Source organism: Leptopilina heterotoma, unplaced genomic scaffold, assembly GCF_015476425.1.
Source record: "Leptopilina heterotoma isolate Lh14 unplaced genomic scaffold, ASM1547642v1 Lhet_51, whole genome shotgun sequence".
Taxonomy (NCBI): Eukaryota; Metazoa; Arthropoda; class Insecta; order Hymenoptera; family Figitidae; genus Leptopilina; species Leptopilina heterotoma.
This window is the reverse complement of record NW_025111110.1, coordinates 83,123-155,211: the sequence shown is the minus strand read 5'-3', so window position 1 is coordinate 155,211 and position 72,089 is coordinate 83,123. Positions and strand designations below refer to the sequence as shown.

Below are 72,089 nucleotides of genomic sequence, written 5' to 3'. Positions count from 1 at the left end.
TTTTGAAAAAGTTTATTTGAATTTTAAGTGAAAATAATTTTTTTGATGTATTTATTTTCTAATACTTAATTTATGAATATCCGAACAATTGAAATTATTTTGTTAAATCGAATATTTAAATCGAATTTCTCGAAAAATGTATGTAATTTTTCTTAAAAAGTTTATTAAAATTCGTCAAAAGAATTTAATTATTTAAAAATTTGTTCATAAAATACTCTAGGAGAATTGAATTTTAAGAAACATTCAATTATTCAATAAATTATTTATTTTTGTATTTGAATAATTGAATTCTAGTAGAATTTTGTAATAAAAATTGATTTAAAAATGAATTTCAGTTAAAATTTTAGATAATAATTGAATATTAAAAGCAATATAGCGTAAATTTTTAGAAATTATTGAATTTTGAAAATAATTTTTTTGAAAAAGTTTAATTCAATTTTTTTTCTAGTATAATTTATATGTTTATCTTCTAATATATATATTTAATTAGAGAATTTACGAATAATTAAAATTTCGTAAATTTAAATATTGTAAAGAAATGGATTTGAAAATTGTCAAAGAACTTTTTCGAAAATTATTAAAAATAATGGATTTAAAGAAGAATTTTATTTAGAAATCCTTGAAAATAATAATTGAATTGATAATGATGAAAATAATTTTGAAGAAGTACAATATTCTTATAATATGAAATAATGATTTTATCACAAAATTTAATTTATAGTTTTTAGTAAAATGTTTTCTTATTTTACTCTGACTGGTTATATTTTTGTATGTAATAGTTGGTCCGTAATTTTTTTTTAAATAATTATTCCTAAATTTCCCTAAAATTTTGAACGTTTACTTAGTGCAAAATTAATGATAATAAATATTGTCTGATTTTTTTCGTTCTGAAGAACTTGAGCGGACTTGAGCCTCATGAATAAATTAGAATCGTGATAGAAAAGGAAAAATTGTGTAGAAATCAGAAGAAGTGATTTCAAGTTCATTGTTTATTTGTTTAGGAAGTATAAATAAATGAAAAGAAAATAGAGAATAGAATCGAATGGAAAAGTGTGTTAGTGTTATTTTCATTCATATGCAGTGAAATTATATTATTCCCGAGATCAGAAGATAATTGACATAAGTGTTTAATTACGTTTCTCGCACGCAATCCTTCGCATGAAGTTAAAATGAAAATACAATAGGATCAACTGACAGTAGCTGCGCGCTGCTTTCATTTTCTAAATGTCGATCTTGATCGCGCGTTCACTTAGCTTTAGCTCCAGTGACTCGTCTTGTCAGGAGTATAATGGAGCAACATCCATTTTTCGTAGTTAACTTTTGATGCAACATCATAAATAAGCGACAGGCTATCTCAGAATACATAGTGTTATACTAGTATAAGTAGACACTTGAAACATGCAATTCACAATGTTACATTGTCATTTTTCTCTCTACCTTGTTTCCTCACCTTATATCCAGTAGCACTAAAATGTTACGAAAATTGGCTTCTCATTTCTTTTGCAAAAGTGACAGATTTATTGAAAACAAACTCAATTCAATGGTTCCCAAGTCTTTATTTTTTATTGAAAAGAGAGGAAAAAGGAATTTTAAACAATAATAACAAGAATTATATTCAATTTTTATATGGTTTCTTGAATAGCATTTTTCGCATGTTCTAAATTTTATAGTGCGCTTGAAATATTTACTTATTCTTTGGGATTTTTATTTTATTTTCAATTCTCAGCGGGTTTGATACTTTAAAGAAAATTTTATTGAATTTTATTAAATTAGAAATTTACTAAATTTTACTATGAACTTTAAATATTTGATTAGTTTTTAGGATTTTTGTTCTCTTTTCAGTTCTCAGCTAGATTGATATTTTTTAAAAAATATCGCAAGGAAATTTTCGTTTATGCTTATTCCTTTTGTTTGGCATTTATTTTCTGATGAAAAATTTTTTTTCAAGAAATAAATTAAAGAGTAAAATGAATTGCTTGAAAGATTTGATAATTCATGCTTATTATCGACGACTAGTGAATGTGATAAAGCTTTCAATAGATTAATTGATGCCTGCTTAGAGATTTATTAATTATTCATAAATTTTCATTACTATAATGCAACATTTGAAGAATGGTTAGGGATTAATTAAAGATAAAAATCTTAATCGTTTCTTTAATAGATTTCAATTTACTCTAAATACATGGGGGATTTGAAAATATAGTGAATGAAATTTTAAAAAGCGATAATTAGCTATTACGCATCAATTTATTATTTTTCAATTTACGACTATAAATATTATGCAATATTGGAATGAAGCTTATGATTAAAGTGCAGAATATATATTGAAATAAAAAAATATATGTGTGTATGTGTTTTAGGATCAGTCTGCACATGATTAGATATATTAAAATCACTTTTCCAATCTTTGATGAATGAACACTCGATGAATGAATTTATACACTTATGAAACTCTTAGGTAACCTAAATTTTTTAACAAAGTTTTTCAAGCTCTGATAAATTGCTTTGAAGAGTGTTAATTAATTAGAAAGTGGGAACGTTAAGAAAAAAAGTTCAAATATGCATTTGATGGATGGGAATGTATTATTACAAAGGTCGGACATTTGAATATCCCAATTTTAGATATTCCACTGGAAAATGTTAAGGGAATATTCTATGACTTGCAGGGTTGTCACAAAAATTTAATTTTGTTTTTCCCTGACTTTTCCCTGATTTACACAACAAATTTTGACTTTTTCACTGATCCTGAAGATTATTCTGATTTACTCCAAAAATTATTAGATTTTAAAAAAAAATGTTGTATTACATTCATTTACCAATTTCTTTAATTGAAAAATTATTCAAAAATATCAATAATTTCTTTTTTTAAATAAATATTTTATCATTACCTATTATTTTTCTATATGAATTAAGATTTTCAAATTCAAACCTTCTGAAATTCAATAACTTTTGAGAATAATATTAAAAAACCTGAAGAAATCGATCACTCCTAGTCTTCGACTCGGAGTGATCTATTCCTTCATGTTTTATAACAAATTTAAGATGACAGCATGATAAAATCATTATTTTATATCATCAGAATATTTTAACTATAAATTCAAATTTTCAAAAATTTTAATTTCAACTCTTTTCAAAATTCAATTATTTCTAAAAATTCACTCTATAATACTTTTAATATTCATTTATAATTTAAAATTTTAAGTGAAATTCATTTTTTAATCACTTTTTAATAGAAAATTTTTCAAAAATTCAATTATTTAAATACAAAAATAAATAATTTATTAAATAATTGAATGTTTGTCGAAATTGAATTCTAATAAAGATTGCAATTTTTTATCATTTTATTTAAAATTTTACAAAAAATAATTGAAATTCTGCGAATTTTATTGCAATTTTATTAATTAAATCTTTGTAAAAAATTATTTTGTCAAAATTTTTTTAATATTATAATCTTTAAAAGAAGTTTATTTAAATTTTTCGAAATAATTGAATTTTTCAGAACTATTTTTTTCAATTTTCTGAATATATTTGAAATCCTTTGAGAAATTTCATTAAAAAATTAAAAATAATTGAATTGCGAAAAAATTTATAAAAAATTGATAAGTAATTGAATTCTTGTGAAATATTTATTAATATTTTGTTTAAATAATTGAATTATTTTGGAAATATTTATTAAAATATAGGAGATATTATAAATAATTGAAATGAGGAAAATTTTTGAAAATAATTAAAATTTTGCCAAAAATTATATTAAATTTTTTGAAAATAATTGAATTTCTAAGAACTATTTTTTTTTTAATTTTCTGAATATTTTTGAAATCTTTCGAGAAATTTCATTAAAAAATTAAAAATAATTGAATTGGTGCGAAGAAATTTATAAACAATTGATAAGTAATTGAATTCCTGTGACATTTTTATTAATATTTTCTTAAAATAATTGAATTTTTTGAAAAATTTTATTAAAATAGTAGATATTATAAATAATTGAAATGAGGAAAATTTTTAAAAATAATTGAAATTTTGCCAAGAATTATATTAAATTTTTTGAAAATAATTGAATTTTGGAAAAGAATGTAATTATTTATAAAGATAATTGAAATTTTAATGAGAATCCTTTTAAATTTTTGAACTCAATTGAATTTATGCGAAGAAGTTTATTACTTTTGAAAATAATTGCATTTCTGTAATCAGTTGTTCTTAAAATTTCTATTTAAATTCATTAAAAATTGATATTTTCTAAAATTTCAAATTGAAACCTTTGGAGTTCATCTATTTATGAAGATTGTAAAAACAACTCTTTTGAAAATCAATTAATTTTGAAATTTTGAAGTAAAATTATTCATTAAATAATTTATAAGTAATAATGTTATGATAGTTGTTCAAGAATTAAGTTATTTAAAAGGAAATTATTGTCAGAATTATAGAAAAAATTGAAGGGTTTGTGTTTGAATTCTTTGCAATATTTCATAGTTTATGAGTCAAACAAAAAATACCTACACTAAAATTTAGAATTTTCTTATAAATTCAAAAACTTTAATTTTTTCCAGTACTTATAATTAAAATCCCTGACTTTTCCCTAATTTCCCTGACTTTTCCCTGAATTACTTGACTTCCCTGACTATAAAAATACTATTATACTATTATACTTTTATAAAAATCAAACAAATAATTTTTGATTATTTGATTAAAATATAATTTTTCGTTGGGTGGAGTCTCGATAAAAGTTAGAAAAAAACCTCTCGGTAAAGTTCATAAATATTGTACTTGAGCATTCTCTGAAATCTCATCTTTCGCTTTTGTTTAGTGCGGTATTTTATCATTTACAACTTTTGTGCGGTTCAAATTACGTCTAATAAATTACTCACAAGGGAGAGCACGTCTGATGATCAGCTTTAAATATCATTTCGCTTTCTGACGAGATATACCACACAATATACCATTTGAAAACGAAAGATACACTCGTGAATATATAATTAGGGGTATTTTTTCCTTTTAAAAAAACTTTTAATGCCATTGGTGGCTTTGATGGAGTCTGTAATTGAGGAGCAATTTAGAAGAGAATCTTTCTCTCTCTCTCTCACTCAGTCAGTGAGTGTGCACTTTCATTTTCTGGCATTGCCTTTGAATAGAGAGATACATCTGGCAGAAGAGACTACATATAAACGAAGAAGAAGAAAGAGTGATGGCCAGGAGCATCAAGATTTTGCCGATGATTTCTCCAACCACACGCCATCGGATTGACCCCGGGAAAAAGAAAAAAGAAAGTTGGTACCGCAGCGGTTGAGATGTTGCCGCACCTGCGCACATTCCAATCTACGTTGACCCTAAAACTTTAATGTTCACTGAAGTAGGGGGAGGGGAGCGTTCACCTTGACCGTGGATATCGCGTCTCCTGGCGCGACTCGAAGCGCGACGTGGCCTTTTACATGGATCGGTAGCACGTTCTGAACTTCACAGGTGAAAATCATCATCTTGTCCAATCAGCGGAGACAGTGGTTTCATTGTCAATTATTATTATGGATCTAATTTCTTCTTGTTGCGTTCTTTTGCCCACCTCAAACTTTCATATTTAATTCTCTCTCAAAGCTTATAATAACAATAATAAAGATTTCAACAATGAAATGATTTCTTATTTCCACGTGATTCTCAATTTGTTCCTACTCATTATCATATATTGCTTTTTTTGTGAAATCCTTTTCTTTGTCGTAATTTTTCATTTCTGATGTGTATTGTTTATTTATTTCACTTGGGAAATTGAAAAATCATCGATTATAAGGATAGTGAGGGGAAATAATGGGATAATTTTTTTGTTTTTGTTTCTGTGTAATGATGTCTGAAGCTGAGTCGGTTAAAATTTTGATTTGTTTGAATAAGTGACTAAACTTTTGCTTTCAAATCGATTAAAATTTACTGATTTATCAATAGAATAATTTTTTTACTGACTTTTTGCTTTCCAATCAGTTAAAATTCAATAAAATAGTTTTTACTGACTTTTGCATTGAAATCAGTTAGGTAATTCAAATTAAAAATAAATTTTTACTGACATTTTGCAATCAAATCATTTAAAATTTACTAAAATAGTTTTCACTGACTTTTGCTTTGAAATCAAATTGAAATTACTTCAAATTTTGAAATTATTATCAAATACTCTAAATAAATTTGATGGCATTTAATAATTCATTTAATCTCCTTAATTCCCCCTTTTTCCCCTCTTCTTTTTTGCGAAATAAAATTTTAAGAAAATAATACAATTTTTTTACTAATATTTTGTTTTTAAATCAGTTAAAATTTACTGAAAAAATTTTTTTACTATATTTTGCAATAAAATCAGTTAATATTTACTGATTTATATATAAGTAAAAAAATTGTTACCGATTTTTTGCTTTCAAATCAGTTAAAATGTACTAAACAAGTTTTGTTACTAATATTTTGCTTTCAAATCAGTTAAAATTTATTAAAAAAATTTTTTTACTGATATTTTGCAATCAAATCAGTTAAAATTTACTAAAATAGTTTTTTCTGACTTTTGCTTTGAAATCAATTTCAAATTACTTTACATTTTGATAGAGATGTGCAAAAAGCTCGAAAAGTCGAGCCGAAATTTTTTCGGGCCGAGCCGAGCCGAGCCCGAGCCGGCTCGATGTATCGAGTACTCGAAATTTTCGAGTACTCGAGTGACTTCGAGTACTCGAAAAATTCGAGTACTCGGGTAAATTCGAGTACTCGATTAAATTCGAGCACTCGAGTGAATTCGAGTACTCGAATTTTTCGAGTACTCGAATGGATTCGAGCTTTTGACTTACTAAAAAAACTATTAATAAGTAAAAAATTTCGAATTTTTTTGAATTACTGAATCAATATTTCTATTTGCTAAATATAATAAATGCGAAAATTCTATGAATTTTCTCTAGAACTCGAATTTACTCAGAGCTCGAAAAAATTCGAGTACTCGAATTCCCTCGAGTGCTCGAAAAATTCGAGTACTCGAATTAACTCGAGTACTCGAAACTATTCGAGCTTTTTACACAGCTCGGCTCGGCTCGAACTCGGCTCGAGCTCGAACTGATTAGGCTCGGCTCGGCTCGGCCCGAAAAATGAAAAGCTCGAAAAAGCTCGCTCGAGCCTCGAGCTTTTTGCACAACTCTACATTTTGATATTATTATCAAATACTCTAAATAAATTTGATATTATTTACCTAATAATTCATTTAATCTCTTTAATTCTCCCTTTTTCCCCTTTTCTTTTTTGCAAAATAAAATTTTAAGAAAATATTACAATAATTTTTTTACTAATATTTTGCTTTTAAATCAGTTAAAATTTAATGATTTATAAGTAAAAAAAATTTGTTACTGATTTTTTGCTTTCAATTCAGTTCAAACGTACTAAACAATTTTTGTTACTAAGATTTTGCTTTCAAATCAGTTAAAATTTACTAATAAAAATTTTTTACAGATATTTTGCTTTCATATCAGTTAAAATTTACTGATTCATTAGTAAAAAGAAATTTTACCAATAAATCAGTAAATTATATGTGACTGGAAAGCAAAAGTCAGTAAAAAAAATTTTTTAGCCATTTTTAAGTGATTTGAAAGCGAAAAATATTACAATAATTTAAAAAAAGTTGTAGAAAAAATATAAAACTTTTTTCGACTGACAAATTAGTAAATTTCATCCGATTTAAAAGCAAAAAGTCAAAAACAAATTTTTGACTGATAAATCAGTAAATAGTAACTGATTTGAAAGAAAAATATCATTAAAAATTTTTTTTAGTAAATTTTAACTAATTTGAAAGCAAAAAGTTAGTAAAAAAAATTGTTGTACTGATAAATCAGTAAATTACAATTGATTTTAATGATCGACAAGTAGTTGTTTATTTGAATAAAACACATTTTTTTAATGCAGGAAAAAAGTTATATAATTCTACCTGGAAAATAGGGAAAAGATAGAAAAAAAATATTTTTGCAACCCTGAGCAAAGTATTTTTTTATTGTGCTAAAGTTTTAGAGAAATGAAAGTAAAATGTATTTTCAACGGAAGAATTTTTTCTGATCATTTTTAATCCAATTTTCAAGTTTTGTTAGAAACTAGCACTATCCGAAACTAAAAAGTGGTTTCAGAAATTTAGAAAAAAAAAACATTTTTTTCGTATAAAAAATTAATAGAAGAAAATGTTCCATTTTCGAATTGAGATCATCAAAACTGAAATGTCGAGACTGTTTTTTTTTGCACTGCAGGTAATTATTTTTGTAGCGGAAATAAGATAAAGTTTATATCTCTCGTTTTTTCAGTGTGCGTTAATAACTCTTTTTTTAATGACAATTCGCACAGTCGTTGAACTAGGGTCATTAAAATTTTGGAGAAAGTATAGTCCGTCTTGATGACCAACATATTAACTTTTCAGCAAAATCAGATAAGAATTAACATGTTTTTATTATTAATTTCTATAAATTTCTTTTTAATATCAATGCTCCACTGTTTTGACCGAGGTTTTGACTTTCTATATTTTTGTCTTCTCATTAAGTCTTCGATTTTTTTTCACATCAAATGCAATTCTTCAAATTTTAAAAATTTTACTCTCCCGTACATAAAATATTCACATTTTGCCCTTTAGAAAATTATTCATTTACTATTTTTTTCGGTTAGAAAACTGAAAACGATTTTTTTTTTTGCTTTTTCTGCAAAATTTCCATATTGCGGCTATGTAGTTAAAAAAGGAGTAGAAAAAATCTTTGGAAGATGTTTGAAAGAATTATTTGTCACGTTCAAGATGTTTGGAAGCACTTGAACATTAGAATATCGTGAGAATCGCCTTAGGATGACTTATCCGCCTGCGAATATTTTAATTTGAAAGTAAAATTTATTAAAATAAACAGACCTGAATTTTTGCGGATATAAATAAAGAGAAGAAGAAAAAGAAGAAGAATAAAAAATCGCATTGTGCTCCTTTCTGATCCATTCTAATGAGCGGGTCAGTAAGTTGGCATCATTAACTCCCTGTCAGTATAATATGCGCTTAAAAATTTCAAATAGTCATTTAGGTGAAATTTACTATAAAGGATGAGATGTTTAAATACTTGTATACACACCAGACTCGTTTTGTACTGGAATGCAATGTAAATTTCAAGAATGAAATAATTGGACATCGAGAAATTTATATTTAATTTTTCAATGATCATGCATTAGAAATTATTACAACACTTTATATTCATCTCAATCTTGATTAGAGAGAAAGAAAAATGTAGTTCCTCAAATTCTTCGTGTGCAGTCGCACCAAACTTTTTAAAAAGTATACTGAATTAAATAATTCACTTTCACGTGTTGAGATTCCAGTCGTAGAAAGATGAAGTATTCATTCATGGATTCGAAACGAATTCTTCTTCTTAAGCTTCTTTTTTTTCTCTTCTTGAAGAGGAAACTGATTTAAGCGAGGAATTTTTGGGTTATTTATTACAAGTGCGTCTTATTAACATAATTGTTATATCGTTAAAAGTATATACTTTTTTTTTCTTCTCGATGAATATTTTGTGACTTAAACTTTCTGTAATTATTAAAAAATAAAGGAAAAAAAAACTTGACCTACATGACTGGTGTTATGGAAAGTTTATATATAAGTTTCGCCACTATAAAGGAATTCGAATTTCTCATACGGAAACAATACGGGATTTGAATATTCCTTGAACATTCCATCGGTGTGCATTGGAAGTTCCTGCCTCGACTACTTACTGCCTTCTTAAGAGCACTGCATCTCAATATTGTTCCTCAAAGTGCCGAAAAATAGACGATTTCTATGCAATTTGATACTCGTGATTTATTTTTCGACTGTTTTTTGAATTTTCATTTCGAGATTCTTTCGATATTAAAATTGTAATTTAAATTGGCGTGAGCTTTTTTTTAGATTTTTTTGTACACTATAAGAGAAAAAAGTTACTGTTTTAAATACAAATTTTTATGATATAATTACTTAGAAAAACATTTATTTTTAAAAAAACAGATTTTTGTTCAATTAACCAAATAAATTTTTTCTACAAATGCAAAATTTATCAAATAAATGTTTTTTTTTATAGAATAAATACTCATTTAGATTAAACGGCAATTACTTGCAAGACCCATCAATTAAAACTGTCATTATTAATGTGATTACTTCTTCTATTTAATCAATTTTAATTATTTAATCATTACTATCAGTTAGCAGGGTTGACACATTTTTTATAATATTAATAAAGGGTATTTTTTGTAAACCCGTTTATACTGAATAAATAAATAAATAAATTTTCAAAAGTAATAAAATTCTTCCCAGAAATTCAATTATGTTCAAAAATTTAGAAAAATTCTCGTCAAAATTTCAATTATCTTTACGAATATTAAAATTCTTCTCCGAAATTTAATTATTTTCAAAAATTTTAATAAAATTTTCCAAAAGAATTCAATTATTAAAAAAAAATTTGTTAAAATTCTATGTAGAGACTAAAAAATTTGTTGAGAAAATTCTTTATGAGAATTCAATAAATTATTTATTTTTGTATTTAAATAATTGAATTCTAGTAGAATTTTCTAATAAAAATTGATTTCAAAATTAATTTCAGTTAAAATTTTAGATAATAATTGAATATTAAAAGCAATATAGGTTATGTTTTAAGAAATAATTAAATTTTGAAATAAATTTTTTTTTAAAAAAGTTTAATTGCGGATTTTTTTATAATTAATAAAATTCTTCTCCAAAATTCAATTATCTTCAAAAATTTTAATAAAATTCTTGGCATAATTTCAATTATTTTCAAAAATTTTCCTTAATTCAATGATTTTCATTATCTATTATTTTAATACAATTTTTCAAAAGAATTCAATTATTTTTAAAAAAATATTCATAAAACTCTGAGCGAACATTAAATTATTTTCATAAATAATAAAAATTTTACAGAAATTCAATTAATTACAAATTTTATATAAATTTCTTTGCAATAATTCAATTATTTTCAAAAATAGTAAATTTTCTACAGAGACTTAATTATTTTCATGAATAATAAAACTCATCAAAGAATTTCAATTATTTTTAATACAATTTTAATCTAATTGCTCGAAAAATATAATTATTCTTGAAAATATTATTAAAATTCGTCGAAAAATTGAGTTATTTAAAAATTTGTTGATAAAATTCGTTATGAGAATTTAATTTCAAGAAACATTCATTTATTCAATAAATTGTTTATTTTGATTTGTTTAATTATTAATTCATAATTGATATTTTATTTATTTAAATAACTAAATTATCGTAGAATTTTTTTAATACAAATTATTAAAAATAATTGATAATTGAATTCTTTTGAAGAATTTGAATAAAATTTTTTTAAAAAATTACATTTTTCGAAGAATTTACTTAAAATTGAAATTAAAAATAATTAAAATCCTCTGAAGAATTCTATTATTCAGGAGAATAATTGAATTCTTGCAATGGATTTTTATTACATTATTATTATTATTTATTATTTATTTTTTTTTAAATCATTGAAATCCTGAGAAGAATTTTATTATTACCAGTAAAAATAATTGAATTTTTCCAACGAATTTTATTATTACTAGTAAAAATAAATGAATTCTTCCAACGAATTTCATTAAATTTTGTTTAAATAATTGAAATTCTGTAAAGAATATTATTATTTATGAAAATAATTGAATTCCTGCAACAAATTTTATTACATTTTTTAAAAATAGAATTGAATTCTTTTAAGAAATTTTATTCAAATAGTAGATTTTGAAAATATTTAAATTTTTTGAGTAATTTATTTAAAACATTGAATTAAAAATAATTGGAATCTTGTGAAAAGTTTTATTATTTATTAAAATAATTGAAATCTTGCAACGAATTTTTATTACATTTTTTTTAAATAATTGAATTCTTTTGAGAAATCTTATTAAAATAGTAGATTTTGAAAATATTTGAATTTAATCGAAAAATTTCATTATTTGTGATATGCAATTGAATTCTTGCAATAATTTTTTGAAAATAATTACATTTTTCGAGGAATTTATTTAAAATTGTATTAAGGGCATTTGAAACATTATGACGTCGCAGTTTGTTCAAGGAAATTGTTTTAAAACTGTGACGTCATAATTGTTTCAAATTCCCTTAAAAATAATTGAAATCCTATGAAAAATTTTATTATTTCTGAAAATAATTGAATTCTGACAACGAACTTTATTAAATTTTATTAAATAATTGAATTTTTGTGAATTATTATTATAAAACAGGAAGATATTCTTATAAGTTGTTGAATTTCATAAAGGTTTGAATTTGAAATTTTTTTAAAAATCTTAATTCCTGTGGAATAATACTAATAATTAAATATTTATTTAAAAAAGAATTTATTGATGTTTTCGAATAATTTTACAATTAAAACAATACAACATTTTTTTGAGTATTTCATCATTTTTAGAATAAATTAGAATATTCTTTAGGGTCTACTCTATTTTTATAGAATTCGGTTTTTGAATATTTTTTTACTAAAATAACAAAATGAATAATGATTAAATAATTAAAATTAATTAAATAAAAAAATTAAACACATTAATAATGACAGTTTTAATTAATGAGTCTTGCAAGTAATGGTCCAGTGCAGAATGAAAAAAAAAAGAATTATTCTAAAAGAAAAGTTGGTGCTGAGAATTTTTTGCTCTTTGAGAAAAACACGTCTGAAGTGAAATAATAGAAGTAAAAAAGAAGAGAGTCTTTTTTTCTAAAAACCTTTTTGTATAAATAACACACTGAGAGCTTTAAAGTATCCTTAAAGGATATTTGCCAGACGTTGCTCATTTCCACATTTGTCGTGGACCTATGTGTGAGCCACTGTCCGTGACGGTTTCAGTTTTAGTTGGTGGCAGTCACCGCAAACGTTTGAATTAACGAGTGTCGCGCAAAGGGAGTTGTTTCATTCAGAATGACGTGTCCTAGTGGATATGCCAGCCTAACTATCACAGGACAGAATTAATCGTCTTTCCGTCAAGTCGACAGTCCTGCCAACCGTGAAAATAACTAATTGGCCATTGTGCAATTTAGTCTTCACCTCTCTACAATTCGAGATTTATTATTTTCCAAGACGATTGCAAATCTTGTTTTGCTGAAAACAAAAAAAATCCTCTTTTTTTCTTTTTTTCTTTTTTTTTTGCTTTTTATTTGTTGAACAAAAAAAATCCATGATCGTCTTGCAAAAAACAATATTCTGAAATACAAATATAAAAATATTATTTACGAGTTACGAGCGATTTTAATGACGATCCGTATAGTTTATGTGGCATCTTTTATATTCCCGTGTAAATAAATCATGTGAAGAATTTTCCGAATTAAGAGCAGAATATTGCAGTTGAAATATATTTTTCAATTATAAATGAAAACTGTTTTCACTTCAATTATTCGGAATTCTTTATTATAGGAATCTTTGAACTGATTTATTTTATGCATTCATTTTTTATTATTTTATGCATTGGAGAAAAATTAATTTTATAGAAAAATATATGAATAAAGATAAGATGGAAATAAAATACAAATACAGATAATATACAAATACAAATAAAGTTAAAATAAAGTTAAATTACAAATAAAGTAAAAATAAAAATAAAATACAAATAAAGATAAAATACAAAATAGATTTGAATTGAAATATAAAGATTTGTTTCAAATGATGATGAATTCAGATTTTAGAAATCTTAATTAAATTCATGAATCTACAGACTTGGAAAAATGGGATTCTTTGGATATTTCAACAACTGAGATTCAAAAAAAAAGAAGAAAACTTTCACATAGGTTAAAATAAATACATAAATAATATTTTATAGATCATAAAATTTTATTTTGCTTGTTCACGTAAAGTGTGTGGTCATAAAATACATATACACACACGTAATTTATGATTTAGAGAATAATCGGCACCTTTGACAGTGTATTTAATCTTGTTTTCTTTGGAATTAAGTTTTCTATTACGGATGATAATGCACATACGATAAGTATCAATTTTCAGAGATTAATGCAGAAAATATATACGATATATATATATATGTATGTATATAGATTCTGTATGTTGCCGACAAGTTCCAGATTCCAATCACTTAAGAGTATGTGGAAGGCACCGATTATGTTAGAGCTTCTCCATTTAGGCGAAAACCACACGTTATATCATGCGGCGTTTATCGTTTAAGTAAAGAGGATGAATTATTCGATTTAATCTAACAGGTCATGTTTCTAAGAATAGTAGGATATACCTACATGGGGGATATGAATTACGTTCACTGTTTCATATTGATAAAATAAATTATATTCTCGCCCTTGAAGTGTATTCCAGTAAAAAATGTATATTGAATATATCAGATTATATTCCATTAGAAGTAAAATTTTGCTAATAAATCTTGATCAATCTTTGTGGAAATTGATTTAGTCGATTTTTCAGTATGATTTCTTTGGTGATTTAGAATTGTTAGTTATGATTTTTTTTCTGTGAGATATTTTTTGTTATGGTTGACTTGATAAATGTTATAATTTTCTATTTTTAGTGCTGATGTTAAAATTACTTTTAGTCCTGTCTGACTAAAAGTTACCTTTACTACTGATAGAATAATTACAAATGCAGAAGAAAATAAGACCTTCTGTTCGACTTACATTATTTTTACCCCTCTTGGAAAATTTACATTTAAAAATAATCCGTTTTGCCGGACTGAAATTTATTTATACTACAAGTTGAAAAATTAGATGTGAAACTATAAAGTTCGGCCTGAATAAAATTTGTTTTTACTAATAGTTCGGAAAATTAATTACGAAACTAAAACGTTATGCCTGAAGGAAAAATATTTTTACTACTAATAGAAAAATTAGATACTAAACTACAATGTTCTGCCTGACTAAAAATTGTTTTTACTACTGACAAAAAAAATATAAAGAAAAAAAAGATGCTCTACTTAACTATACTTAAGTTATTTTTACTACTGAAAAAAAATAAAACGTTCTGTTTGACTGAAAATTATTTTTGCTACGAATAGAAAAATTACAAATAAAAATAAGACTTTCTGCCTATCGAAAAAATTTTTTAACTACTGATAGAAAAATGACATAAAAAATAAGACGTTCTGCCTAACTGGAAAAGTATTTTTACTTCTGATAGAAAATTTAGATATAAAAATAAGTACTTTAGTCTGACTAATAGTGGGGGTTACTAGTAATAAAATAACATAAATAAGAAAATAAGACGTTCTGTCTGACTGGAAGTTACTTTAACTACTGCAAAAAATTACAAAGGAAAATATGATTTTTTAGTCTGACTAAAAATGATTTTTACTACTGATAGAAAAATTAGATACAAAAATAAAACCTTTAGTCTGACTAAAAATTAGTAGAAACTCTTACTTTTATGAATTAGTGGCTCAATTTTGACTAATTTGAATATAGAGAGAAATTTTACTAATTTTTAGCAAAATATTGTTATTTTTTTAATAATTCCAATTTCTTTCACTATTTTTTTTTTTTTTTTGAAATTTCTGTTACTAAACTTTCAGTCAAAGATGCCTAAAAATAAATAAAAATTATTACAATTTTGACTTAGTCGCTCAATTTTTACTAATTAAAATGTAGACTTTTGAAAATTTGGAAAACATTTAATTCTTTTTGAATGTTTTTGTTCATCTACAAAACTTTAAAATTATTATCATTTTTAAAATAAAACCTTAAATTTTTTTGTTATTTATGACAAAAATAATTGAACTTCAGAGAAAATGCATTTGAATTTATTTTGTTTAATGTTTAAATAATTACAAATTCTCAAAAGTCTTTTTAAAAATTTGTTATTAATTTAATGAATATAATTTTATAGCAGAATTTTAAAAATAGTTAAGTTTTACAAGAGTTGCAGTACCTAATAATTTTTAAAAACAATAATTGAATTTTGGAAGTTCTTAAATTGAAAGTTTTTGAAATTGAATTTCCCGTTGAGAAATGGTACTAATCAAATATTTATTTTTAAATATTCGAAGAGTTGACTTAATAAAATTAATAAATAAAGACAAAATAAATAAATTTAATTGCATCTTCTGTGATGTTCAGAAGTTATTTTTGTAATTTTTTTATATAAATAATTGAATGTCAGAAGCTTTTAAATAAAAATTTTTAAAAAATTGATTTCTTGTGGAAAAATAATAATTATGAATATTTTTTTCTGAAATTTTGAAATAATTGATTTAAATTGATTTTTTTTATTTTCTTGGAAAAATAATAATAATTATTAAATATTTACTCTTTTAATTTTGTAAAGAGTTGATTAAATAAAATAAATAAATAAAAAAAATTAATTAAATTAAATTTTTTTAAATTCGCACAATTTTTTCTAAGGATACGAAATTGAGACAATAAAAAACGTATCAAAATTGTTGCGATGCAACAATGTTTTTTGTCTCAGTTTATTGTTATTCTTAAAAAACTGAATTAAAGATATTCACAAATAAATATATTATAATAAGCATTTTCTTGAGTATCTAAACATTTTTTAGGGTGAATCAGAATGTTTTTTAGTTTTAGGCGGTTTCAGGAAAGAAATAAAAATTTCTTTTATAATTAGAAATCAACGAAAAAATCAGAAAAAGCAAAATGAATTTTTTGTTGGCAAACCTGTAATAGAACGTTAAATATAGTTACATGAATAAAATAAAATTAATCGAATCTAAACAGAAGTGAGAATTAATTAAAGTTGTTTAAAAGAATAAAAGTGAGAACTAATGGTGAAATTATACAATCTAAATATTCCTATACTCTTATCTTCTCTAAATTATCACCGATAAAATAATGATTCTCAAGTGAAATTTCCTAATTTTAGGTTTCTTTACTTAAATATGAATTATATGAATTATTAATTAGTATTTACATTTTCATCATAATGATTTGTTTTGGAAGATTGCTGATGAAAGGATTTTAATGACTTTTCGATTGATCTTCAAGTTAAAAAGTATAAACCTCTAGTTTAAAATTCTATCCTTATTATTATTCTATATATTCTTATCTAAACAGTCTTTCGTTATTTCCACATTTAATGCTGTATTTGAAATTTATTTGTAAACTGGACAAGATAATTGATGTCAGTGATAAGGTTTCTCAAGGAATAATTCAGTTGCTCTCTTCTTCGCTATATGAAAAACGATGACCAACTTTTTATATTACAGTGAATGTAATCGAGTGACATTGGAATTGAAAAGAAAAGATTAAACGATAGACGTGTAAGTCGACGATGTATATAGGGAATGTTGTTTCAAAAGAAGTAATGAGTTCTAGAGAGTTTTGCTCTGATAGATTCTCCTCCGGAGATGCTGTGCTGGACCAATCCAATGTATAAGTATCGATCGCAATCGATTCATTATACGCAGCCTCTGTCTGATATCGTTCCGAGTAGGTCATGTTCTGCCTCATTGCTTTCGCACTTTACTGTGAACACATTTCGACTCTCTCAATGTGTATGATTTACTTCGTCTGCTGATGTAACCATCATGTAATGATGGTTGAAAAAAATACATTTTTTATCAATGATGCTTGTAATTTATAACGCATTATTTTTCTCTCTTTATTATTTCCTAAAGAAGTTATAATATTCTTTCTTTGAACTGTCATCATTTGCAGGGAATAAAATTTACAATCTTTCTTCAAACTGTCATCTTTGGCAAAAAAATTAAAATTTACATTTTTTTATTCTGAAAGAATCGAAAAAGCATGATGTTTTTATGGAGTAAGAAAAGAATTTACAACTTAGGATTTTTTTTATTATTATACACTTGAAAGCAATTTAAATTCGACTCAGGTTTTTTTTTTAATTTTTAAATCTAAAAAAAAATTCTTGAGTGAAAGTTATGGTTTCGTGTGTAACATAAGTGATCGAGTGGATGAAAATTGAAAAAATAAGTTTAAAATGTAAAATAGGATGGAATTTATTTTAAAAACATTTCTCTTTTAACTGCATAATGCAAAGCGTGACTAATATTTGTAGAGTAATTTTCTACTTTAAGTGGATTTATTGGAGTATGTTACAAAATTATATGTAATAAGAATAACGTGAAACAGTAATTTTTCTTTTTCTTTTTACTTTATCGTCTATCTTTGGGTGGTATTTTATAACTTATTACTAAATCCAAGTGTCTTCACTTTCTCTGATTTCCTTCGCGTAATTTATTAGATTTTTGCTGCTATATATAGAAACGCTCTTCATCGAGTTAATTCTCACAATTTCTTTCACTCTAATTGCAAAGTCTCTTTATTGTGAGAATTTATTTCTCATAATTTGATTTGATTATGTGAATTTATTGAGGATTGTATTTTTAAAGTGTTTTCAAATTAATTAATTAGATGAGTAATTCGTAATTAATTTTTTATTCCTTTGATAATCCACGTCGAAAACTTCCATGGAAATTCTGCAAGTTTTTTTATTTTTAAAATATTTTAACATTTCTAGGGTTGCCACAGGTCAGGGAAATCAGGAAATTCAGGAAAAGTAGAATCGGTCAGGGAAAAGTCAGGAATTTTTATTAAAGTACTATAAAAAATTAAATTTAGAAGAAGTTACAAATGATTGCAGAAATTAAATTATTTTCAAATGTAATAAAATTCTTCGCAAAAATTTCAATTATATTCAAAAATTGTCCTTAATTCAATCATTTTCAATATCTACTATTTTAATAAAATTTTTCAAAAAATTTCAATTATTTAAAAAAAGTGTTGATAAAGTTCTAAGTAAACTTTAAATTATTTTCATAAATAATAAAAATTTCACAGTAATTCAATTTTTTAAAACATAATTTTTATAAAATTCTTCTCAAGAATTCAATTATCTATAAAAAAAATTAAATAAAGTTCTTCGTAGAAATTCAATTATTTTTATAAATAATTTAATTCCTCTCAGTGATTCAATTATTTTTGTAAATTATAAAATTCTTTTTAGGAATGCAATTATTTTTATAATAATAAAACTCATCGCAAAATTTTCATTATTTTCATAAATAATAAAATTCTTTTTATGAAGTCAATTATTTTCAAATGTAATAAAACTCTTCGCAGAAATTCAATTATTATGTTCAAAAATTTTTAAAAATGCCACGTCAAAATTTCAATTATCTTTAAAAATAATAAAATTCTTCTCCAAAATTTAATTATTTTCAAAAATTTTGATAACATTCTTTGCAGAATTTCAATTACTTATTTAAAAATTTTCCTCAATTCGATGATTTTCAATATCTACTATTTTAATAAAATTTTTCAAAAGATTTCAATTATTTAGAAAAAGTGTTGATAAAATTCTAAGCAAACATTAAATTTTTTTCAAAAAATATTAAAAATTTTACAGGAATTTCATTATTTACAAATTTTATTATGAATTTCTTCGCATTCATCGAAAAATGTAATTGAAAATTTTATTAAAATTGGTCGAAAAAATTCAATTATTGAAAAATTTGTTGATAAAATTCTTCATGAAGATTCAATTTTGATAACTATTTATTTATTCAATAAATTATTATATTTTTTAAAAATAATTGAATTCATTTAAGAAATTTAATTAAAATAGTAGATTTTGAAAATATTTGAATTTCAGCGAAGAATTTCATTATTTGTGAAATGTAATTGAATTTTTTAAGAAATATTTGAAAATAATTACATTTTTCGAGGAATTTATTTAAAATTGTATTAAAAATAATTAAAATCCTATTAGAAATTTTATTATTTATGAAAATAATTGAATTCTTACAACGAATTTTATTACATTTTTTAAATAATTGAATTTTTGCGAAGGATTTTGTTAAAATTTTTGTAAATTATTTAATTTTTTTTTGGAAATTTTATGGAAATTTAATTATTATAAAACAGGAAGATATCAATCATTCCAAGTCGAAGACTCGGAGTGATCGATATCTTCATGTTTTGTAATATAATAATAATATTCTTATAAGTTGTTGAATTTCATAAAGATTTGAATTTGAAATTTTTTGATAATCTTAATTTCTATGGAATAATAATAATGATTAAATATTTATTTAAAAATGAATTTATTTATGTTTTTGAATAATTTTCCAATTAAAAAAATTCGTAATATGTAAAAAAGTATTCCTTATATTCTTCACCCAGAGAAAAATTTTATTTAAACCAAATTTTTAAATAAAATTGTTCTCTGTGTGTGATTTGTTAAATTTTCTACAACAATTTCACGATTTAAATGTCGATATAATTTATTAAGTGAATAGCTTATGAATTTTAATACTGAACAACAAAATGGTAAAATAATGTAGCACAATTTTGTTAAACTTTAATAGTCAAATTAAATGTAAACTTAAATTATTTTGCATTATGTTTCCATAAATATCAAAAACTGTTTATTTTTCAATTTCATAAATATTAAATATACTTAAATTAGTAGGTATGATTTATTAGCAGGTAGATGGACAGTTTAAACAAATTCTAAAGTAAATGGCGATTAACGATTTCACTTTCTTGGGTAAAAGTATAATTTTATTTATTTTTAGCTATTGAATGAAAAAATTTAGTTTTCTCATTTCGTTTTATATTTGTTCAATGAAGTGCAGGTGATGTAATAAGTAGAATTTCGGTTGTTGGAGTAAGAGTTGAATAAGTACATTTTGTGCACCCAGAGAAACTTTTTTTTAACCCCTTGGCTGTCAACGAGATTTCCACTGTTTGGGCCAAAAGTGTGTTGAAAAAAATTTTAATGGATTTTTATGAAACTTGGTACCCTGAGGTTTCTGGGGTCGCTGATTACGAATCTGTCATCAGTTTTTAGAAATTCAAAATGGCGGATCCAAGATGGCGGAAATTTTTTCAAAATTCGTTTGCTTGAAACTTGTTACTCGGAGGTTTCAAGGGTCGCTGATTACGAATCTAACATTAGTTTTCTAAAATTCAAAATGGCGGATCCAATATGGTGGACGACAAAATAAAAAATTATTTATAATGACTTGAAACTGAATACTCGGGGGTTTTTAGGGTCGCTGATTACGAATCTGAAATCAGTTTTTCAAAATTCAAAATATCTGGTTCAATATGGCGGAAAATTTTTTAACATTTATTGAATTTGTTTGAAACTGGTTAATATGACATCAGTATGATAATTTTTGGTGAAATCGAATTTCGATAAATACCCTAGAAAAATAATGACAGATTCGTAATCAGCGAACCTAATAACCCCCGAGTATTCAGTTTCAAGCCAATCTGATCAATTTTTTATTTCGTTGTCCGCCATATTGGATCCGCTATTTTGAATTTTGGAAAACTAATGTTAGATTCGTAATCAGCGACCCTCAAAACCCCCGAGTAACAAGTTTCAAGCAAATTCGACGAATTTTGGAAAAATTCCGCCATCTTGGATCCGCCATTTTGAATTTCGAAAAACTGATGTCAGATTCGTAATCAGCGACCCCTAAAACCCCCGAGTAACAAGTTTCAAGTCAATCTGGTCAATTTTTTATTTTGTTGTCCGCCATATTGGATCCGCCATTTTGAATTTTGGAAAACGAATGTCATATTCGTAATCAGCGACCTCGAAAACCCCCGAGTAACCGGTTTCAGGAACATTTAAGAAGTTTTTAATCACTTTTTTTAAGTTGCGCATATATGCGTCATGAAACACTTTTGGCCAGTTTAGTTTTGCGCATGTATATGCGTCAGCGACAGTCAACGGGTTAAGTGAATATAATTTATTTAAGTTAAATAAAAGTATATTTGTCACACAGTCAACTAGATTATTTATTTGTTTTAGTTAAAAATTTTATTTAGCACAAATACTCAAAAAAATATTTGGATTAATTGAAACATTTATTTATGCCGAGTAGAATTTTTATTTAAAACAAATAAATAATTTGTAAATTTAGTATTAAATATTAACAAGCATACGTTTACTTGACTCAAAAAAATTATTATATTTGGTTTAAAAAAATATAACTTTTCTCTGAGAGCATTCTGGGTGAATCTTTAGACATGTGTTGTGTAAACATTGACTGTGAAACTATTGTAATGTGTGACAAAGTTTGGTACATACACATTTTCTATAGAGTTATCTCTTATTTTCTTTTTGACATTTTCATCAATCTGCATGCGCTTGATACTTGAGTGAACGTGTTCATGTCAACCCATACTAAAATCCATTGTATATAAGCAACATTCTAGAAATTCATGTCATGAAGAGGTGCTGTTAACATTTTATGGTTTACAACTCCATAAGAATATTTAGCACCCAGCAGCTTGCAAGACGTTAAACCCAACATGGCTTCTGAATAAAATATCAAACCTTAAGCTCTTATTTATATAAACACACAAGGCTGTTAATTTTAGGAGAGGATTTCGAATTTTTTCCGTCTTTAGTTTCGACAGGAATTACATTGTTACAAGATTTATGAGTATTATTTCAAAATATCGATATTATGGTAACAAGTAAAAAATTTTTGGAATTTGGAGTTTTTTGACTGACTGCAATGTATAGTTTCACTACTGATTTTAAAAATCGAAGTATTTCAAGTATTGTGTCGAAGTACAACGCTCTGTCTGACTGAAAATTGCTTTTACTACTGTTTGAAAGATTTGACATCGAAATAAGACGTTTTGTCTGACTTAAAACGGTTTTTACTACTAGTTGAAAAATTAGATACGAAACTGAAACGTTCTGTTTGACTAAAAATTGTTTCTACTACTGATTGAAAACTAGATACGAAACTGAAACGTTATGTCTGACTGAAAATTGTTTTTGCTACTGATAACAACATTTCATAAAAAATAAAACTTCCTGACTGACTGGAAATTACTTTCCCCACTGATAGAAAAATGACAAAGGAAAATAAGAATTTTTGTCTGACTAAAAGTTATTTTTACTATTGATAGAAACTTTACAAAGAAAAATAACACCTATAGTCCGACAGAAAGTTAATTTTACTACTTAAAACAAATTACCTACAGAAATAAGGCGTTTTCTCTAACTGAAAGTTATTTTTACTACTGATAGAAAAATTAGTGTAAACAATATTTGATTTTAAAATTGGATACAAAAATGAGACCTTTATAGTCTGACTGAAAATTATTTTTACAACTTAAAAAAAAAATTACGTATGAAAATAAGACGTTATGTCTGACTGTGAATTTTTTTTACTACTAATAGAGAAAAAAATTTAGATACAAAGATATGACCTTTAGTCTGACTAAAAATGGCTTTTACTACTGATAAAACGTAAATAAAACAAATAAGTGCGTCTGACTGAAAGTTACTCTTACTACGTACAGGAAAAAGTACAAACGAAAGAAAATTCTGCCTGACTGAAAATTGTTTTTATTACTGATAGAAAAATTAAAAAGGAAAATAAGGAATTCTGTCTGACTAAAAAGTATTTCATAATTTTATTATTTAAAATTACCTACTTGTCTGACTAAAACTTTCATTTATCACTGATTTCAGAAGTTGCGCAACTTCCAAAAGTTATTTTAAATAACCAAATCTTTAATTATTTTTAAATAGTTTTAATTTGATCGAAATCCTGGACTAAAAATGGCTTTTACTACTGATAAAACGTAAATAAAACAAATAAGTGCGTCTGACTGAAAGTTACTCTTACTACGTACAGGAAAAAGTACAAACGAAAGAAAATTCTGCCTGACTGAAAATTGTTTTTATTACTGATAGAAAAATTAAAAAGGAAAATAAGGAATTCTGTCTGACTAAAAAGTATTTCATAATTTTATTATTTAAAATTACCTACTTGTCTGACTAAAACTTTCATTTATCACTGATTTCAGAAGTTGCGCAACTTCCAAAAGTTATTTTAAATAACCAAATCTTTAATTATTTTTAAATAGTTTTAATTTGATCGAAATCCTGGAAAATTGTTGTTTTCTAAAGTTATTTTGTTTATTCTTGAAATCTAATTTTACTTAAATATTTCAAAATTAATTCAATTTTAAAAGAATTGCATGCGTACAATTCTCATATGTAGATGAACTTCAAAAGATTTTGATTTAAAATTTGGTAAAATTTCAATTTTAAATAAATTTAATTACACAGAAAAAAGATAGTATAAATTTTGTTGCGGGGAATTTTAACCAATGCTAATTCACATAAAAAGTGGCGCCCTCACTTAGGTGAAAATTTGTTGCAGCGAATATTTATCCCAATATCAGGTTAAAATTTAAACTTTGTTTTTCTAGTGTAGAAATATAAAAAATCTTAGATTTAAAAAAATTTTTTAAACTAAAATTCTTCTGAAATTAGTTAAATTTTTTAATATTTATATTTAATTGATAATTAAACATAATGGATTTATAGAAGAACTTTAGTTAAAAATACTAAAAAAATTGAATTTTGAAGCAATTAAAAATGATTGCAGAAATGCAATTATTTTCAAAAGTAGTGAAATTCTTCTGAGAAATTCAATTATTTTCAAAAATTTTAATAAAATTCTTGGCAAAATTTTAATTATTTTCAAAAATTTTTCCTCTATTTAATGATTTTTAATATCTATGACTTTAATAAAAATTCCTAAATGAATTCAATTAGTTAAAAAAAAATGTTAATCAAAATTCTACGCAAACATTTCATTATTTTCATAAATAATTAAAATTTCACAGAAATTCAATTTTTTTTTTTTTATAAATTTCTATGCAATCATTCAATTATTTTCATAAATAATAACATTTTTTTATAGGGATTCAATTATTTTCGTAAATAATATAACCATTTTTGGAAATTTTTAATTTCTAGAATTAGAATTAGAATTAGAATTTCTTTATTTGTTCAAGGAAACCATGAGAACAATTTTTACAGAGCAGCATTCAACAATCATAATAAAAAAAAAAGAAAGATAGATAATACAATAATAAATAGAATAATCTTGTGCATACAAATACTGAATAAAGCAAAATTTATACAGCAGAAATTATAAATTACCAAATGACTAAGCGGTCAATGATCACATATATAATATAATAAGAAATTCAATTAAAAATTCATACTGTCACACTGTACCACCTACAACTACATATTATGTCAGAATAATCGAAATTTCGTAAAATTAAATTGCAAACAAAAGAATTTGAAAATTCACAAAGAACTTTTTCAAAAATTATTTTAAAAAAATTGACTTAAGGAACAATTTTAGTTTTAAAATTCTAGAAATAAATAATCGTAATGATAAAAATAATTTTTGACGAAGTTACAGTAACAAAGTGACAAGTTTTAATTATTATATATGTTATTGAATTTCAAATTTTTGAATATCTTAATTTCTATCAAGAAAACAATGATTTTGTTTTATTTTATTTTTGTTATTCATGTTTTCGAATAATTTTCGTTTTAAAAACCTGGAAAAGTCAGGGAATTTGAAAAGAGCAAAAGCGTGGCAACCCTGTAGATTTATCAATAGATAATTATCGATATTAATAATATTGTTAAATATATTTATTTGAAAAAAATTCATTCCTCGACACAAAAAAAAGTAAAATATTAACATCAGGTATAAAATTGACGATAAAATAGAAATTCGTTTCTTTTTTTCCTTCATTATCTCTCAACCTAAATGGGATGTGTGCTTTTAAAATAAAAATAATACAAGCGGAAAAAACTTGAAGATGAAAACATGTCTCTTTTTCATTGCAACATCAAACTCTGAGGTCTTCTCGACGGGCATCAATAACTCGTGTTAATCCACGATTACGTTTTAGGATTGGGGAATTAGTGGCGGATTATTCGCGGATTAGCTGACGAACGCGAACGTGATTCAAGACCAGGGGAGGATTTTCAAAGGTTCGTTGCGGGCTTTGTTATATGGTGAATTCATGCAAATATATATAACCATAGGGTGAAGATTATGTAGTGTATAGGAGAAAAAAATTTACCTACACCCAGAGAAAAAAGTTATTTATTTTAACTAAAAGTGTATATTTAAGAAAAATTTATTTGTTGCAAATAAATATTTTATTTAAAATAAATAAACTAATATTTATTTCAAATAAATGCACTAATTAATCTAAAATAAAGAAATATATTTGCAATTTATGAAATAGTATATTTGTAGCAAATAAAAAATATATTTGATTCAAATAAATGTTTGTTTGACTTATAAGTAGACGCCTGCGCATATTGCATTGCTATAGTAAAACAATAAGATGTTTTGCTTTTAACAGTTTAACGCGTACAATTATAAGAGGTTTATTCATCATGAATAGTTAACAAATTTAATTGATTTAAGTACAGAATTTTTCTTTTTAAGTGAAAATTTTAATTAGTACAAAGTAACAGATTTGTATGTGATTTCATTTACATTTTAGTGTCTTATTTGAGATTTTGTGAGAAAAATGTGACAGTGGACTTTTACATATGAAGTGAAAAAGTAAAGTAAAATGACTAACAATAAAAAAACCTGACTTTATTTAACAAATATTCTTATAAAAATAAACATTTATTTTAATGAATATTAAAAGTTCCATTAGTGATTGTGATTGTTAAATTTATTTGAAGGTTATAAGTGAATTTTAATATTTTAGAATGCTTACAGGATTTATTAAAATGAAAAGTGTTTTTTATTTGTTCTAAATATAAAATATATTTAAAGAAAATATAAAATTTTTTTCATTTAAATAAAAATGGATATTTAAACGAAATATATTAATTCAAATAAAAAATATTATTTGAGCTAAATAAAAGTTTAGTTGGTTCTGTGACAAATATCCTTTTTTATTTGTTTGAAATAAATTTTATTTAATTCAAATAAATCATTTCTCTAGGTGTACTTCATAACTAAAATAAATACCAGATTATGAACGCATTTCCTATCTCGTCCAGAAATCCCGTGGAGAATTTTATTATTTATTAATTAAGAGATTGTGTCTTCGTCGGTCGAGAAAAATGTGAATTTTTATTAAAAAGTGGATTTATCGAACGGACTCTTTTTAGTTTAAGTTTATTTTTTGTTTTTTCCTGTGAAAAAAAGTTTATTTGATTCAAATAACCCATTACGTCAATTATTTATAAGATATTTTTATTTTATTAAAATAAATCAAATAAATACTTTTCTTGTAAATACATCCAGAAAAAAGATGTATATAATTCAGAGCCAACTAGACTTTTTATTTAATTCAAGTAAATTTTAAATTTCATCAACGAATAATAATGAGTAAAGTAATTATAAAAAAATAAAATTAAAATAAATGAAAAGTAAAATTATACAAAATGAAAATAATAATTAGTTCCTAAAATCTAATAGTATATTAAATAAGTAAAGTGGGTTAAATGTAGTTTCTGGTAAATTTAGTTTCAGCGAATTTTAGGAATTTTTTGTTTGTTTAAGTTTTAGTTTTAAAGCAGCGTTATAAGGTTTTCTTTTTTATTGTCGTTTTGCGAAAAAAAAATGTTCAGGTCAAAACTGAGTTGAGTGTGTGCACAGAATAAACATTCAAAGCGCTTTAAGTATTCCGAAACAGTACTTAGGATTTTTGAAAAACTGGAAAATTCTCCGTTATTTTTAACATGAAGATTTAAGAGTATACCAGCACTTTTTTTAGTATCACATTTTTATTTTTAATCAGGCGCAATAAACGTTTCTTTACTTTCCATTAAATTAACAAACAGGGTGAAATTATTTTAATGAAAATAATCATTTTAATGGAAGAAAGAATAAAAATAAATTTAATTAAATAAAAATATTATTATTGTAAATATATTATTGTAATGAAGAAAGTGAAAAAGAGAAAAAGAAATTGCTATAGATTTTATTAATTAGGAAAGAAAGGTTTAGTTATAATAAGAGTAGTGTGACTTGTATAAGTGATTATGATTGGACGATATTAAAAATCTATTTTTCAAAGTAAAATAATAAAATAATGAAGTAATGAACTTAATGGCATGATTCGAAAGCGACGGTCTGAAATAAACCTTTAATGATGATACATTTTCTCATGGGAATAAATGGCGAATGTCACGTGAAGCTTATAGTTTGTGCACCTTCCTGATTTCATCTATAAAATTGATTTTCTATGATATAATCCCGCGATGCAAGTTGAGAGTGCGGCTTTATAAATTTCTCGAGTACATCTATCAACATTTTAATAAACATCAATAATTTTCTAATTATATATTAGAATTCTATTTGTTGCGTAATAAGTTCATGCACTCTTGCAAAGCAGGATGAAAGTTGAAATAGTTTTAGTTTCGAAAACGAAAGTATAACTCTTGAAACTTGCACTGAAATTTAATCCTCGTTGTTTAATCTGCACGTGACTTACGTAGCCAGCTTGTTTCGTGAAGTGCGTAACAAAAATTCGAAAAGAAAACCACTTCAACGATTTAAAATTGAAAAATATTTAATCATTAATTTGATGCAATAATATTGTTTTAAAATAAACAAAATCCCACAATACTTTTTCAATTGATAGATTTTATTTCGTCATTATTTATTTTTGTTCGTTAAAAAAAAGAAGCAATTAATTTTGTAAATATTGAAAATTATTTAAGGTTACAGTTTTAAAATTTTTGTTTACTTTTATTGTTCACAATTTACCGAAATCGAATAATTAAATTTTCCTCGATTTGAAAACATTTCGTTTTTTCTATTTTCATTTTCCCTCTGACTGTACTTTACTTTTTTTTCTCTCGCTTTTTTTTATTCACTAATTGTATGATAAAGATGGCTATTGAAAATTTGTAAAATATTTCTCAACTACCCTGAACAGATTGGCGAAAGTAAATCTGGTCGTGACGAGACGCCTCAAAAATTGGGAGAAGAATTTTCTAAAAATACAGGGCTCGAACCAATGAAATTATTTAAAAATACATACTTTACGGACCAAAAATGAAAAATTACGGACCATTTACAGAACCAATTACTGAAAAAACTATAAAACATGAAGAAGATATCGATAACTCCGAGACGAAGTTATCAATTCAATATTATTATTTTCAAGAATTTTTAAATACATTTCTTTACAACAACGAATTTAACGAAATTTCGATTATTCGTAAATTCTTAAATTAAATATATATATATATATATATATATATATATATATATATATATATATATATATATATTATTAGAAAATAAGAGCTTAAATAATATTAATAATATATTAATATTATTATTAATAAAATATATTAATATTTTCGTCAGTTACTAAAAAATAATTACTGGTTCAAATAAAATTTATTTGATTCAAGTAAATATTTATTTGCATCAAATAATTTTTATTTAAGACAATTAAATAATATTTACTGCAAATACATTAACATCAATTATGAGAAGATGATAAGACGGATCCTGCGATAGATTCTTGATTAAATTTTGCAACTCTGGCAGACAAAAACAATTCACAAAGTTGATTTCCATGAAACAGGGAGAAAGTCTTTATTATCGATTCTTGTAGTACATTAACATTATCAAATGAAAAATGATTTATTATTCTTTTTCTCGTTCCATCTAAATTGATAATTTTTTGTAATTTTTTGGTGGATTTTCCAATTTTTAATGTGTAACAACATCGACTTGATGTCCATTGAGTCCCTCGAAAAAATAATTGTGATTTGGTGAATTAAAAGGAAACACTGCCAAAATTCGATAGCCATTAATTCCAATCAATGGTTCTATAAATACTGAGTAGAAAATTATCAAAAAAGAAGGAAAATTCATTTTTAAAAATATTTTCGAACTTTTAAATTTGACAATTTTTAATTGAATTTTTTTTAATTTTTAATTCAATTTTAATTAATTCATCTTTGAAAATTCTATTAAATAAGTTCTATCGTTACTGATTAATTTTCTTATTCGCCTAAAATTTTCCACTCCTTTGAATTTTAAAAATAGTATTTGTGACAAACTTAGTATGGAAGAAGTTTTAATTGCCTTCTTTCTCAAAACGACTTTGCACCTGTTTTGTAAACAATTTGATAATTTTCAAATAAATATTTTCCCTGATAAAATTAAATTTAATTAAATCGAATTTACGTACACATGTTAAAAGTTTTTATTAACACGTGAAATTTATAAATCAAAAATTTATAATTAATTAATTAATTAATAACAAATTAGCTTACTTGCGTCTATTGTCAAATAAATATTTATTTACATCAAATAATTTTTATTTGAATCTGGTATTTGCTCTCGAAATATGTACTGAAATTATTGATTCAATTATCTTACTTGATTTGTTTTTTTAATTAAAGAAAAATAATTTGATTAAAGTAAATATTTATTTTATAATAGATGAGCAATCTGTTATTTGCATTGAATACTAATTTTCAGATATAAAACATTTTTATATAAGGTTTTTCGAAAACTTTTTTCTTTACCAATACATAAATTGAAGAAATATATAGAATATATTTTTTCTGAATTTTATACTAAAGAAATTAAAAATTTGAAAATTATTTAATAAATTATTTATACTTTATTTTACATTCTTATTTATAGTAAAGTTTTAAAAACTAATATACTTTCTTTCCTTAAATATTTTTTTTAAATTTATTTTTAGATTATATTTTATTTAAAAGTTTTGTTCAAATACAATTTTTTTATTTGAATAAAAATTTATTTGTATCAAATAATTAATTATTAGTTCAAATAATATACAATTTATTTGATTTTTTATTTATTGACAGGAAAAACCTTGAAAGTGATTATTTCTTATTTGAATCAAATAAAATGTTTTTTCTCTATAAAAATAAAATTACCTGTATAAATGGGATCGAATAAAAATAAAACAGAATTCAAAGCTTTTGTCAACTTTTCCTCCGTCGTTATTGTTTTACAGTCAATTATGATGGACATATTATTTTTCACCAAAAGATTAACATTTGCAAACTGATCTCCAAATAGAGGGAATCCAATTGTTGGAATGCCACGATTAATTACCTTCAAACTTGTTAATAGTCCTCCGTGCGTCATAAATAATATTGTAATTTTGTCTTCTGAAAATTAATTAATTTCAAAGTGTTTGTCTCTCCGTCTTTCTCCGTGGAAAACGGTTTTCACGGGACACGCGCAGGAACAATATTAATGTTTTTGAGGTTAGAAATAAAATATTCTGTAAATTTACATTAGTGTGAAGGGCGATTTTAAAATTGCTCTGTAAAATTTTTTTTACAGTGTAGAAATGAATTTAATTTACGATAAACATGGAATTGCGCGCGATATCATGTTTATTTACTCGAGAATTTTTTTTTCACCAAATAACAAAATGACAGATGAATATTTTTCTTTATCATAAAGACTTACCGACACACTCTTTGAGAATTGTAGATAAAGTAGTTTTCTTCGTTAGCGCGTCGATTCAACTATTCAATTTTTAATTAATTAATTAATCGTTAAGAAAAGTTGATGAAAATTGTTTCTCTTCTCCATTATATTTCAATATGCTGAAACAACTTATTTACAACAAAAATAATATTAATTGTCAAAAAAAATAGTTTCTCGCAAGCGGTGAACAATTCTCTCGATTCATATATAAGGACCAAGATTCCTATTGCTTTCGGTTGGCGGGGGACCGGTGTGCTTAAGCAGATTAGATTGTGACACACCGGTGTCAACCGGCTATCCTTCACGGCGAAATGCTGTGTGGGCCAAGCCAAGCCGTAACAGTATGTGACGCTTTAACGGTGTAAAAGAAGGGACTCTCTTCTCCGTAGAGCGGCATATATATATATACTTCAAAATTTTGAACGTGAAGTATTTGTTTGTCGGCATGCATACACAACTAAACGCATGGTTGTGTGTGTGCGAAAAACCATTCCCGCCATTTGGGTTCAATCTTCCCCAGTTCCGGCTGCGGGTCGGTTGGACTCAGGTTCCCAACTGGATCCATCGAGAGACAGTTGATGAACCAAGCATGTTCAGGCAGGGTAAAAGTGTAGACATGTGCGTAACAAAAGGTTTTTTTTCTTTTTGAGTTGGTTTACTCTAAGGGCCTTTTGTACTTTAAAAAATGAATTTTTTTATTTTGGAATTCAAATTCTTTTAAAAAAATAGCAATTTTTAGTTTAAGTTTAAAATTCTTTTACAATAAAAAAAATTCTTAGAGACAAATAAACAATTACTTGTCTACTATCAAATAAATATTTAATTGTGTCAAATACTTTTATACGAGGAAATTAAATAGTTAATTAAATATTTACTTTAAGTATACTGAAATTATTTTTTCTGATTCAAATACAATTTATTTGATTTAGATAAAAATTATTTGATTCAAGGAAATACATTAAAATTGAAATTTCCATTTTTGTATTAAAATTCATTTATTAAAATTACAATGTTTATTTTTGGATCGAAGTTTTTTTATTAAAATAACAATTTTTATTTTTCCCAATGGGAAATTTACAACTGGCGTAGTACTGCGCCAGCACTGGCAGCACTGGCGGCAAGGCTGAGAGCCAGCACTGGCATGGCACTGGGATGATAACGCCGTCTGGCGCTGCCGAAGTACTGTCTGTCAGTGCTGCCAGACAGCGCTGGCGCAGCACTGGACCAGTGCTGGCTGAGAATATTGCCGCAATAAATGCCGTATTGTTATTAATTAGTCGTAAATTCATAATTATAAATAATTTAACAACAAAATGGTAAATAATATTAATAAATAGTTATTATTCATAAAATATTTCTCTTCTTAAAGAAATTGTATTAAAGATGGAGACTAACAATGGATATAGTAAATGAAGTAGAAAAAAATTGTTTATAACATTTAAAAATTAAATAATAAACAATTACAGTAAGTGTGCATTAGATTTTCATATTTTAGTACCTAACGATTGGAATCTAGAAATATCGCAAACCTATGAAAATAAACAAAATTGCTGACGAGGGGAATCGAACCTACGACCTACGGACTAACAGACTAACGCTCTAACCACTATGCTAACGACACATGTGTACAGTAAAGTATTAATATCTTAGTATCATTTAGACATACAATTATTGAGTCAAAGATGAGAAAAAAATAGGGATACGTTAGAAATAATAAATTGAAATAAAATAAATTAAACTAAATTTTTAATAATTAATTTAAATTACTTTACTTATTGCATTTAACATTTTACGTAATTCTTAAATTACGTGGTAATTTTTTAATAATTTTTTATTCATAGTAAGAAGTATAATAGTATTTTAATAGGAACCAAATTATTATTGAGATTAAAGTTTAAATTTTGTTTATAATTTTAATTTGTTTAAATAATTTATTATTTACAAAATTAGACAATTGTGTTAAATTGTTATTATTAAATTTAATAAGAATAAAAAATGAACAACTGAAAAGTAAAATATTAATTTTTTTCAATAAATTTATATTTATAAACATTTATAAAAATTTTTTATAATTTTTTTCAAGTTTATGTCAAAAAAGCAATGTTGGCAAAGAGCGTTGTGAACAATTTTTCTATACTCAGCCAGCACTTGCCGCCGTGGCTTGTCCAAGCTTTGGCAAAACAAAAATTCTGTACTGCGCCAGCACTAATTGTCGAGGCTCGGCTAGACTACGCCGAACAATCGTCTGAGTACTAAGCCAGTGGTAAACATCGGCACTACACTGGCATTTCCCATTGGGTTGTGGCAAACATTCTACTATTATAATAAAAATTTTTGTTTCTGAATTGAAATTCATTTATTCAAATTATAATTTTTATGTTTGTGTTGAAATTCATTTATTAAAATTACAATTTTTATGTTTGTGTTGAAATTCATTTATTAAAATAACAATTTTTATTTTTGTGGCAAAAATTCTTCTATTATAATAAAAATTTTTGTTTCTGAATTTAAATTCTTTTATTCATATTATAATTTTTATGTTTGTGTTGAAATTCATTTATTAAAATTACAATTTTTAACTTTGGATCGAAATTCATTTATTAAAATAACAATTTTTATTTTTGTGGCAAACATTCTACTATTATAATAAAAATTTTTGTTTCTGAATTTAAATTCTTTTATTCATATTATAATTTTTATGTTTGTGTTGAAATTCATTTATTAAAATTACATTTCTTATCTTTAGATCGAAATTCTTTTATTAAAATAACAATTTTTATTTTTGAACAAAGTATTTGTTTAAATTAAAATTTTTTTTGTTTTTGTTTAATTTTTGTTTCTGAATTGAAATTCTTTCATTCAAATTATAATTTTTATGTTTGTGTTGAAATTCATTTATTAAAATTACAATTCTTATCTTTGGATCGAAATTCTTTTATTAAAATATCAATTTTTATTTTAGTGGCAAAAATTCTTCTATTATAATTTTATAATAAAAATTTTTGTTTCTGAATTGAAATTCTTTGATTTAAATTATAGTTTTTATGGTTGTGTTAAAATTCTTTTATTAAAATTACAATTTTTATTTCTGGATTAAAATTCTTTTACTACAATTACTATTTTTTAAAGATGTAATTGTTTTAAAAACTCTCATTGCTTAAATAATTGCAATTAACTTTAACATATCCAATTAAGCTGTTATTATTTTTAACTGGCAATTATCGGATTTTTAATTATTATATTTGTCAAGCACCTTTATTAGAAACAATTAATTGAAAATATTATTTAATATAACAGTGCTTTATTAAAAGTAAATTTTTTTACTACTTTTGAAATCATTAACGACTCTACTGTCTATCCCTTATTAAAGTTATTAATTAAAGCTTCTTCTAATTGTAACAAAAGGTAATAGAAAATACATTCTTTCCATTTGAAAGTAATTTTTTAAATTACTATGTTCCTAATTAGAAATACGATATCAATTGTTTTGTATTAATAATATTAATTAATTAATTAATTTTAATAACATTAATTAATTAATTAATTATTGATATTTATTAATTAATAATTACTTTATTATTGATTATTTAATTAATAATTACTTAATAAATGATTTAATAATTACTTTATTAATGATTAATTAATGATTCCTCCTTTAAAGATTTATTAATGAATGAATGATTAATTAATTAATTAATTAATTAATTAACATCATTAATGTCAACTTTTATTGTTTGAGAATTGTCATTATAGAGAATTGCACAAGTAACCTCGTTGTGACTTATCGTTACCATATTTAAATCCGCTCTGAGATCATATCTCACTTTGAACCATAGAATCACGTTCTGATTGTTCAGTGGAATCATTGGAAAAGATTAATTGACCATTTCTGATAAATTTGAAGATGCAGATATAAAATAAGGCAAATTTGATTTTTATTGCAAAGAAATATTTATATATATATAAGCCTCTTTATTATGTGGGTTGCGAAGAATTGAAAGTGATAAGAAAAAAATTCAGAGAAAAAAAATTTTTTTTTGATAATGAAAGAATCGAATTTCTTGAATGTTATATTCTTAATGTTTTATTCATGATTCGTATATTATATTGAGTACACAGGTAAATGTCCGAAATTGATTTCGAATTTGCTATGGTCATTTTTATAAAAGATAGTGAAATGCCAATTGGGCGTTAAATGATTCTTTAAAAAGCTGAAAAGGTCAAAGAAGAGAAATTGTGTGAGATATATATATTTTTTTCAACCTCGCAGTGATAAAGTTGTGGCCGTCGGTGAAATATGGTTGTAAAGATTATGAATAATTTTATGGTTGTAAACTTTTATGTTTGTTTACTCGAAGTAGTTCATTTGCACATAATTTAGGTGTTGTAATGTTCTCTTTATCACTATACTCTTTGAAATTAGATATTTACATTTGTTTCGAAAGTTTTTTCTTTTTTCGAAAAAATAATCTTGAGATCAATCATTAGAGTTTTTCTTTTTTTTCTCTATTTAAATTCGGAAAGAAGATAAATTTTACACAGCCTAATAAATTTTATTTGGTTCAAATAAATATTATTTCGTTCAAATAATTTTTAATTATTTGAATTAATTTTTTTTAAATTATTTTTTTATTATTTTTTCAAATAAATATTACTTTGTCCAAATAATTTTTATCTGCTTTGAATAATTTTAATTTGGTTCAAATAGATATGATTTGGTTCGATTTGATTAAAATTTTTATTTTGTTAAAATAAATTTGATTTGGTTTAAATTTTTATTTGGTTGAAATAAATTTTATATTGTTCAAATTTTTATGTGGTTCAAATAAATTTGACTTGATTCAAAATTTTATTTGATTCAAATAAATTTGACTTGGTTCAAATTTTAATTTAGTTCAAATAAAATTTTTCTGAGAGACTGTAGAAGAACACTTGAGTCTTGTTAAAAAAAATTGAGAAATATTTTATTATTTTTACCTAAAATTTTTTCACAGTAATTGAAAAGGAAATTTTTAATTTTAAAATTATTCTTATTTTATTAAAATTATTTTATTTTGATTATCGAGGGGACAAATTTTGAAGTTCTGTAGGGACTTTACAGTATAGAGAATGAAAGTTATTTTCCAAACGTAACATTTTGAATATTGGGTATTTCAACATTGGAAAAGCAGATTTCTTTGGTATGTGAAGAATTTGAATATATTACACGCAATAAATTCGGTCGTACATACGCACCTAACAGTAGTTTTTTTCTCTATAATTAGCGTAATAAATGTATAAAAATATAATTCTAGAAATTTCACTTAATTTTTTTTTTATAATGAAGTAAGAATGTTTTTTTTCAGGAATTTTTATTTCTCAATTTCTTTTTACATTTTTGAAAAATGTTCGTTTACTTTTTATATTGTAGTTTAAAATTTGCGTTTATAATTTAAATTTAAAATGAAAGTTAAATAAATTTTCTTTTTATTTGAAGGAAATATTCATATTTTTTATTTTAAGAAAAAAACTTGTTTAAATTTTGAATTTTTATAAATAGGAATTAATATTCTGTTAAGGCTTTTGGAAAAAAATTATTTTATTATTATAAAAAGTAAAATTTAAACTCTGATTTTTTACTCACTTTTGCTATTTTTTCGTCAATAATTTTATTAATTTTTATTTGAATTAAAATTTTATAAAATTTTCCTTAATTTGGTAGAAACATTTGTTTCTCTTATTTAAAAAAAAAAATTATAATTAAAGTCAAAACTTTCACAGGGGATTTGCTATTTTTCGTCGATAATTTAATTAATTCTTTTTTTAAATTAATATAGAATTTTCCTTAATTTGAAAGAAATATTTGCTTCTTTTATTTTCAGAAAAAAAATTAAATAAAGTAAAAATTTTCACAGGGGATTTGCTATTTTTCGTCGATAATTTAATTAATTCTTTTTTTAAATTAATATAGAATTTTTCTTAATTTGGAAGAAATATTTGTTTATTTTCTTTTAAGAAAAAAATTAAATAAAGTCAAAACTTTCACAGGGGATTTGCTATTTTTCGTCGATAATTTTTCATTGTTAAGGGGAAAAAAATGAGAATTCTTTAAAAAAATATAAATAATAATACTTTTTAAGCTTTTGAAATGTTCGTTTACTTTTTCCTTTTTCTTTTTAAAATTTGCGTTTATAAAATTTTCTTCTATTCGAAAGAAATGTTTATTTCTTTTATTTTAAGAAAAAAAATTAATTAAATTCTGAACTTTCACAGAGTGTTTGCTATTTTTTTTTAATAACAATTTGTACAGAATTTGCTACTTTTTTGTCGATAATTATTAATTCTAAAGGGAAAAAATAGGAATTGACATTTTTGTTGAAGTAAAATCGAAGTAAAAATATTTTTTAAAGCAGTAATTATCGAACGTCATGAAAGAATGTCTTTGTAATTAGAAAATAATAATTAGTGAAATTCAGCAAAAATTTCTTCTTTATATTTTAACTGCAGTCTTCACATTTCTTCTTTATAATGCAAATTGGAAAAATTAATTTGTAAAAAATTAATGAAAAAATGAATAACAAAAAAATTAATGAAAAAATTAATAATAAGAAAAATTAATCACCAGTAAAGTGTGAATGATGTATAAATCGAGTGTTGATTAAAAAGGTTTAAACGAAATATTGTTTAATAACCTTGAGGTGATTATAAAGTATCATCACGTGGATTCTCCATAAGTATATTGAAGCAATACAATAATGGTTAGGAAGCGCATCTTCAGGCTCTTCTGTAAGAGTCACGAGACAGGGCTAGCCTACTTTCTCTACAAAGAGAATTTTTAAACGATGTGTGAGGAAGGGTTCCGTAGCATCTTTTCCCTCCTTATCATTCTTTCTCTTTTCCCCACATTAAATCGTTTGACTCTCTCTTTCTCGCACTCCTCTCACTCGATTCACCTGGCAGCGACGACGACAGCCTTTCAGGTAATGCCCCTCTCGGAGTCTATATAAGCCGAGACATTGCACGAGGCTCAACATTTTTTGAATCAAGTCCCACGTGACGTTTAGTTTGGCGCACGTGTCTCGCACTTTTTTTTTTTTTTTGAAACCAAAGTGACCGGTCAGGAAGTGTTTACGGCAAAAATGGTGTACGCGACGTAAAAAAGTTTCTATTATTTATTATTAGAAAAGTCGTATATTGATTTAATTTTTTTTTCATGAACGTGATCGTATGGTGCGTGATTTGAATATTTATTGATAATACAATATTGTGTGTTGGATTTTTTATAGTGCAGTGTGTGGGACTTTTGTATTTGAAAAAAAATATAGATAATACATCATGGATAAATTTCAGGTACGATTTTTAATTTGTCTTGTTGGGTGCAGTTTTTTTGGAGGAAATTTTGTTGACTCTTCTATATTTGAAGAAATCCTTTTGTATTTTTTCGAATTTTATTTTTAGTTTACTATTTTTTTTAACTTCAGAAATCTAATTCTTGATTTTGAAAGAAATGATATGTTGATTATTATTTGGTGAAAATAATTGGTAATTTAAAATTTGCAATTATAACTAGTATAATATTGTGGTTTGGAAGGCGAATTTTCGAGTCGAAAAAAAAAATTAATTAAAAATTAATCGATTAGTAATTTAATTAACTTGTGTAACCAGTGAGTAAGAAAATAATTGATCACTGTAATTATACACTAAATTTTGTTAAATATTTAACATTTTATTATTTTTATTTCAAAAATGGGAAAATGTAACGTTCAAACATTAATTTGGCGGTGAATATTTAATTAATAAGAGAGCATTAATTATTTTAATTTAACATTTTTAATTTTACATTTTGTTTACTTTCGAAAGTAAAGAGAATGAAAAATCGAAAATGAATGAAAATTATAATATTAATGTTATATTTACCTTTTATTTTAATTTCAAAACTTTGAAACTTAAATATTAATTTAACGCAGTGAATAAGGAAATAAGGAAAAATTTTGTTTTTTTAATATTTTTTAATTTTAAGTTCAATTTAAATTGAAATTTAATTTTTAATTTAAATTTAAATGTAACTTTTAATTTAAAAAAGAAAGTTATAAATTTTCAAACGAAAAAAGAACAAAAAACTTAAAATAAATGAAAATTGTAACTACTATTCTATTTAATTTCAACTTAAAATAAATAAAAATTTCAACTAGTATTCTATTTAACATTTCGTAATTTTAATTTGAAGAATTACAAAATTCTACTTGCAAATATTAATTTAAAAGACAATAATTTATTAATATGGGAGAATTTAATATTTTATTTTAATTTTTTAAATTAAGAAAAGAAGTTTTCATTTTTCAAAAGCAGAGAGAACGAAACATTAAAAATAAAAATATATGAAAATTATAATTAGGGAGTAAGAATTAATAAATTAAATTAGATTATTTGTAATAATTATAGAAAGTACTTAAAAAATATAAAAAGTAAAAATTATTTGAATTAATTTTAGAAAATTTTATAATTTTATTATATTTTTTAACTTTAAGTTTAATTTCAATTGAAATTTAATTTTAAGTTTAAATTTAAATGTACTTAACTTTTAATTTAAAAAAGACAGTTATAAATTTCCAAACGTAAAAAATAAAAAACTTAAAATAAATGAAAATTGTAACTACTATTTCATTTAATTTGAAGTCAGAATAAATAAAAATTGTAACTATAGTATTCTATTTAACATTTTATAATTTTAATTAAAAAAATTAAAATATTCTACTTGCAAATATTAATTCAAAAGAGAATAATTTATTATAATAAGGGAGAATTTAATATTTAATTTTAATTTTTTAAATTAAGAAAAGAAATTTGTTAATTTTCAAAAACAGAGAGAACGAAAGATTAAAAATATATGAAAATTATAATTAGGGAGTAAGAATTAATAAATTAAATTATTTGTAATAATTATAGAAAGTACATAAAAAATATAAAAAGTAAAAATTATTTGAATTTTGCCTGTGTTAATAAATAAATAAATAGGTAAATAAAAAGAGTAAAAATTAATAAAAGTTAAAATTTTTTTTTAATTTAACTTCAGAAATTTTATTCATTTTTTTATAATTCATTTTGAAAGAAATGATTTTTTGATTATTATTTGGTGGAAATAATTGGTAAATTATAATTTGCAATTATAACTAGTATAATATTGTGGTTTGGAAGGCGAATTTTCGATTCGAATTTGTATTAATCGATAAGTAATTTAATTAACTTGTATAATCAATGAATAACAAAATAATTTATCACTGTAATTATACACTAAATTTTGTTTATTTAAATTGTTTTGTTTTTAAACAAATTTAAATTTTGTTTATTTAAAATTTGTAAAAGTTGAGCTTTTATTAATTTATTAATTAATAAAAGTTAAAATTTTACTAATTTATTAATTAATAAAAGTTAAGCTTTTATTAATTTATTAATTCATAAAAGTTGAGCTTTTCTTAATTTATTGATTAATAAAAGTTTTTAGTACATTGTAAAAACATAAACAGTAAAAATTATTCGAGTTTTGCAATTGTAAATAAATAAATAAATAGGTAAATAAAAGCAGTAAAATTAATGAAGGAGAATATAAGGAGTAAAAATTAATTAATAAAAGTTAACATTATTGTTGAATAATTAAACAAAGCACTAAAAAATATAAAGAGTACACTTTATTTTAATTTTGCTTGTTTAAAAAAAATAAAAATAGATAAAGAGTAAAAATTATTTGTGTTTTGCCGGTGTAAATAAATAAATAAATAAATAAATAAATAATAAGTGTAAAAAGAGTGAAAATTAATAAAAAGTAACAAATAAACAATTGCTAAATTGGAGTATTTACTTCAACAAATAAAAAATTAAGTGCTGCTATTTAGTTATACAAACAAATGGCAAGAATCGCAGAAAAGAATGGAAAAAAATCACAATCTTAATAAATATATTACCGCAGTGGCAAGTTTCAAAAAGAAAGAAAAAAAGAAAGAAAGACGAAAATATTACCATTGACCGAAATAGTTTTGCACACATAAGGTTGAATTTCTGACGGGAGGTCACGTACACCCAGTCATTGGGAAGCACGACACGACCCTTTTGCTGCACATTCATTATCGATAATCACAGCGCGACGATTCTCAACCAGAGATTAAGTAATTGCCGGTTTTCTTATCGGTTCAACATTAGCCGCTAATCCATGGTTCGCTGGCTCTACTAGAATATGCAATCGTTGCATGGCTAATTCCTTCATCTTCGATGTTTCATTCTCCACGGGGATCGACTTTTATTGCATCACTTTCTCTCTCTTTTGTGCCTAAATAGTTTTCTATTTTTCTTGTCTCCCAACTTTTTTTTAACCCCCTTGGCGTTAAAAAGAATAAATTGCCGTCTAACAGAATAAATCACAAAGCGCGTTCTTGCAACAATCGATATTATTAAAGCTAACATTTAGTTTTGAAATTTGAGAAAAAAATTCTAACTTGTTGCTTAATATACTTTTATCGATGAATATAATAAATTGCATATATGCTTTATTCAATGAGGGACTTTTCAATGAGAGGTTGATTTTTAGAAAATGTGTATAAGTTGTATTTTTGTATAAATAAGGATAGGGTAATGAATGGGGAACGGTTTGTAATAGAATTGTGCTCTTTATGGAATTGCGATTGATTTTGTATTAAAATTGGTAAAATGATTATATTTTGTATTAGTTTTTTTATATTCTGTATTAAAAAATACATTTTAAATATCATTGTATAAAGAAAGGTACGAGTTTAGTACCAATTTTGGTACTAAATCGTAATTTGTTTTAATTTCTAGATCCTTATTTTTACAGTGATTTGAATTTTTGAGCAAATAGTGTTGATTCGTCCATTGAATGAATTAGCATCTTTTCTAATATCAAATTGAGACAAAAAACAAATCAAAAGTGTTGCGAGGCAACACTTTTGATTTGTTTTTTGTCTCAATTTTACATTCTGTGAGGTGGATGTAAAAAATCAGAACAGATAATAATAATAATAATATCGAATGTTATCGAATCTAATGATGTAGAACATAATCATTCATAAGTAATGTAATTAATATTCGGTACAAGGAAGACGAGAATTGAGAAATTGTTTTTCTTTTTTACTTTAGCAGGTGGACTGGAGAAATATAATAAATATATAGGGTAAATGAGAGAAATTATTTAATGTCCATTAACATTAAGAAGAAAAGAAAATGACGGGCCGCACGATCACTTGGTGGAAAGTGAAATATAAACGGAAATATATAAGCGGCACGCGGAAGGAAATGAAATTAATAATGGGGGTCTCAAGAGTAGAGGTGAAATGAATGATTCGATAAGAAGCAACCCGCGCCCGTGGTTTATATTATATGCACATGTCGTTAGCACATGATTAGGATATGACTATGCATGTGGAGGGCGTTTGACCTAGTCAACCAGTATATCCTACTAATGCTACCAAATCGGTCTCTACACCTACCAACCTCCACCTCTCTTCCTCTCTCAGTTACACGACTAACTAATCACAACTATACAGTCAACATACAAATGTAATATCTACCTGGCACGCGAATTTGCACGCCTTCAACTTTTCCTGCGAGACTATGCATGCCTCTTTCTCTCTCTTTCTCTGTTACTCTGTTTCTCCCATTTCAAAAAAAAAAAAAAAATTTATTTTTTTTCTTAAATTTTGTGCAAAAATAAACAAGTGTCCTTTAGACACTTTTCAGTACAACAAAAAACAAAATATATATTTTGGTTCATTTAAAAAAATAATATATTTAATTCAAACATAAGTTGTGGTTGATTTTAAATTATTCATAATCAACTTTTAAGTTTGAATCAAACATAAAATTTTTAAACATAGTTTTTGTTTAAATCAAAACAGAAAATATGTTTGAATTAAATATAATTATTCAAACAAATAATATTTTTGAATCAAAGCAGTAGATATTTTCTATATATTGGGATTAAGCTTACAAACTAATTTCAATTAAACAAAATCACTAAAAAATTATTTTTCTATTTAAATTAAGTTTAATGTTTTCTCAGTGTCCGTAAAGTCCGTATAATTTGATTGAAAAAGAACGAAAAGTTCGTAAATTGTACGATATAATTTGGAGAATTTTAGAGAAATTACAAATGATTGCAAAAATTCAATTATTTTCAAAAGAAATAAAATTCTAGGCAAAATTTCAATAATTTTCAAAAATGTTCCTCAATTCAATGATTTTTAATATCTGCTATTTTCATAAAATTTTCCAAAAGAATTCAATTATTTAAGAAAAATCTAATAATATTCTACGCAAACCTTTAATTATTTTTATAAAATAATAAAAATTTCACAGGAATTAAATTATTTACAAATTTTTTTTTTTTTATAAATTTCTTCGCAATCATTCAATTATTTTCATAAATAAATAAAATTTCTTGGCAATTATTCAATTATTTTCGTAAATAATAAAATTTTTCACGAGAATTCAATTACTTTCATGAATAATTAAATTTTTCTTAGAAATTAAATTATTTTTTAAATTTTAATAAATTTCGTTGCAAAAATTCAATTCTTATTTTCACAAATAATAAAATTTTTCACGAGAATTCAATTATTTTCATAAATAATAATACTCATTGCAAAATTTCAATTGATTTTATTACAATTTTAATCAAAATTCTTGAAAAATGTAATTATTCTTTTAAAATTTTATTTGAATTCGTCAAATGAATTCAATTTTAAGAAACATACAATTATTCAATAAATGGTTTTTTTGTATTTAAATTATCGAATTCTAGTAGAATTTTCTAATAAAAAATTTTTTGAAAATCTAAATTCTTTATTCAAATGAATTTGAAAATTTTCAAAGAATTTTTGCAAAAATTATTAAAAATAAAGCATTTATATAGAAGAATTTTAGTTAAAAACACGAAAAAAAAATTTAATTTTCGAAAAGTTACAAATTATTGTAGAAATTCAATTATTTTCAGGAGTAAAAATATTGTTCGCAAAAATTAAATATTGTTCAAAAATAATAAAATTCTTTTTAGGAATTCAATTATTTTCATAAATAATCATCGCAGAATTTCAAATATTTTTAATAGAATTTTAATCGAATTCCTGGAAAAATGTAGTAATTATTCTTAAAATTTTTATTAAAATTCATCGAAAGAATTCTATTATTTAAAAAGTTGATAAAATTCTTTATGGGAATTGAATTTTAAAAAACATTTAATTACTCTATAAATTATCTATGTTTGTACCTATTTAAATAATTGAATTTTTGTAGAATTTTCTAATAAAAATTGATTTAAAAATGAATTTCAGTCAAAATTTTTGATAATAATTGAATTTTGAAATTTATTTTTATTTTTTCAAGTCTAATTAAATTGAATACTTTCACTGGTTCGAGCCCTGTCTTCTCCATTGTCTCTTTCTCTTTCTTATTTTTAGGGTTCCGTATACCCGGTAGGAACCTTATTTCTTTTTCCTTTTTATTTTTTCTTTTTCTTTCTTTTTTATTTTTCTTTCTACTCTTTCTCTTTTCTTTTTCTCTTTCTCTTTGTCTTTGTCGTTTACTTATTCTCTTTCCTCTTCCTCTTTTCTCTTGTCTCTATTTCCATTTCTCTTTTTCTCGTTCTCTTTTTCCTCTGTTTATAAGAAAAAATTGTTCTTGTCGAGGAACAAGTACACTATATTATTTAGGACCTTCACAAACTTCAACGAGTAAACATTTTTTCTTTGCTCAAACTCTGACGATGACAATTTGTTCTCATGAAACCCAATGAGTCGCTCCGTTGAACGGAGAAAAATTCTTGAATTTTAACAGTGAAATATTTTGATGATATATTTCTGAACTGTATAAGAATTTTTTATTGCCTCCACAAAGTTTTTATTAGGTCCAACAAATTTTAGTTCTCTTGAGAAGAATTCTCCATAGCTGAACATTATATCCTGAGAAATGTTATATATTTGAACCAAATAATTATAATTCCTTTCTTTATTAAATAAATGTATATTTGTTAAACAATCTACTAAAATTTTAGACGCATTATTAAATAAAAATTCAATAAGAATAAGAATTCAAATTTCAAATAAGAATTTTATTTGGTACAAATAAGTTTTTTACAAATTTAATAAGTCAAGAAAATTTGCTATTACACATAAAAAAAATTTACGTTTATTTAACTAAAATAAAATATATTTGGTTTAAATCAAATTTTCTTCTGGGTGCAAATATAATTTTTTTGAGTCAAGTAAAAGTATATTTGTTTCGGAGTATTACTAAATTATTTATTTGCTTTAAATAAATATTTTCTTCGACGCAAATAACATTTTTATTTGAACCAAAAAAAAATGTTATTTGAAACAAAAAAAATTTACTAGAAACAATAAAATTTTTAGTAGGCTCGGAGTCAATTTTTTTCTTGGTGCATTTGCTTTAAATACTAAAATTATTGATTCAAACATAATTTATTTGATTTAAATAAAAATTAGATGATTCAAGTAAATATTTATTTGATAATGGACAATTAATCGGTTAATTGAATCAAATTAATTTTTTTAGTGTTGCAAATAAATATTTACTTAAAAAAAATACTTTTTATTTAAATCAACTAAATAGTCAGAGAAAAGGTTTAACTCAAAGCTAAATAGACTTCTTTTTTGTTTTAAATAAATTTTATTTCGTTTAAATAAAATCTTTTTGAGGTACAAGTAAAAGTTTTATTTTATGACTAGTAAAATTTTTATTTAAAACAAATAAATAACCTAGTTGGCTCTGAGACAAATATACGTTTATTTAACTCAACTATAAAATATATTTGGTTTAAATAAAATTTTTCTCTGGGTGTAATTGCTGCATATACAAAAATAATTGCTTCAAATAGGGTTTATTCACTTTAAATAAAAATTAATTGCTTGAAATAAAAAATTATTTGCTAAATAGAAAAATTTTTTACTTGAAAGAAATATTCATTTGATACACCTGGAAAAAATGTATATTTGTCTTATTGCTAACTAGACATTTTTATTTGTTTCTAATGAGTTTTATTTGCTTTAAACAAAATTTTATTTGGTTCAATTAAAAGTTTTATTTATGTTGAATACAATTTTTATTAAAAACAAATAAATAATCTAGTTTGTTCTGAGACAAATATACATTTATTCAACTCAAATAAAATATATTTGGTTTAAATAAAATTTCTTTCTGTGTGTATTTGCTGTAAATACAAAAATAATTGCTTTAAATAGAATTTATTCGCTTTAAGTAAAAATTATTTGCTTGAAATAAAAACTTATTTGCTGAATAAAAAATTATTTCCTTGAAATAAAAAATTATTCGCTAAATAAAAAATGGTTTATTAAATAAAAAATGATTTGCTAAATAAAAAATTATTCGCCTGAAGGAAATATAAAGTTTTGACAATAGTCAAGTATTCGATTATCTGATTCAAAGTGAATTTCGTTCTTCCTTGTAATGAAACAACTTTTTTTTTTGTGATGCAGAATTTTTTTTTGTTTGACGATAATGAAACAATTTAAAAACTGTTAAACATGGATGTTTTTAGTTTGAGGAAATGATGTAAGGAAGTTGAGAAATGAAAGCGATGATTTGTACAGTACATTGTAATTTATGCGGGTTGTAGTTCATATCACACGTGTCAGTGTGAGAAAGGATAAGAAATTCCTATTAATGAGACTATGCATTCGAGAAAAGTAACATATTTTGCCTGTATATATGATATGCTATTGTTCAAATTCATGGATGCATTCATGGTTCATATTTCTGGTGATAAGGCAACATTTATATATAGCTACTAGTATATACACTTTGAAAATTGTAATAGTTTTGAAAAAGGAGAGTCTATGTAGTGTGCATCGATTATTAAGTTTTAATTCCAAGTATTTAAATCCGAGACATTAAACAGTAATTACATTTCATAGAAGTATGGCATTAATGAAATGTAATTACTATCTTAATTGTCGCATCAAATTACTGAAGCTGGTTTATTACGTTTCGCCTCTATTTTGCCAGTTTTCCATTAAACTTTTATTCGTTATTACATTAGCTAAATTAGACTGGAATATTCTTTAATCATTTCTCAAATAATGACAATCTTTTTTTTTCAGCTTATAGAATAATTTTTTCTTTAATTTGTGTATTTTTAGACATTGGGAATTAATGGAAATATGTCACTTGTAAATTTTTAAATATTTTAGAGATAAATAATGAGGGTGAATTACGAGAAAATTAAGGGTAAATTCAGGGTAAATTGCTAGGAAATAGTGAGTTAATAATACCGCTAAATGATAAATGAAAAATTTTAAGAAAAGTTACTTGCAGGAAAAAATTTTTTTTTAATTAATTATTTTTATTCAAACTGTAGGTATTTCTTTTTTTGAAAGTATAAAGAAGTTGAAAGTATGAATATTAGAATAGAATAGATACACTCAGTAGGTTATAATTTGATTAAAATTCGTGCGTCGTCGACCATTAGAATAAGTTATTCCCCACACATGAGAAATGAACGTTAATTGTGTTGTAATTTTATTCTGATGTCTAGATTAATTCTTGATAGTGGCAAACCATGTCACTCACATTTTATATACATTTATGTCTAACAACTTTACTTCCTTTGGGGATTAAACCATAATGCAATTCGTTGTTCTAGTTCGCAAGTGGAGATGGGTAACAATGATATGTATTGATATTTGACGTTTTATATTATCTAGAATCTCTTCACGTTAAACGCTGATATATTGCCTATAGCACAATATATATATATAATAGAAATAATGTTTTACCTTAATATAAGAAAATAATCGAAACAAAACCAGTAGTTGCATAATTATGCATAAATTTACATTTTGCAATCATGTTGAAGATTATTTATTATTTTTTAAAAGGGTATTTTATCAATTAGAAGCTGGTCTTTAAATACACTGGGAAAAAATATGTATTTTACTCAGAGAATACTGAATTATTTTTATGTTGCAAAAACAATTTTATTTGCAACAACAGGGTTGCCACAGGTTAAGAAAGTCAGGGAAAAGCCAGGACAAGTAAAATTGGTTAGGGAAAAGAGGGAAAAGTCAGGGATTTTTATTAAAAGTACTGTAAAAAATTAAATTTTTAAAATTCATGAGAAAATTTTGAATTTTGATGTTTTTTTTGTTTGCCTCGTAAACTTTGAAATTACCACGAAATTTAATACAAAACCTTCAATTTCTTCTATTTTTGCCAATAAATTCTTTTTAAATAACTTAATTTTTCAAGAACTATAATGAAATTATGACTTATAAATTATTTAATGAATAATTTTTACAATTGTCATAAATACTAGATTGATAGAAGAATTTTAGTTAAAAATACTAAAAAAATTGAATTTTGGAAAAGTTACAAATGATTCCAAAAATTCAATTATTTTCAAAAGTTATAAATATTCTTCGCAAAATTTCAATTCTGTTCAAAAATTTAAAAAAAATTCTCGTTAAAATATCAATTATCGTTATAAATAAAAAAATTTTTCAACGAAATTCAATTATTTTTAAAAATTTTAATAATATTCTTCGAATTCATAAGTAATAAAATTTTCACAGAAATTTAATTATTTAAAATACAAAATTTCATAAAGTTTTTCTAAAAATATCAATTATTTAAAAAGATTTTTGTAAAATTCGTCACAAGAATTCAATTATTTAAGAAACTTTAACAAAGTTCTTTTCAAGAATTCAATTATTTTTATAAATAATAAAATTCTTTACTGAAATTCAATTATTTTTATAAACTTGAATAAAATTCGTTGCACGAATTAAATCATTTTTATAAATATTAAAATTATTCACAGGAATTCAGTTATTTTCATAAACTTAAATAAAATTCGTTGGAAGAATTAAATTATTTTCAAAAGTGAATAAAATTCTTCGAAGAAATTCAATTATTTTACACAAATTTTAATAAAATTTTTGGGAAAATTTTAATTATTTTCATAAATAATAAAACTCATCGCAGGATTTTAATTATTTTTGATACAATATTTTAATCGAATTCCTTGAAAAATGTAATTATTCCTTAAAATTTTTATTAAAATTTGTCAAAAGAATTCAATTATTTAAAAATTTCTTGATACAATTCTTTATGAGAATTCAATTTTAACAAACATTCAATTATTCAATAAATTATTTATTTTTTTATTTAAATAATTCAATTCTTCTAGAATTTTCTAATAAAAATTTATTTAAAAACGAATTACCGAATAATCGATTTATTATTTATAAAATTTATTGAATTATTGCAACGAATTTTGTTACATTTTTTTTTAAATAATTGAATTTTTTTTGAGAAATTTTACTACCTACTTGTAAAAATAATTGAATTCTTGCGAAGGATTTTATTAGAATTTTTATAAGTAATTATCTTTTTTTTTAAATTTTATGGTAATTTAAATTATTACAAAACATAAACTGATCGCCTTCTTCATGTTTTGTAATAATATTCTTATAAGTTGTTGAATTTCAAACAGGTTTTAATTTGAATGTTTTGAAAAATTTGAATTCCTACAGATAAATAATAATAATTAAATATTTATTTAAAAAAAGAAGTTATTGGTGTTTTTGAATAATTTTACAATTAAAGAAATTTGTAAATAAATGTAATAGAACATTTTTTTTGAGTATCTAATAATTTTTAGAGTGATTCAGAATATTCTTTTGCGTCAGGGAAAAAGTGAAAATTTTGTCTGGAAATCAGGGAAAAATAAAATTAAATATTTGTGGCAACCCTGAACAAATAAAATTGTTGCAAATTTTAATTGGTTCATATAAATTTTCTTTTTGGTTTGAATAAATTTTGGGGGGTTTTTTTTTTGTTAAAATAAGTTTTAATTGGTTCAGATAAATTTTATTTGGTTCAAATAAAGAATTTACTAGACTGTGTGGCAAATATACTTTTATATGACTGAAATAAATTATAATTAAAAGTACATTTAGTATTAAAAATTATTTCATTCTTCCAAAACAATACCTAGTTTAAATTAATAGTCATTCGAAAGAATGTTGGTTTTTTTTTTATAGGTGATTTAATTTTTGTAAATTTTGTCTCATAGAAAGCGTACATAAAAGATTGATACAACACAAAATAGAGAATAAAATTCAGAAGCAATTAAATCTCGATTTTTATTTCATTCCTTATTCATTAAGAGTGAAGAAAACATTTAGCGAAGCAGGATTACACAATGCTTTTTTGTTCCATTTTTCTGAATATCTAAGAATGATCTCGTTTCTTCTGAAACAGTTGAAAGCTTGATGAAATAATCACAAGAATTTTATATTATATAAGTTGATTTTTGCGAAAATTCACAATCTAAATTTCTTCCAAACTTCCCATTATTCACGCAAGTGAGTTTTATTCATAAATTATTTTAATAGGAAACAATTAACTCTGTTGCTAATTATAATATTAATGGTAACAATTAATATTGATTAATTATTACAGTATTTTGTAATTCTGAATAGACAAGTAGAAATTATATTTTGTTGTTGACTTTTCATTTTTTTGTATTAGTTTTATTTACACTTTGAGTGAAAATTTATACATTTTATTAGAAGAATAAAAGTTTTACGTTTCATTCATTTTTTATGAAATACTAAATAGGTTTTTAATGTTAAGAATGGAGCAATTATCTTTCTTTAATATACAAACGATTCAATGAAATTTCAATGAAGGAAAATTTGTCTGAAGTGCATTTTTTTTTTGGTATAATTTTAATTAATAGAGATTTTCTCGACTGCTCTTAAGTTGAGAATTATTTTTCAATTTTCTCTCATATTGCGTGTATTAGTGGGTGAATTTCATTGACTCTCGCCCCGAGGGGCGATATTGTAATTTTATGATGAACATAAAAATTCTATACCCAACTCTTATATTTTCGATCACTATATTATTGGAAAAGTAATAATCGTGGAGGAATAATTATAACAATATATATAGAGAGAGAGAAACAGGATGCACTAAAAAAAGGGGGATTACACTGTAAATAAAAATGTCAGGGGGGGGGGAGATTTTTATTGTTGTTTGCACGTTTTTACTGTTGTTCTTACTCCACGAGAAAATGTACATATATATTGCTTAATCAGTACATTGAGAATGGAGAAGTTTTGCTTGAGTTGTAATAAAAATACACTAGGTCTGATGTTAAGCAACGTGTCTTTTTAACTATAGTTTGCCAATTTCATCATCACACACACGTCACAATATATTATATATATATGTAACCTATATTATGTATATATTGTAAGAGATGCAATTACTATTATAAAATTCTCTCGTGATCATCTGAACTAGTTACGTGCTAGTTTCATTAAATTAATCTCATATAAAATCTTCTCTGCTTTAAATCGCGAAATTTCTGAGAAATTAATCTTTGAAAAAAGCAACTAAAGTTGTTTTCATTTTTTCTCTTCTTTTGAGATTAATTTCTCGTTTAAAGATTTTTATAAGGTCCTGTCAGGATATTCAATGGTAGAGTGCGTTAAAATAGGGCCTAAAACATCAGATTGATTAATGAGATCAGCCTTGACGTTCCTAATGATCTGAAGCCGAGCAATTACGCCCTAATGTGCCATTAGTTCGTAATGTTTCAGCCGGATGATTGATTTATTTGAATTTGGTGTCTCAACTAAATTATGCGATCAGAACCAAAACAAGATTGTAAACATAAGTATTGCTCTAAATTGGATTTATTTGAGAAAAAAGAATTTTCTTATCCATTTCAATACTTCTCATTAATATTTCTTCATCGAAATCAGGAAAAAAGTCAAAATTCTGCCTGGAAAAAATCATCATAAAACAAAATCAAATGTTTGTGATAACTTTTGAATAACACAGTAAATCGTGAGGTATTAAAAAGTATTGCAGATTAAATTAACACCAAAAAAAGATTAAAATAATCAATTTTGGTGTTATTTTTTACAATGAATGAAATTTTAGTTCATTAAATTTTTTTATAACTATAAAACATGATCAAGTAATAAAATCATTATTTTAAATTATAAGAATATTATACTTTTTCAAAATTATTTTCATTCTTTCAATTCAATTATTATTTTCAAAAAAAAACCTAAGTTCTTTAATTAAATGCATATTAGAAAATAAAAACTTCAAATAATATAAAAGAAAATTCAATTAAACTTTTCCAAAAAAATTAATTTCAAAATTCACGCTATATTGCTTTTAATATTTAATAATAATCTAAAATTTTAACTGAAATTCATTTTTAAATCAATTTTTATTAGAAAATTCTACAAGAATTTAATTATTTAAACACAAAAGTAAATAATTTATTGAAAAATAATTGAAACGCTGCGATGAGTTTTATGAGAATTTTCAAATTCATTCGTTTACAATTCAATTTTACAAAATTTCAATTATTCGGAAATTCTTCAATTAAATATATATTAAAAATTAAAAACTTGAAATAATTTCAATAAAAATCCTATTAAATTTTTAAAAAGAATTAATTTTACAGAATTTGTTTGGCAAAAATATGAAAAATTAAGAACTGCAATGATTTTAGTTTGAATTTTTTTCAAAATTTAATTATTTCTAAAAATCCACGTTATAATGCTTTTAATATTTAATTATTATCTAAAATTTTAACTGAAATTCATTTTTAAAACCATTTTTATTAGTAAATTCTACGAGAATTCAATTATTTAAATACAAAAATAAATAATTTATTAATGTCATGTTCCTTGAAATTGAATTCTCATAAAAAATGTTGTCAACAAATTTTTTAAATAATTGAATTCTTTCGACAAATTTTAATAAAAATTAAAAAAAAATTATTACATTTTTCGAGGAATTCGATTAAAATTGCATTATAAATAATTGAAATTCTGCGATGAGTTTTATTATTTATGAAAATAATTTAATTCTTAAAAGAATTTTATTATTTATAAAAATAATTGAATTCTTGTAAAAATGTTATTATTTATGAAAATAATTAAATTATTGCGAATAAATTTATAAAAAAATTTGTAAATAATTGTATTCCTGTGAAAATTTTTATTATTTATGAAAATAATTGAATGTTTGGGTAGAATTTTATTCAAATTTTTTTTAATAATGGAATTCTTTTGGAAAATTTTATTGAAATAGTAGATATTAAAAATCATCGAATTTTAGAAAACTTTTGAAAATAATTGAATTTTTGAAAAGAATTTGATTAAAATTTTGTAAAATAATTGAATATCAGAGAAGAATTTTATTATTTATAAATAAAATTGAAATTTTGACAAAAATTTTTAAAAGTTTTTGAACAGAATTGAATTTAGTAACTACGTAACTAAGTTAGTTAGTAAGTTAGTAACTAAGTTAGTAACTAACTTACTAACTTACTATTCTCCCTGGAGAAGCTGAATTCGTTGAATTTTTACAAATCGTTGATTTTGGTGTTTTATTTAAAGTAAAATTTCATTCGAAGTTAAAAATAACACCAAAATAGGTTATTTGAATCCTTTCTGGTGTTAATTTAATCTTAGATGGATTAAACTGTTGCAGATTATTTTAATCCATTCTGGTGTTATTTTAACACTTCATGTTTTACTATGAAATCATTAAATCCCAAAGCCAATGACTGAAATTGAAAGTGAATAATAAAACTTGATCGTAAAAGTTCAAAGGACTAATGTATAATTTGACATGTGTCAAGAGTGGAAAATCTTTTCTTGACTGATCGATCACCTTTCCGTTTCTCGACCTCAATCACTATTTCTTTTGATTGTTAGATAATTTACACAAATCAAAAAAAGAAAAATATTTTTAAATTTTGCTTGAAATCAAACCAATAACTGTTATTTGTCGACTATTTTTTCTTGCGCAAACGTGAAAAACAAGATGAAACAGCAATCATACAGGAGAATCGATTTAAAAAAAATTTTTACGACCCTTGTTCGATTGATTATAAAGATGAGAAACAAATTTTTTATTTTCTAATATTTTTCCATTATCCTACGGCGTTTCACGATTATCACGATCGTTTTTCTTTTCAATAGATTAAAGTCTCTTTCTCTCGTCCATTACTATTGTCATAAATGTTACTGTAAATTGTTTTCGATTGATTCATTGAATAGTGAAAGTGTCACACGTAATATCTTGATGACGAGTTGAATCATAATGTCGAAGAAATTAATAATAATAATAATAAGAAATCAAAGTTCATAGGTGTTGAACTTACATTGAATAATAATAGAAATTACTCTGACGTTTTGAATGATGATTAAAGAATAATTAAACCCTAAGATTGTTAATAATGTTGAAAAATAAAACATTTCAAGTAGGCTAATTTTCTAAAAAAGAAAAGTTCTTAAAGGAGAAAGTTATTTATAAAGAAGTATTTTTTCTAGAGATAAAAGTGTTAAATTCACGTCTGTTTATCTACATAAATAGAGTGTAGAAAAATGCTCAACGTTTAGATGATTGTTTAACAATTTAGATGATCTTTACAATTATAATCCATTTTTGTTTCAATTATAAATTTCTGTATTTTACAAAATATGTGAAAGATGTACTTAAAAAAATATGTATATGATCATAATTCCATGTATGTTTTGAAAAAGTGTTACGATTTCACTCACGGGGTATCTAATGTTTATTATTAATTAATAATGAAAATTCTTAATAGCTTTTGAAACTTTATTTCCTTCGTTATTAAATTAAAATTCTTTTTAATGATTCTTTTCACTATTTTTTTAGTTGGTGTCGTAAAGAAAGGAAATTTTTATTTTATAATTGTGTGAGCCTTCAATTTAAATCGATTACAAGTCAAAAATGGGGTGATGTCTAATTTAATAAATTAAAAATTAATGACAGAAAAAATAAAGGAGATAAATATCGCAGTAGAGTAGATTGAAATCAAACTAAAAAAATAAAGAAGTAAAAAAAAGTAAAACTATTTTTATTTTTTTTATATAATATATTTTATTTATATATAAAAATATGAAATAAAATTTTGTATTAAATTTTACAATAATTAAAATGATTTTTTAATAGTTATAGAGAATTAATGACATTACTCTTTTATTGCACGTATTGCCTTTGTATTCAATTATTGACAATGTGATATTATTTTGCAGTTACGAGTAATATCAGATTTTAATTGCAGAAATGTAAATTAAATTCTTGTAATTCTATTTATAATTATATTAAATGCATACTGATAAAACATGAGGCCACTATAGAGTATTTCAAAATTATAACTTTGTAATTTCCTTTGATTTCGTAAAATATAAAAGCGTGATTTATTTAATTTTCAAAGTATATAAAAAATTTATTTTAATTGGTTCCAATTGGTAACGTTTTTATTAAGTATTCATTTGATTGAAAAAGCCAGTTGTAATAAAAAACGAAACCTTTCATTGAAAGTATTTTTTTAGTCATATTTTTGATGTATTTTAAATTAATTTCTTTCAATTAATAAGGTCGAAAAAAATGAAACTAAACAGAAATGAAAACCGAACAGAAATAAACTGAATGTTTTAATGGTTAACGTTTTGATAGCCAAATAAACAAACTGCAATTTTCAAACAGATCTTTAGAAATAAAATTAGTTTTGTTAAAGAAATCACTTTGTTAGTTAAATAAATATCTTTGCTAGTAATTTATTTGCTGATCGTATTCAATGTTGGCTGTAAATTAAATTTTTTTCGAGAATTTTCCTTTCAACCTTCAAAGAGAAAATTGAATGTGTTGCCAATTAATGCAATTCCATTTTTGGCAGTTCGGCGAGCGATTCTGTTGTGAAGATATTTCCTCGTGGACAACTGAGTCTGGGAGAAAGTAGAGTTTATTATGTTAGCCTTGCATCTCGGCCATCGTGCCACTTAACAGAAGTCTAACGTTTCTGCTGGTGTTGACAGGTCGCGTAGTTTTGCAAGCTTGATTTGCAGAGTTGCTTTTCTTGTCGCCTCTTGATGTCTCGTGTTTCCGTATGTCCCACACCGTCCCGAGAATATATTTATCCCCTAACTATATTTCTGAACCTCAGAACAAGGCAATTTTACCGAAACTTCTCTTACACCATTTCACATGCAACATGTCTCACAAATAATGCAATACTTTTTTGCCATATAATAGATATAATGCTGCCGTTTGCGTAATTTTTTCTTTTTATATAAGAAAAAGAGCAGCACGCATATGATGACTCGCTCTCTTTTAATTCAACCGAGTTGAAAATCTCACGATCTCTAATAAACACGAAAGGAACAACTGCAATCATGAGTGAAGCGTACAAATGTTCAGCCACTTTTACCGGAACACTCCTCTCGGCACGAGCCTAATGAGCTAATTAGATTTGACGAAGGTAGTAGAGTTAATCGGCTTCATTGTGTAGTAATCCATCAACAAGTCTCATTGTATTTAAAAAAACAGATTCATCATCTTTTTAAATCTCTCACAGAACTTCTGATTCATTCCAACAAACAAGGTGTTAAAAATGAAAAAATCCGGGTTCCAGGAAAATTTCGCTCTCGAGCTATTTGTAGTGCATCTTTAAAATCTATTATAGAGAACAAAAGTAGATTACTTAAGAATACAAAGGAATAGATTAGATCGAAACTTTCGAGTAGAAAATAAGGCGTTTGTTACACTTCCCAAATGGATGGATTTTAATTTTTGAACTTTTAAAATAGTGAAAAAAGTATTCAGGTTTATGGGATTATTTGCACATTTAAAGAAACTGTCATAAAATACTTATGACTCTTGTTATAATAAAATATTCCATTATTGTTATTTTACAATAAAGATCTCCTCGTGGAGAATAAAAAGCAAGCGATAAAACTGTTTTTTTCGCGCTAAACTATGGTTCAGGTAGCACCATTATTTTATGATTGACTGCTAACGTAAAGACCACTTTATATACTTCGGGAGTAAAATGTACTGACGAATGGAACCGTTAAGAATTAAGGAGTCGGAAAATATTGAAATGCAAAATTATTAAAAAGAAACGAGTTAGAAATGTTTTCAAATGGTTAACCCAACCATTTTTCTCTCTTTTCTTTTTGATATTTATCATATCTGTAGTACTTTTCTAGTACAGAAGAAAATAATTATTTAAATTTAATTTTATTGTTACAAGAAATTCTAATTATACTTCTAATTAAATAGTATTACAATTTACCAAATAATAATCAACATACACTAATTAAAGAATTAATTGAACAAATATTCAAGCACTTGAGGACAAAATACTCTTTAAGTAAACGTAAAGCAGAAATCTTTAGACCACAAATACTTAAAAACCAGAAATAATTATGCAGGCCCTGATTAAATTAATTAGGTACTACTTGATTAATTAACAATGATTATTTATCTTCGACGATTTATTTGTTTGCAGATGATATCCACCCTGCTCTGCATCCTATTAATCGGACACCAAGTTCAAGCCGTCATAAATAAACCGACCTCCCAATCCTCATCGGTTAATGAGGAGGAAAAGACGGAGGTCGAAGCTGAAGACAGAATAAGCAATTCTTATGGACCACCACCAGATTCTGGATTCAATGGACCAGCGCCTGTCTACGGACCACCGGAATTAACAGGGGACCAGAGACCACCACAAATTTTCTCACCCCCACCACCTGAAAGACCCCCACAATCCTATGGACCACCCAGTCAAAATTATGGTCCACCACCAAAACTAAATTTCGGTCCACCGAAACCAGAGTATGGTCCACCGAAACCACAGTACGGACCTCCGAAACCACAGTATGGACCCCCGAAACCACAATACGGACCACCTAAACCTCAATACGGTCCGCCGAAACAATCCTTCAGACCTCCGCCACCACACGGACAGTTCAAACATCCAAAACCTCAATACGGACCCCCACCAAAATTTAACGGACCACCTTTCGAATCAAAACCAGTCGATGGTGGACCAATTCCTGGATCTCTAGAAGCCTACGGACCACCTAACAGAAAACCCGTCGTTCCTTTCGGTATCGGCCACCAGGGAAATTTCGGCCCAGGACCACAATATGGAGCACCGTTCAATAACGATCTTTACGGACCACCAATGGCTCCACCACCAGGCGTTCCAGCTCCACCCACTCCCCCCGATATCAAATACGACGGATGGCAACCAATCCCCGGATTAGTTAGCAGTCCTAATCAACAGATCCAGCCGCAGGAAAATTATCTCCCTCCCGCTGAGAACGGACCTCTTGTCAATTTCCAAGATTCGGCAAATACGAACGTACCCAGCGACTCCTATGGAGTTCCACTCAACAACCCAGACGATCACAGTTTGAAATCAGTTGTCCATCAATCATCAGCCGCTGCCGAAAATCACGGACTCCCACCCCCACCTCTTCCTGAATTCGAACCCCTTCACGCAGGTCAAGGTCCCGGCAATGCCGGAGGTAGTTTCGATTCCTTGAAACAATTTCCTGAATTACCCAGCAACCAATACGGAGCACCAACCGCTAACGATGACCTTAAAATACTGACATCTGACCTACAAGGCCTCACTCTCTCCGGTGGAAGTTCAGCGCAAGAGGCAGGTGCACTTTCACCACTGTCCGACTCCTACGGACTGCCGGCTGAAAATCACCACGGATCACTTTCATCCGATGACTTATCACTACAACAATTACCAATTGTCCCTTCAGGCAGTTACGGACCACCTGCCGCGCCTAGTTTCCCGTTGGCGCCTCCGCCCCCCTCAGACTCTTACGGCGCACCACCTGCATCATCCTTCTCTCCCAATGGACCTTATCAATCATCGAAAGGCTTCAGAGGCGGTGCATTCTCATCAGGCTTTTCCTCATCCTCATTCGGCTCGTTCGGAGGCGGTTTCAATAGACACTTCTCGAAAAATCGTGGACCACCAAGACCCGCACAATTGCAAGGCTCATTGATTCCACCCAGGAATCGCCATCCATACAAATTCAGGGAACCGGTACCAAGCGAACTAATCTCGAATCTCAATAAGTATCTCCCTCCTGGTGATCATATAAAACCACAGAAAAATTACGGTCCACCTTTGGCATTCGATCAACAACTTCCACGTTTCACTGGTGGACAGCAAAACTTCCAAGGTGCTGGCTCACACTTCTCCGGAAGTTTCACCTCTAGTAAAACTTTCGGACACGCGCCGATGGTCGCACCGAACGTGAACTACGGAACTCCGTTGTCTTTCAATGATTTCAACACTCCTGCTCCAGTGCCGACGTACGGTGCACCTAACTTTGGACCTCCTTCGATGTTCGCCTCGACCTCAACTGGATTCGGTGGTAATCTCTATAACAGCGTCAGCAATTCTTTGTCGAATACGTACGGAACTCCGGTTATAAATTCCCATCTCACCGGAGGAAAAGGCGATTGCTTCCAACAAGCTAATGGAGCAATTGGCTACAATCTTCCCGATTTTAGCGCACCGAATTCATTGTACGATTCGCCAATCGGTGGTCTAGCGGCCCCATCCGTCAGTCATCTGGACCTCGAGCAGAATACGCAGCAAACCGGTGATCTGAAGGACAGTTACGGCCAACCTATCGGAGCTTTCCAGGACCAGACCGGAGCCGCTGTGAATACGAACCAAATTCACGAACTACCGCAACAATCTTTGAATCAAAACTTTGGTTCTGACACTTCGTTCCTAACCGCCAACGGAATATCAGCTGAAGCTCTCACAGCCGCCCTCACCGCTCAAGGTTATGGCGAATCGAAAAACGCCGCCTTAAGTTCAAACGAAGTCGACGCGAGTCAATTCCTCCAGACCAGCGAAGGTCATCATGCGCTAGCTCTTGCACAACAAGGTCTCGTACCCGAGGGCAATGACGGTTTCCAAATTCAAGGTTCCAAGGGAACCTACACCCTTCAGATTCAAGCCGCTGACGGTGGGTTAGGCACGGAGAATTCTGACGGAAGCATCCGACATGAACAAGTACTCTCGAATGGTCTGCTTCAGGATATTCTTGCAGCAATTGAACAGCAACCGAACGGTGGGCAAATTGAACTTCAAGGTCCACCATTGGTGCAACCACTCGAGAAAGTCTACGGTGATTTATCGCACGCAGCAACGAACAATGTTGCCAGCAGTAATCAGTTCGATTCGAGTGCGCAGAGTGAGGATGACAAGAACCTCGAGGAGATGATTGCTCAGGCTACTTCTAGACACGCGGAGAAAGCATCGGATGTCGATCCACACAAGGATCAGATTGCTTTGTTCTTTAATAACAAAAATTATGAGGAGTCGAAGAAACAAGTGAGGTCCACCTTTAAAAATGAGAAAACACAACCTGAGGATACGAATGTAGAGAAGAGGAGTAGTTAAATAATGGAAGGATTTAGTCTCAGAGATCTGGTAGTGAGATCTAGTTAGTGTTACCACTTTTTGGCTGAATAGCGTTTTCGATAATTTTTTATATCACAGATGCTCGAAAACTTTGTCGTGTGAAGTGGGTTTGATGTTTCCAGACTAGGTGATGTCAGAGGGAAAAAAAGTTGTAAACAACTTTTTTCCCCTTTGACATCACCTAGTCTGGAAACATCGAGTTAAAAAGTACTTCATTCAGTATAAACCGGATTTCGAGTATTTATGGCATAAAAAATCGTATGCTACATGGGAGGTACTTCCCTGTTGCATATTACACTATTTTTCCTAACATTGCAATTTTATCTCGTTTCGATATTTTTAGTTACTTTTTCGTTATATACTCGAATTTTAGTTTAAATTTTCCTTGCTATTCAACTACTCGGACGTTAATGATTTGACTAGTTTTAGTAGATGACGATTGCCGAGATAGCAGGTATTGTCGCAATATTGCACAGTAAGGTTGATGCTATAAATTTTATTTTTTATTAATGTGTATTAATTATTGTTAATTATTATTATATAATGTGTATAAAATTATTAGCAGCGAGCTTATGGCATACTTGCAGCAAAATTACGTGCTATCTGGGTGCATCAATTTTTTGTTTAGACCAAGTTTCAAAAGTTAGGTTCAGTTGTGAATTGAAATTGGAGTTTCCAGTAAACTGGTTAGGTTCGATTCTATAAAGATTTTTAGGTTTGGGAAGTTAATCACTTTTATAAAGTTGAACACGTTCGACGCTGATTGCTATCATTTTTTTTACAATCCTGTTCAATTTTAATTGACAATTGTAGAGATATTTATATTTATTTGCCAAGTCGATTAAATTGAGTCTTCAAGATCATTAAATTAGATTTTGAAGATGATTGGAAGAAGTTTCATTGATGATCAGATTGGAGTTGTAGGATCGTGTTTCATTAAGTAGATAGTATTTCCATATAGAAGGTTCAGATCAAATGGTGTTATTTGAAGTTAAATTGAATTTAAAAAGTAGGATCAAATTTTTCATGCTTCATTCAAAGATGATCGGAATTATTTTTGTATTTTTGGCGAAGAAATAATTTGTTAAAAAAGATTTGATCGTTTTGAAGATGTTTTTAAATTGTTATGATGAGTCTTGGTATCAGTCCACAATTTTTCGGTGCTAATTTCAGTTATTGTTAATAATTATTTCATATTATAGAATTTTTATTTTTTTTCGTTTTTTTAGAACAAAATTTCTATTCTCCAGCCCTCGGTGGGAAAAATTCTGTATAAAGAAAATAACGACACCTGTTAAACACGAACTAAACGTTTAATTCTCCTTTAAAAGGATTAAATTCCTAGATCTTTAGATACAATTCCATTATATAGATAATCAGAATGAAGCTGAAGAACTTTCTCTTATTTTGAAGATAAAATCCAGGCATTTTTTTTTTAAGAAATACTTTTGTTGAAGTGAATCAGCAATACAAGTGCCATTTGCTTAACGCGGCTAGACTTTGATTGGATAGCAATTTTCCGTAATAGGATTGTTTTTTTTTCTATCGCGAGAGAGACTGATCCTGGAGTGCGAGAGGTGAGAGATTAATCTACATTGGGGGAAAATGGGGAAGACACATATACACAACCTTCGACATGGAGAAAGTAATAGGAATCTTCAGTAAGAGCTATTTCACTCTCACGACAAGCTTGTAAATATTCAGAAACCACACGATCCTCTTAAAGACTCTCTCGACTATAAAGAGAGTCTGCCTCGATGAAAGTGGATGCTATCAGTAGACCTCTGGGGTCACTGCCAAACGATGTCGTGATCTTGACACGATTGCTTTTTTTCAAGGTGAAAATAAAGATAAATCTGAGTTAAAGATTTTTATATTTATATGTATAAAAATAAATATGTATTATATTCAGTTGAATATAAAAATAATTAAAGAAATTCTCGGTGCGTATTAAAGTTATTTTACATGAAGGTCGTTGCGCTCAAAAGAGACTCACGCACTTTGTGGTCAGTGTAAATGTTGTTTTTTTGATGTTTGCCAGTATATTATTATTATTATTTTGTTTCGATTGAACGAGAGTGGATGTGAGTTGTGCCCGCGATTTTCAATACTCAAAATAGGTCAATAGGTTAAGACACTTCACCTGAATCACCAGGTGTGAATGTATTCGGGGAATGCGTGTTTGTAACATCTTTTATGTATTCGAGAGACAATCTCGAAGATCAGTGCTCATTAGTTGAAAAATCATCAAATATACTTGAAAGCACTATTTACCAGGTGAAAGTTCAAACGATATTTAATGCACTGGGAAAAATATTTTCTCCTCTATTTATATATATGGAAGAAAAAGAATTGGTACTTGTTTTTCACTATTAGAAATAGGTATTCAGTATTTTAGTATTTCTGAGATTTAATATTCCTTACTTTTAGTATTTCAGCCAAAATTATTGTTTACGAATTACCGAAGCAAAGAGTCAATCAACATTTCGTTAATACTTTAACTAATTCAGATTTAGAGTTTGAATTTTTTAATTAATATTAAAAAGTCAACATTTTGAGAAGAAGAAATTCCCATTTGGAAAAATTTATCTCTGGTAAAATAGAGGAAGACTTGAAATAATTGTACTTTAAGTGGAATATTTCAGAAATACGGAAATAAAAGAATAAAGTAATGTTTTCTGTGCGGTGGAAGGAAAATATTTTTTTCAGTGCGACCACGCGAATTGAAATGTTTTGTAGAGGCATTATTGAGAGTATGTGAATGTAAAGCTTGGTCGAATGCGGAATTTGTGTAGGTTGTTTGTTTGTTTTTTTTACTGCATTTCAGGTAACTAAATATAAGGAGGTTGAAAGTGCCTGCGAGGGCTGTCGATTTCTAGGGAGTATGTAGTTGTAGTTGGTAGTTGTACTGCCGAGCCATAAGACAATCTCGTTTCGCTACGACCCTTATTCTATTTTTTTATGGATTAATTTATTATTTTATACATAAAGTGCCTTGATGGAGATAGGCTATTATATTCGTTGAGTGATCGTCTACATCTCTCCGCGAATGTAAAGTACGCGAATGCGCTTGTGCTTTTATTATGTACTCTGCGTTGCGCGTGTAAATATATGCATATCTTGTAAATAAAAGTACGTTGTTATTCTTCAATACCCTCTTTCCTCAGTTACTTCCAGCTTTTTTTTAACAACATATAGTCCTTTGAATATTGCGTAATTTTTTTTTTTTTATAAAAATATTTAATGTTTTTTATTTTAGAATTATTGTTGTTGGAGATTACAATGAAGAAAACAGTTTTGACATCAAGTTGAATTCTCACACCAAACATTTATTTCGAATATATAATTATTTTTTTTTCTCTTTTTGAAAACTAATTTGAATAAAATATTTTAGAAACTTTCTCGTGTTTTGAATGTATCAGAAAAAGAAGAAATGATTTGGGTAAGAAAAACATGAGAATTTGGGAAGGGAAAGTTATATAGTGAAGATAATGGAACAATTTAGTATCAATTTGAAGTCGTTTAAACTGAACTGTTCCGACCTTTGGTGTAGAATCCCTGAATGTCGATAAAAGGTCTATTCCGCGAAAATAGGTAGGTTACGTTGTAACCATTGAGAATTCAGGTAAGAGAGAAACGAAAACGAATGAGGGAATTAGGTATTCGCCTCTAAGTAGGATTACGGTTATGTAAATGAAATGCTATCCATGCGGGTTAGGTTGGTTCCTCGACTGTTAGTTGGTTAACGCCATTGTCTGCTTCTTCTTTAACGATAGAATAAGTTTTCGTTTGCTATTGTCTAATGGGCTGGAAATTAATAAGAAAAAGAAATTTCTATTGGACAAACAATAAAGCTTATTATTATTATCATCAATTTTTTATTATTATATATATTTCTTATTATAAATAACCTGAGAGTGAATTTAATTAATAATTAACCATTATTGATTTTTTGATTAGTAAAAATATTGCGCTATTTAAATTAGTATCTGACTTTTTAATATCAAATTAGTTAGGTAGTTTTAAATACCCGATTCAAATTTAATGATAAATTTCTTTCAATTTTTAAACCATTTTTTAACATTGATCTGCATTTTTGAATCGAATTTTATTTTCATCATTCATACGTTCACGTGATCAAGCATCCCTTTTATATTCTTTTATGACTTAAATTGCAATTTTCCTCTTCCATTCGAATAATACTGTCTGTTTTCTTTCCTTTCGCCTTTCTTCGCATCCGCATACATACAATATAACTTGAATTATCATATCATAAACTTTAGCTTCGCGCCATATAGTGAACTGCGCGCGAGATGCGTGCAGAAGTTTCTGGGAATTTTCACACGTTGGTTTCGGGCGTAAAATTGGTGAATGCGTAGGTACTCACATGAATGCATCCGGTTAAGCTTCATCCAAGTGAGAGTGAACCTTCCGATACACAAAATATATAGAATTGAATAATTTATTCTGATTTTATCTCTCTATGTAGTATGTGTGTGTTAGAGCGAAGATGAGGAAAAAAAAATCTTGCGACCCTATGGATTTAGAAAGCAAATAATTTTGAGGGGATTTTTGATGCTTGAATCCTTTTTAGAGATTATATCAGACGCGCATGGGAATGTTAGAACTATGCTTCTTTGAATGTTTTACATATAATTATTTTAATGATATGTTTTCTCTATTTCGAAAAAGTTGAATTTTTTAATATGTTTTATTATGAAATTAAAATACAGGTTAATGAGCTACACAATATTTGAAAATGGAAATAGTTTTTTGAAAAATGTAAATATTGGTAGTGATTTCATGAAGAAAAGTTTATATCTAATTTTTTTGGTTGCATGTATTAATGCAAATTTGTATATCAATATACTGTTAATAACTGTAGTGGAGAATTTTTAATTTTTTTTTATAGTACTTTTCGAAATTCTTTGATGGACAATGTATATTGATTGTTCTCTCCAAATTTGAAAATTCTGCAAGTTTTTTATTTTTAAAATATTTTAACATTTCTAGGGTTGCCACAGGTCAGGGAAATCAGGGAATTCAGGAAAAGTGGAATCGTATATAATGTGAAAATGGAATATAATATTCAAATGTAATAAAATTCTTCTCAAAATTTCAATTATATTCCAAAATTGTCCTCAATTCAATCATTTTCAATATCTACTATTTTAATAAAATTTTTCAAAAAATTTCAATTAATTAAAAAAATGTGTTGATAAAATTCTAAGTAAACATTGAATTATTTTCATAAATAATAAGAATTTCACAGTAATTCAATTTTTTGAAACACAATTTTTATAAAATTCTTCTCAAGAATTCAATTATTTATAAAAAAATTAAATAAAGTTCTTTGTAGGAATTGAATTATTTTTATAAATAATATAATTCCTCTCAGTGATTCAATTATTTTCATAAATTATAAAATTCTTTTTAGGAATGCAATTATTTTCATAATAATAAAACTCATCGCAGAACTTTCATTATTTTCATAAATAATCAAATTCTCTTTATGAATTTAATTATTTTCAAATGTAATAAAATTCTTCGCAGAAATTCAATTATTATGTTCAAAAATTTTTAAAAATGACACGTCAAAATTTCAATTTTCTTTAAAAATAATAAAATTCTTCTCCAAAATTTAATTATTTTCAAAAAATTTAATAAAATTCTTGTCAAAATTTCAATTATTTTCAAAAATTTTCCTCATTTCAATTATTTGTAATATCTACTATTTTAATAAAATTTTTTAAAAGATTTTAATTATTGAAAAAAAGTGTTGATAAAATTCTAAGTAAACATTAATTTTCATAAATAATAAAAATTTCACACAAATTCAACTATTTGCAAATGTTTTTTTTAAATTTTTTGCCAATAATTGAATTATTTGAATAAATAATAAAATATTTTACCGAGATTCAATTATTTTCATAAATAATAAAAATTATTAATAGAAATTGAATTATTTTTAAATTTCAATACAATTTTAATCAAATTCGTCAAAAAATGTAATTGAGAATTTTATTAAAATTCGTCGAAAAAATTTAATTATTTAAAAATTTGTTGATAAAATTCTTTATGAGGATTCAATTTTGATAAACATTCATTTATTCAATAAATTATTCCATTTTTTAAAAATAATTGAATTCATTTAAGAAATTTAATTAAAATAGTAGGTTTTGAGAATATTTGAATTTTAATGAAGAATTTCATTATTTGTGAAATGTAATTGAATTTTTGCAAGAAATTTTTGAAACTAATTAAATTTGTCGAGGAATTTATTTAAAATTGTATTAAAAATAATTGAAATCCTATGAGAAATTTTATTATTTATGAAAATAAATGAATTCTTACAACGAATTTTATTACATTTTTGAAAGAATTGAATTCTTCGACTCGGAGTGATAGATATCTTCATGTTTTATAATATATTAATAATATTCTTATAAGTTGTTGAATTTCATAGAGATTGGAATTTGAAATTTTTGGAAAATCTTAATTTTTATGGAATAATAATAATGATTATATATTTATTTAAAAATTAATTTATTTATATTTTTGAATAATTTTACAATTAAAAAAATTCGTAATATGTAAAAATTCGTAAATGTAATAGAACAGTTTTTTGAGTTTTGCATATAAATTGCAACAAAGCTTATTATTAGACTCTAATTGTAATAGAAATTTGTTAAAATAATATTAAAATACAAAACTTGCAGAATTTCCACGGAATCTAAATAAGAGGAGACCTAGATTTAGAAAAAAAGACCACACTGCACTTCGAGGGATTAAGAGGAAGCTTATTGATTGAGCACCAGTTAGAAAGTATATTTAAACTCTTTTGAAGTTTTTTTGAGTTTTTTTTTGTCATTTTTGTTTCTGATTATGGTAAAAAGTTTAAGGATATTTATTTATTTAATAATAATAAGAATTTTCTACTAACAATTAGTTATTTTTTACTGATTTGCTAAATTAAAAGAGTTAGTTACGATTTTACTAATAATTATTTATTCTTATCTAATTCGAGGGACCAGTTAGCAATGGTATAGTGGAGGGATTTTTAACTCTGAATTGAAAAGAATCTTTTTTTCTCAAACTTTTAGTATTGCGAAAAGCGATACGCTGCTAATTATGTGTGAGACCTTGAGAAAGGTAGTTCGTTAAAGTTTAAAAAGAATGACAAAGGCTCGTTAAATCCACCTTCTTACTTTCACATTCGCAGAGAAATACCAAGAAAATTAAAGGTAATTAAAGCAAAGACGTTTGGAAGGTAAAAATATCTGATAAAAAAAATCCGAAGGGATTTAAAACCATATAATTTTTAGACGTAAAAATTTATTTCAGAAAGGTGTTAACAATTTGTATTATCTGTCTTATTTGAATTTATTTTTTACTATGAATAATTATTACAGTAGAAGATGTATATACATGGTAGATTATATTCTATAGATTTTTTCAATTTTATTTCATTTCTCTTTCTTCATTGTTTACTGAATTAATTTACAGTGTACATTTTCATGTATCGCCGCTATTTCAACGTATGTAGACGGAAGCTTAATTGTCACAGCTCGTAATTAAAGTTACGGTGAGTTGACGTTACGATTTTACTGAAAAATTTAACAAGGTCGTGATTTTTTTTTTAAATGGGTAAATTTGTTTTTGCAAATTTGGCATAAATAGAGAATTTATAATTTTTTATTAAATTACTTTCGATTTATATTTATAAATATATTATACTACAAATATGAATGAAATTATGTTATCTTATTTCTGAATCCTTTTTCGGCATACATTTTTACAATTAAAATTATCCACAAAACAATTTGGAGTTAATTTCTGCTAATTTGGTAGCAGTTCGATCCAATTTGGTTTCAATTTAATTACAAATTTGGTATCAATTAGCACTAATTAGATATCAAGCTACTTAAATTTAAAATAATCCAATTTGGTATCAGTTTGATGTAATTTAGTATTAGTTGAATCCATTTTGATTCCTCATAGAAAACTTTATTGGTATCAAGTTCTTTCAAAATTTTGGTATCATTTTGATAGCAGTAAAGGCCAATTTGGTTTTAATTCATTTTCAATTTTTTCCGATTGGTCATTTTGTTTATGAACAATTTTATATTAATTGTATTAATTTGATATCAATTTAATATCAGTCGGAGCTGAAAAATTTGGTTTCAATTTAAGAACATTTTGGTATCAAATTGATAGAAATTATAAACAGTTTGGTCCAGTTTAAACTAATTTTTTATCAATCTGATGCAATTAGGTTGCAGTTTGATACAATTGCTGTTTGATCTATTTTGTTATCAAGTTATTCAAATTTTCGTATCAGATTTAATAAATTTAATAAATTTTAATAAAATTTTTCAAAAGAATTCAATTATTTAAAAAAAATTTTATTAAAATTCTACGCAAACATCTAATTATTTTCATAAATGATAAAATAATTTCACAAGAGTTCTATTATTTACAAATTTTTTTATAAATTTCTTCGCAATAATTTTATTATTTTCATAAATAATCAAACTTATCAAAGAATTTCAATTATTTTTAGTACAATTTTCATCAAATGCCTCGAAAAATGTAATTATTTTTAAAAAATTTATTAAAATTCGTCGACAAAATTTAATTATTTAAAAGTTTGTTGATAAAATTCTTTATGAGAATTCAATATTAAGAAACATTCAGGTTTTTTTTAATTATTGTAAATAATTGATTAAAAGAAAAAGGTTAGTTAAAAATTCTAGAAAATAATAATTGAATTAAGGGAAATAATTTTGAAGAAATTACAGTAAAAATATTTTTTATAGTAGAAAATAATTATCTTATTACTCGGTTATCTTTAATTATTATAAATTGTTGAATTTCAAAAAGATTTAAATTTTAATGTTTTGAAAATCTTAATTCTTATGGAAAAATAATAATGATTAAATTTTTTTTTTAAAAAAGAAGTTATGGCTGTTTTCGAATAATTTTACAGTTAAAGAAATTCGTAAATAAATGTAATGGAACATTTTTTTGAGTATCTAATCATTTTTAGAGTGAATCGCAGAATATTCTTTAGGTAAAAAGTCAAAATTTTGTCTGGAAATCAGGGAAAAGTTAGGGAAAAACAAAATTAAATTTCTGTGGCAACTCTGATTAAAATCAAATCATTTTAAAAAAACTTTATGGAAGCTATGTGGTAAAAAATTTGAATTATATATGCAAGTTGTATAAACAAATAAATTTTTATTCCCTTTTTGAGGAAAAAAATTCCCCTTTTTACCTTTTTCGAATAAAAAAGGTACGGTGATGCCTGCATTTCACTGAATTTGGTAGCACATTAAATTAATTTGGTATCAATTTGATGGAATTTGGTATATCAGTTTGATTCCATTTGATATCATTTTGTTGTAGTTTGTAAGCAGTTTGATTCTATTTGATATTAATTTGATCCAATTTGGTATTGATTTTATTTTGAAAACTTTTACAATTTTGATTTAAAATCGTCAAGGTTTGCTAGGTTAACTAGAAATAGTTTGAAAACTTTTTTTTTGAGCTTGAAAATCTTAAAAAGATCATAAACCCTTTTGAGAACAGCTAGAAATTCTAAAAATTTTGACTAAAATTTTTAATTCTAAAAATTATCCCGTTTTTCCTATAATTGAACAATCGTTTGAAGGTTTTTCACCTACATGAGTAAAAAAAATGAAAATTCCGTCTAGTTCCCAACTCTGATTGAGTAATCAATCTAAAATTAAAAATTCAAAACGAAAATTCGTATTCTAAATATTCTAATGTTATTTAAATTCGGATCCTCCTACTGGAAGTAAGTTTAATAGTTTGACAAGAAATATGAGACAATGTATAGGGTAAAGGTAAAGGTGCGGCTGATGAAGAGAGGAGAATTTAGTTATATAGTTTGAGAGACGCCTTGGAAAAGCGTTAACGACTTCCTTGAGCCGTTGGCGTTAATCGAGGACTGAAGCGCGGTATATTTTGTTATGTAGAAGGTTCTCGTCGTCGTATCGCGAGATTTGCTGATGTCGATTCAGGCCAAGGCGGAACTAGATGGGTAGAGAGGAAGTGTAGAGTATTCTGAAGGGGGTTTTGGTGTTCAGGTTTGGATAGCATATATAAAAGAGGGTGAACGTGGCGTAGGGTGGGGTGGGGTGGGGAGCGTATGCATTTCTCGCGTAACTCGGAAGTGCTTTATTTCCATATTGAGCCCCGTTTGCCTGTGCCGTGATACACGCCGACATTCATATGTGATCTCAAGAGGCAAGTTGTTGCCTCTGGGGCGATATATTGTATACACGGAATACAAGGTACCAACTCTTGCATATGCACACACTGAGACTCTGTGGCTGCGAATAGCCGGAGGGAAAATTACGTCCTCCATTCCGGCCAGTTACTCCGGTGCGGTGCGGTGCTCTACGCTCTGGGTCAAGTCTATCGCACGGAAGGTCGTTTACATCGTACATTTCTTCCTCTTCTTTCTCTTCCTCCTCCTTCCTTCCTTCCTTCCTGAGGTCTCTTTTTCTTCCTACATTTATTGCTACTGACTTTCGCTTAGCCGATCTTCATTATTCTTTATTAACATAATGTTGCATTTCATTAATTTGAGAATTTTTACGTTTTGGAATTTAAGGAAATTTAATGTTCTAAAAATTTTGAACGAATTTATGCAAATGAATGAAATATTTTTTCAATATGAATCATGAATTACACAAAGAAATAAAAATGGTAGCAGTTTGATTAAATTTGGAATCAATTTGATAAAATATGGTATCAGTTTGATTCATTTTAGTGTCAGGTTACATTAAATTTTGTTATCAATTTGAAAGCTTTTATTACCAATTTGATATCAATTTGTTGTACTCCTGTAACAGTTTAATTCCTTCAAATTTATGTCATCAATTTGATAGTTGTTGAAACCAATATAGTATCAATTTCTTCCAGTTTGATTACAGTTCGATACAATTTAGTATCAATTTGGTACAATTTAGGGTCAGTTTGATCCATTTTAGTATCAAGGTAATTTAAAATTTTATATTTTATTTCATTTGATAGCAGTTACAGGGTTGCCACAAATCAGCGAATTCAGGGATTTTACTGAAAAAAATTAAATTTTTTGAATTTATTTAAGAAAATTCTGAATTTTGGTGTCTTTTTTGTTTGCCTCATATTTTATGAAATTGCAAAGAATTCAAAAACAAATCCTTCAATTTTTTCTATTTCTGATAATAATTTCGTTTTAAATAACTTTCTTAAACAACTATCATAAAATTATTACTTAGAAATTATTTAATGAATAACTTTAATTCAAAATTTTAAAATTAATTGGATTTCACAAGAGTTGCGTTTACAATCTTCATAAATAGATAAACTTCAAAGGTTTCAATTTAAAATTTTAGAAAATATTAATTTTTAATGGATTTTAATAGAAATTTTAAGAACAACTGATTACAGA

General features: G+C 25.5%; 1 protein-coding gene across 1 annotated transcript; it reads left to right on the top strand.

Annotated features, from left to right (window-relative positions):
• Positions 1-38,277: 38,277 nt before the first annotated feature.
• On the top strand, positions 38,278-63,757 carry LOC122507738 (BRD4-interacting chromatin-remodeling complex-associated protein-like). Its single transcript, XM_043620602.1, has 3 exons — positions 38,278-38,607; positions 57,662-60,715; positions 60,807-63,757. Exons 1-2 carry the CDS (start codon positions 38,593-38,595, stop codon positions 60,602-60,604), a joined length of 2,958 nt encoding a protein of 985 aa, XP_043476537.1. The 5' UTR covers positions 38,278-38,592; the 3' UTR covers positions 60,605-60,715; positions 60,807-63,757.
• Positions 63,758-72,089: the final 8,332 nt, after the last annotated feature.